Source organism: Hevea brasiliensis, chromosome 10 (genome assembly GCF_030052815.1).
Source record: "Hevea brasiliensis isolate MT/VB/25A 57/8 chromosome 10, ASM3005281v1, whole genome shotgun sequence".
Taxonomy (NCBI): Eukaryota; Viridiplantae; Streptophyta; class Magnoliopsida; order Malpighiales; family Euphorbiaceae; genus Hevea; species Hevea brasiliensis.
The window spans coordinates 92,335,633-92,407,721 of NC_079502.1; the positions used below are offsets into that span (position 1 = coordinate 92,335,633).

A 72,089-nucleotide genomic window follows, 5' to 3' on the forward strand; every position below is an offset into this window, starting at 1 on the left:
TTTTCAGAAAAATATTTCCTGCAAAATAAATAAATTTAAGAGTGATTTTATTTTATATACATATATATTTTTTTTTAAAAAAAAGAAATGATGATATTTATATAAAGAAAATAATAATAAGTGAAATATTTGCCACCCAATTCTTACCACAGAAATTGAAATCACCTTGCCTCAGGCAAAATATGTATTGGTCCCATATGTCCCAAAAGGTTAACAACCAAAATTTGGTAGCAAACCATCATGAATATGATAGAGGACCATGATGATCCCATTCCAACGATTACTCTTTGTTTGAATGTTAATTGTGCAAGAGAAATAAAGAAAATTTAATAAGAAAAATAAAGAAAATTTAATATTACAAAATTCCAAAAATCCCGTCCACCCTCCATTCCAATCCAACGCTCACGATCATTCCACAACCCTCTCCATTGGATACAAACAAAATTTCTCTCTTCTCCTCCACGACCTCCTGCTTCTCTTCCTCTTCGTCTTCTCTTTCATTAGTCATTACCCGCCTTACATGGCACTCACTATACTACAACTACCATACCCCAACAACCAGCGTATCTTTCCTCTCTCTCTTTCTCTCTTTCTCTCTCTCTCTCTCTCTCATAACTCTTCCTCCTCTAGAAAAACGCGTTCTTCGGTTTCGCTTCTTGTTTTTACGTTTCTCATTGTAGACTCTCTTTTTCTATTTCTTTTTCTCTTTCTAACGGAGTTTGAGGCAATGTGAGCTTGTAGAATCCCAGAAATGCGTTCTTGTTTCTGTTATTTTGGAATGTGTTTTCTTAGGGAATGATTTGAAGCTGTTTCTATTGATCTGTTCCCAGAGATTGAGCTTCTGTTTCAATTTTTCAGTGCTAGGGTATTTTTTGATAGGAAACTGTGCACATTTTGGTTTTGTCTTGTTTGGCTTTTCAAGCTGGTCATGCGAGCTTCAGATTTTTTTCAATTGATTGTTTAATGGTGTTTGAATAATGCCTAGCATTAGAGCTCCGGCTACCAAGAGAACCACAACCCTCACGGTTAGTCCTTTGTATACCTTTAATTGGACTTTCTTATAGTAAACTATTTTGGGTTTAAGTTTCTGTTATCTTTTACTTGCAGGTTGCTGTCAAGTGCAGACCTTTAACGGAGAAAGAACGTGGTCGCGACATTGTCCGTGTTAATGACAATAAGGTGTGATTTTTAATTATTTTTTTTTTCATTTGATTTTGATTTTTATGTGGAATGTTTGAATTTTGGTAGGAGGTGATTATTCTGGATCCTGACCTGTCAAAGGACTACCTTGATCGCATACAGAATCGAACCAAGGAGAAGAAATATTGTTTCGATCACGCCTTTGGTCCTCATTGTACAAATTTGGTATACACTGTTTGTTCATTTGATGGGAAATTTTGTCATTGGATGTTCTTGAATTTTGTAGATCATATAAAATGAAAATTTTTGTTATTTTTAGTTAAAAGCAAAAAATCAAAAAAAATGTTTGACAGTCGATCTTGATGTTGTTCTGGGGTTATTTGTTTAACTGTGCTTTGTGTGTTCAGGATGTATACAAGAGAGGTATATCTTCTATAGTCTCTGGGGTTGTTCAAGGTCTAAATGCTACCATCTTTGCCTATGGTTCAACCGGAAGGTATTGAAAGAGACATGCCTACTAATCATTACAGCTTGTGCCTTAAGATGTTTGTTGAAGTTTTGAAATCTTTGTTGCTGTGTCCTTCATCTTCTCAAATAAGGGGGAAAAAAATTGATATATCCGATTCTTCGGCAAATCATCAAAGTGGGAGTGTGGGACAAGTATTTAGTTGTGGTCAATGTCTGGCGTTGTAAATGATGAAATGCCTTCATTTCACATTCTTTTGTGATATACCGTTGCCTGTTCCTTCTATTTTTAACTTGCTTCTTCATTTAAAAAATTATATGCAATCTAATTCTTCTTCCACTTCTTCTTCCAATTTTTCAGTGGTAAAACGTATACAATGGTTGGGACCCAAGAAGATCCCGGACTTATGGTTCTCAGTTTGCATACAATTTTTGCTCTTATAAAAAAGGATAAGAGCTCTGATGAATTTGAAGTCTCTTGTTCCTACCTTGAAGTCTACAATGAGGTAGGTTGTCTTTTTCAAATTGTAAAGTCTACAGAAACTTATCCGTTATCTGATTCTTTGTTATCCACTCATTAACTTTTGATTTTTAAATTTAGGTTATATATGATTTACTTGAGAAATCATCAGGTCATTTGGAACTCCGAGAGGATCCACAGCAAGGAATAATGATTGTTGGGCTGAGGTGTATCAAGGTTCATTCTCTTCTTTCTTGTTCAATTGGAGCCATTGGTTTCATCGTATGTCAAGTGAATGTTGTTTGTCATGAAAAGTTCAAACTATTTAAAATGTACTATGTATAGCGTAGCCAGTCAATTGCAACATTACTTTTTTGCAATTATTGGGTGGTTTTTGTCTGCTTTAGATTACAACTAATATAGTTGTTATTAAATTTGCATGCTTATTTGTATGATTTTATTTTTTGAGAGTTAAAATATGTGAATGATTCAAATTATATACAAAATCAAAATCAGATAAACTCACATTGAAATTGCATTTTCAAATGTTAAAATCAATCTATTATTTTAAATAGTTACAATTTTGCCTTTTTGAGTGTTTGCTGCATCACCTTTTTCATACTGGAAAGCTGTTGCTGCTTTCAGTTTGTGATCATTTTGTCCTTCAACCTCTTCTTATTTCGTTCAAGTTTCAAGTTTTAGGTGAACAAATATTTAGTTAAATGCTATTAGATTGTCTGTAACTACTAATTTGCCACAAATTGTGATCATATGTGTATGCAAATATATTATGATGGATATGATCTAGTGTTTCATGTATTATTGTTAAAAATATATGTTGCAATTACTGTTAATATTTTGCTATATTTGTTACTTACGACTTTCAAAATTTATACTTTGAATTGAAATATAAAGTTTACAACAAATATTAAATTGTCGAATTCTTATATGATTGAAGTTATTCTCATATTAATGACTATTTATGAGGATATGTTATTTTTAGAGGTATAATCGTTTGAATTTTAAGCTTTACAATGTCTTAAAAAGCTTATATATGACCTTTTTATGTGTACCATATGTTTTCTAAAACTATTTTATATGGTTTGGAAAATTTTTATGGCTTTAATGCTCAATTTTGGGGACCCTTTGTCAACTCTAAGTTAAAACCTCACCTATTGGCTGAGCTGCTGAGGTTGGAGGAGGAAGTGCTAATGATGGAATACTTGGTTTCTTTTGCTAGAATTGTTATTTTCATGTTTAGGGGATAGGCTCATGGACCGGTCAAGCTTTAATGAATTTTCACCTTATGGGCTTTCTAATTGATTTACCGGTGTTTCAGGATATCATTTTGATTGCTCATTATTTACTGGATGAATTAGAGGATTTGTGCCTTTAATAAGAATCAATTTATAATGATAACATTTTTTTCTCTTAGAGGATTAAAATGATCAATGTCACTGGGCCACTCAGCAATTCAACAACTGGAGAATGGATGTTTGATCAAAAGTCAACACATTCTGTTATGCCTTGTTGTAATTATAGCAGCAGTTAATTTAAGCATTTTTTTTTCATAATCTGGTTAAAAGTCAATGGCTTCTAAAAATATTTTGAAATAGAACTGTATCGAAGGCTCTGCAATATGCATAGAGAATAAGTCTCTTAGCTGCATGTTTAGTGACATCAAATGATGTTTTTGGATTTTATTTTTTTGTATGTTGCAGTTTGCAGAGTACCATGTACTAGATCTTATAGTCACATATTGGTTTAACTGCTTGTGCATCACTCTAGTGTGTTATATATTTTTTTTTAAAACAAAAATAGTGGTGTTTTATTGTTTACATTAAAAAGTTTATTACTTTTGTGCTTCTTGGCCTTGGATATTTCCATATGTGCAGTAGGGTCAGATGCTTATCAGTCCATGACGTTTTCTGTTATCTCAGGTTCATTCAGCTGATAAGATTCTTGAATTATTGAACTTAGGAAATAGTAGACGGAAAACAGAGAGTACAGAGGCTAATGCAACATCGTCTCGGTTTGTAATTATCCTTTTTCAATCATGTGTTTGTTCTCAAATTAACGCTCTGATTCCATTGCATATGAACATTAAAGCCTTTTAACGAGTATATTCTATTAAGATACATCATCATCAAATGTTTGGTATTCCAACCTCTTATTTCTTTGTAACTGTATTATAAAGAGTAATCATTAAAAGGGACTAAGGTTTTCAATTTAATGATTGAAAATCAGAAAAATGCGTCATTACATTGTGAGAGGAAAAGTTGCTCAACAGCTGTATTGGAAACTTATTTTACATTAGCCTTTTCTTTGTTTTCTTTGCCATGTAATGAAATTATATCTCATTTAACCAGATCGCATGCTGTTTTAGAGATAACTGTGAAAAGAAAGCAGAGAAACAAGTATCAAAATCAAGTCATGCGAGGCAAACTTGCACTTGTGGATCTTGCTGGCAGTGAAAGAGCTTCTGAGACAAATAGTGGAGGACAAAAGCTAAGGGATGGTGCTAATATTAACCGTTCCCTTCTTGCTTTAGCAAACTGCATTAATGCCTTGGGGAAACAGCAAAAGAAGGGTCTTGCTTATGTCCCTTATCGCAATAGGTATCTTTTGTTACATTTTAATTATTATTTTTTTTTTCTGAAAGGCGCCATAAAAGTTGATATAGCCTGGGTCCTAGTGGAGCTAATGTCAGTATTTTACAGCAAACTAACACGTATACTTAAAGATGGTCTGAGTGGCAATTCTCAGACTGTCATGGTAGCTACGATATCCCCTGCAGACAATCAGTATCATCATACCATAAATACCTTGAAGTATGCTGACCGAGCAAAGGAAATAAAGACACATATTCAGGTGAGATTATGTTTATCCAGGAAAGTATTTAATTAGAATGTTGAGATCACATAGATCTGATGGAAGGCTATTTGTTTTCTTTATGTGAATCAAGTAATCAACCACACTGGCCTTTGTATGAACGTAGTTCCTTTCAAAGATAATATGCATATTTTATCCTTTTCTCATGTGCTTCATGTTGGATCATCCTGTGTTTTTTGCAAGTTCTTCATTCTTCTGGTAGTCAGCTGATGAGATTTCCAAATTTAAGATTACAGTGTTGGAGCTCTGTTGCTAAGTGGGAACATGGTTATTCTTAATTGAATATGCATAATTCAATTGCATTTTTCCTCATTATCTTCTTTTTTTTCCATTTCTTCACTTTCTATTTCCTCATGCACCACTGGGTTGGCTGGCACCATCTCTCACAGAAATTTGAAAATTTCTTTATTATTTTCCTCAGAAAAATATTGGCATGATCGATACCCATGTGTCAGATTACCAGAGGATGATTGACAGTCTTCAGGTAAGCTGTTGCATGTATTTTATTTGTGTTATTCAGTTGGCAGTTAATTTGGATCAGAATGTAACAGACTTGATTGTACAGACTGAGGTTTGCCGTTTAAGAAAAGAACTGGCTGAAAAGGAATCCCAACTAAGTGTCAAACCTGCCGAAAAAGCTGTAGATGATGAGCTTTCATGGTTGGACATTTTAAGTCGTGAAACCAGTGAAAATGTTCAGGAACGTATAAACTTACAGAAGGCATTATTTGAACTTGAGGAGACTAATCTACGTAACCGCATTGAACTCCAACATCTTGATGATGCAATAGCAAAACAGCAGGTTAGATGTTGCCAGCATTGTTCAATCACATGGCTATATCTAGGACAGTGAACACAAGGATTAGTAAGACAGTGAACACAAGGATTAGTGATTCAATTTACTTGGAATTTAGATATTTTCCAAATATGTTCATTTGGTAGTTTTTCCAATATGTTGTATGGTTATAATAGCTAGGCAGCCTGGAACATAGATTACTAATCGTACTTTAAAGTTTAAACGGAATTGGAGAATATTAAATATATGTTTCTCCTTCCTTTTGAGGGATGTGGTTCATAGGTAAGAAATATGGGAATGAAACTTGTGGATAATTCATGAGTTGTTTAAGTAGTATATATTCTATGTCTCTGGCAGTCAAGAATGAACAATTGTAGAGGGTTTCTTTAATTTGTAATTCATTCCAATAATGAAATAATTTTGTCTAACTTTTTGTTTCCCTCTTAGGCTATTGAAAGGGAAGGAGCAGTTGTAGAGACTTTGAGAGCAAGGCAACAAGTCATTCTTGATAACATTCGTGACAATGATGAGGTTGGCATCAATTACCAAAAGGTGAAGTCTTTGCTTGTGCTGGGCTCATAGGACCCAAACTTTGTTGGTCCTTGATCAACCCAAATTTTGTTGGTCCTTGATCATTGTCATCAACTTTATTTCTTTATAGGAAATTGAAGAAAATGAGAAGCATAGATGCCAACTCCAAGATATGATTGAGAAAGCCATTAGTAAGGATGGAAATAAAACCTACTTGCGGATTCTTAGTCAATACAGGCTTCTGGTGAGTAAATGCTAATGCAGGAATCAATTTGCATGGAATTGAGTGATGTGAAAATTGGATTTGTTAGTTGTATCAGTCACAATATAACATAGACTGGTGTAGGTTGCAAATATATCATTAGTAAGTAATTGCTACCTAATTATAGTCTAGGGAAATGATTATGTAAATGGTCTAGATGTTATTAATATTTGAACAAAGCACGCATAAGTGTATGCTCACTTTTGTCTAGACATTTTTCTTATTCTAATGTTGGTTTTCCGCTGAACAATGACTTTGAACTGTCATGGTTAACATTGTGCTTTGGCCATTTGAGCATTTTAACTGGAGGGGTATCATGAATCATCTTATATATGCTATGACAATGGTTTTGTAAAATTACTGTTAGTTAACAATTGCTTCAATATAGGGAATGGCTAATACTGAGCTTCAGTTTGAAATGGCAATGAGAGATCAAATCATCCACAACCAACGAGAAGCACAAAGAAACCTGTGGAACTTGCTCATGGGATTAGGACTTGAAGAGAAACATTTGTTGGACTTTGCAGTTAAACATGGAATAATAATTGAAGATTGGATGATGATGCCCCATCTTGGGATTTCAGATAAGAAGCAATCCTCAGTTTCTGCTTTTGGCAGATATGTTCCAATGGGATATAGTCAGTGCTCTAGTCAATCATTTTCTGGATCTTGCATCTTCCAACACTATCAAGATTTTGGTTCAAGATCATTTTCCAGGGGGCCTTGGGATGCCAGTGGTACTTTTTGCAGGGAAGAGCACCATAGTTCCTATTACATGCTGTCTAATGATCTATCCCCTCCTGCATATCTGAGGCTGAGGAAGAGTGCTAACCATTGGATTGGTGGTGCCCCAGATTCCTGGTTTGGCACACCTGCTAAGCGTCCTCAAAATTTGCGCAGTTCATGCCCAGAGCTGAGAAATTGGACTTCCCCTTGTTGCGAAGGCTTCCCATCAGGTTCATCTCTCAGTGCTGATTTAAGCTATCAGCATAAGGTATGGATACAATCATTATGCTAGTGTCTGTGTGTGTATTCTCCTTCTCCTTCTCTCCCCCTCCCCTTTTAAATTGCTCCCATCCCAGACATAGTTCAACAGCTAAATTATTTGTAACTAATTAATTTAGGCTGAGTGAGATTATTATCCATCTTTGGTTCTTGCTCATTTATGCATCTTTTCTAGCAGATCCAATCTTAGGAACCATATCATGACAAATTTTAGCTGTTTTTGAAGTTTTTATCATTTGATCTGTGTTAGCCTTCTCATACAGGAAACATGGAACAATGCTTCAAGGCAACATCTATATAAGAGTCCTAATGCTGGAATGAGTGGCGGCCAAACAATGATGGGTAATGGTGGAACAGCTCGAGGTTCCTCGGCACAGCTCTCAGGTCTGCACAGCTCAAACCATATTTTTCAGCACACTGAACCCTCTAGTGGCCCAAATATATCACATGTTCCTTCATTTGCTACTGCGGGAACAAATCTCTTTTGTAACCCCTAGTTCTGACACCAAAATTCACCCCTTAAATTTTGTATAGATGTCTTGCTTTTTCAGTATCCTTTGTATGCTATTCTTTTGATTTTTGCCCCCATCAGTTGTACATATCAAGAGTAGCATAGGATAGGAGTATTGTCAATGTAGAGCAGGTGGCAGTTGATTCTTTTGCTTCCCTTTTCAGAGGAAGGATAAAGGTTTAGTTTGTAATTAGTAATTAGTTGGATATACCCTTACATGCGAAGTTGCTAGCATGTTGAATGTAGTAGTCATTAGGGGTGTAAAATTTCGGTTCAGGGTTTGCTGAAATTTCAGTACGGATTTGATTTGATTTTTTATTGTTTTAATTCTGATTCGGTATGATAATTAATTTTTCGATTCTCAATTCTTGAAATAATTTTATACAATTATAATATAGTAATATAATTATATCATATAATCTTTAACTATAATGTATATGTATAATTTAGGATTAAATATATTATATAATATAATAGTACAATTATATTATATAATACAATTTTTAGTTATTTATTAATTATGTAATTTTTAAGTATAAAATATAAATATAATTATAAATTAAGCATGCATATAATATAATAATACACATAATTAAAAATTAAAAAGTAATCTAATATATTTATAATTAAAATTATTAAAATTATTAAGAAAATGTAGAGAAATGAATATAATATTAGTTTGTTAAAATTAAAAGTTTTTTTCCTACTATAAATTTATTACAATATTAAAATTAATATTTCCTATTTTTATTGGACAAATAATTATAAATTTAATTTTAAAATTAGCAGAACTCATTTTGTACAATTTATAAAATTAAAAAAAATATGAGAAATCCTGTGAATTAAAATTTTACCAAATGAAAAAGGAAAAAAAAATCTAAAAATTAGCAGAATCCAAATAAATAAAAAACTGGATGCCAACATGAATAATATTAATGATTTATCATTATATTAATTTAAGTGATTCCAATTAAATTTATAATAAAAAATAAAAATATACAAGTAAATTTATATATTTACTAAAAGACTTAAAATTATAAAATCAAACTTAATTACAAAAATATAATAAAATTTGAAAAGAAAAATTGGATATTTTCTAAAAAAAGAAAATTATATTTCTATAATATATATTTATTCCTTACTAATATTAACAGTCAAGTATTCAATTATTAAAATATTCATTTTTTTTTTGGTATGATTCTGTTTTGGAGATCAATTCAAGAAATTTTTTAAATAATTTTTCATACTCATCCACATATACAAAGTGAAATGAATTTTGATTTAAATTAATATTTTACACATAAGATAATATAATATAGATCGATTAGAGAAAGTATTTATAAAATTATAAAAACATATTTATAATAAATTTTTTATTTTTTTACTCATATATATATATATATAATGGCTAAAAATTAATATTTTTAATGATTAAATTTTAAAATCTATTTTCTTTTAAAAAATGTTAAAATGATAATTATATTCATATTTTTATTTATTTATAAATTATATAGAATCATTTGTATTACACATAAAAATAAAATATTTTATTAAAATGAATTATGTTTTTAAATAAAATTATAATTTGAAAAATCTCAATTAAAAACGATAAAAATGATTATAAAAACAGTCAGACACGTGAACGCTAGTGTTACCGACAACTTGTGTGTGTGTGTACAGAGGTGGAGTCGAAAAAAAAAAGATTAATGGGATAAAAAAAAATATTTTACTTTATTTTAAAGAAAAATATATGCATAATAATAAACTATCTACTGAAAGAAAAAAACATGATGTACATAAATTCTCAATATGTAACAACAATATAATAAAAAAGAAAATAAATGTATAAAATAATAATTAATAAAAATATTACAGAAAATAATTAAAAAAATAATAAATTCTTCCTATACATAATTTGTTTCACAAAACTGCATATATTGTCAATATAACCATTAATGTCATTATCATTTGCTAATATCACTATAAATAATTTCAGCTTGTGTTAGAAAAATGTATAATATTCTTTCTACTAATGTTTAAATTTTGTAGTATTATATCAAAGAAAATATTTTTCATAGTTTTAACTAAAACTTTACGTGAATTATCAATTTTAGTCAAGATTTTTTTTAGTTAATTTTGGTCTATTTTCACAAATTAGACTCAATCGTAGTTAGGAGAGAGAATTAGATTTGGAGACACATATGTGACAGTCAAGTTAGTATAAAATAATAATATTTAAATATAGGGCCTACATTAGGGTATATCATGGTTAACATTATGAAAAAAAAAAGGTATGCTTTTTGGATAAAATCCAAACACAACTGTTCAATTTTCTTCTAATTTTATTAGGGATGGCAACTGATTAAATTTTTATCGGTACCCGATCCGACCAAACGCTAATAGCACAAGTTTTGATATTATATAATTGGGTTCATGACGGATTCGGATTTAAAAAATAATACCTACGGCGGGTTTGGGTTTTTATATGTTAGATATCTGTTACCTGAACCGGTTTACATAAATATTTAATTAAATATAAAATATATATTTTTATAATAATATTTATAAATTTTTATATATTTTATTTTATATAAAATATAATTTAAATATTTTATGAAATTATTAAAATTTTAAAATATAAATTATTAATTAAAATAATTTTTTATAAAAAAATATTAATTAAAATATATAAAATTAAACGAATTCGGATTTTTTTTCAGATAGTAATAATTGGATTTAGGACGGATTCAAATAATTGAGAATAAATTTTAAATGAGTTTGAGACGAGGTTGGGTTTTAATAATATTAATCGGGATCGAATTCAAATAGGGTGATTTTTACGGTACCCTACCCGTTGCCATCCCTAAACATTACCCGCATTTTTCCTTTGTAAAACTAATTGTCAAGTTGATTAAAAGCAGAATAATAAAACCAACAAGTCTTGCCAATCTAGAGGTTTTCCCTATAAAAATACCAGAAAGATTAATTCATTAAAGACAAACGAATTAATATTCTAACTTGTTGTGAATTCCAAAATGCTATTACTTGCTCCTCCATTTGCAAGACCAGCAACCTCCATTACCCATGACAGAAGATTCCACATAAACCCCAAAAACTTCAGAATTTGCTCTCCTGAAACACAATAGATGAATAAAGTTGAAGCGTAACAAGAAGGTTAATACCTCAATTGCCAAACAAAAATAGAAATGGGTCATAGAGATGAAAAACTATACCTTTTTCTCTTCAAGTTCGTTGTGGCAAAAAATGGTCAGCCTCTCTTTGGCAGCCTCAATTGTAAGACCATCTTTGCTAAATCTCAAATCCTCATATACTTCCTCAATGGGTATGCTTTCCTGCACTCAAAGAAAGCTTAATAATTTCAATCCAAAACAAGCACACCAAACACAAATGGTAATCAGACTATCAATGACTTCAAATATGCTCACATATATTACCAAATCCACAGTTTGCTTTAATACATTCTCCAAAATTTCACCTTTGTCTCATATTTTTTCCCCTCTCTTTCAACACTCTCACCTGCGTAACAACCAAAGATCAAATTTCATAGCATAGCCACTATAAAAAAGAGCATGACAAAAACACAAAACTTGAGATGTTCCAATGACCAATTCAAAAAGACTTTTTAGAGCCTGAATTAGAGTTTAGAAGGCCAAAACAAAGATAACCCACCTACACCAAATTTATAAAGAGAATTAACAATGGGAGAAACTAATCATTGAGAGTTGGTGCCATTCAGTTTAAAATGGCTGCAATTTGGTTTTGCTCAAAGCGCAGACATTTTTTTGATAATGTTAACCATGGTAAACTCCCGTCGGCTCCACTTTAAAATATCAATATTTTATATTGACTTAGCTGTGACATATACATCTTAGACTCAATTCTCTCTCTTGTTTACAATTGAGTCTAATTTGCTAAAATAGGCTGAACTGGATCAAACAGGCTATTTAAATACAAAAAAATTCAATAAATATCTCACTCTACTTTTATATATCATTAATTATCTACACAATTATTTTTTGCTCTCTCTTTAATTCTTAATACTCTTTCAATTTCTCTCAAATTTTCTAAATACTTATTTTCTACACTCATTTTAATTCTCAATACTTTCACAATTTCCCTACTTTATTATTTTATATACTCACTGAAATTTTTAATGTTATCTCAATTGCTCTGTTACTATTTTATATCTTCAATAAAATTTTCAATACCTTCTATTTTGATTTTTGTTTTTTTTTTATATTTTTTTAATTATCAATTATCATATAATTTTTTTAAAAATGACAAGTAATACTTAACTCAACTAAGCTTTTATCCCAAAAATTTATTGGGGCCGGTTATATGAATTCTCTTTTTTCACTTTAAACGATTTTGAGTTAAATCCTTAGAAATGTGTAATGCTTCTAGGTCATGTTGTACTATTCTCCTCCAAGTCAGTTTAAGTCTACCTATTTTTTTTCTTTTTATCCTCTAACCCAATGTGTTATACTTATCTAACTGGAGGCTGGAGCTTTCCTATGTCTACGCTTCACATAACCAAACCACCTCAATCTCCATTTTCTCAACTTATAATTGAAAATTTTAATTCCTCTAAATCCTAAAGGAATACATAGGCAAAATTAAGTTTATGCACCTTTTTCTAATTTAAAAAAAAAATTAATTTCATCTCTAATTTTTTAATAAGTTTAAGTCTTTACTTATTAAATTTTTCTTAAAAATAAGTTATTTTTATTCTTTTTTTTTATTTTATTTTGATTGAAAGATTTCTAAGAAAAATTAAAATATTTTTACAAATATAACTTAAATTCTAAATCAATAAAATTTTTCTCTAATTTTTTCCTTTAAGTCATTTTTAAACCGCCCCTAAACTGCTTTCAAACCATCATCCAAACCGTTTTGAACCGTCATTTTTCGAACCGTCCTTTAAATCGTTTTAAACTGGGACTCGAACCGAAACCGACAGTTCAGGAACTGTTTTTCAAACCATCTCATGATGATTTGGTTTAGATTTATGATTTCATTGAACTTGAACCGATAATTTAGAAATCGTAACCGATGGTTCTTGAACCGTGGCTACCCTGGCTGCAACCAGTGAAAGCTTTTTCATATATAGATTCAGATATGCTTCTTTATCCACGTTGATGACGCTTTATAGCCTCCTTTAATCACCTAATTCATGTGCTGTCTCGTACATTTTTTTTTTGAAAAATTATTATTTAATTTTTATATTTTAAAAAAATTAAATATTTTAAAAAATATATTATTTAATTTATATATTTTATTTTTATTAAATTATTTAATTTTTTTATCAAATTTTCTTTATTATATTATTCAAATTACTATTTAATCTCTCTATTTTAATAAAATTAATTAATTAATCTCTATATTTTTTAAAATATTGCTATTTAGTTATTTTATTTTAGTGAAACTAATTAGTTGATCAATATATTTTAAAAAACATAATATTTTAAAAAATATATTATTAGATAAAAATAAAAATTTTACTATATGGAGTCTAAATCTGAATTTATATATATATATTTTAAAATTTTTAATTACTTGAACATCATTTTCATATTTTTACTATGGAAAATAATTTTTTTATTACTTTCAAATTTAAGTAAATTGATTATTTTTTGGTGTGGATAATTTATACCGTTTTTATTAATAAATGAAAATAAAAAGAGAATGAGGGGAAGAAGGGTGCTAGTAAAGAGAAGAAGTAACATAGAGAGATAGAAATAAAAGAAGATAAAGGAGAGAGGATTAGGGTAATTTAGGTATAAAAAATAATTATGGGACTAAATAGTTAATAGAGTCAAATTATAGATACTAATTAATGTGTTTTTTTAAAATATAAGAACTAACTAATTAATTTCACTAAAATAGAGAGACTAAATAATAATTTATCTAATACTGACTAACAAAAAAATTTATAGAAAAATTAAACAGTTTAATAGAGAATATATATATATATATATTAAATAATATATTTTTAAATATAAAAATTAAATAATTAATTTGGTTAAAATATAAGGATTAAACAGTAAAGTATCTTTCTCTTTTTTTTTTTTTATTCTCTTTGAATTTTGTGATGCAGAATTATCTTTTAGAAATTTTGAGACTTACATAGCAACTATAATTTTATTCTAGTTAGGAAGGCAAGTTGGTTTTGATTCCTAATTAGTATTTTTATTATTTGGAATTCAAATCCTAATACTAATAGGATTAATAATTCTACTATAAATGCTTATATTCAGTGTGAGAATTTATTTCCATTGATTTGTTTCTCTTTCCCCTTTGTGTTGTATCTGTTTTACATCACATTGTATGCTTCATCTAGTAATCCTTCTTTGCAAAGTCATTGAAAAGTCTGTTGAAGCCTAATCATGCTTTGATGTTTATACATAAAAAAGACTTTATAAAGAAGGATTACAATATGAAGCATTCATGTGTAAGGGTTTCTCTTGCAGGAGTATGTAACGAAGCAGTGCAACTTACTGGTGAGATAGTTATAAAGGGATTCCAAAAATCAAGGATCGATTTGCTATGTTGTGAGTTATTGGTAAGTAAATCTGTTTCATACGAATTCAATTACAATTCCTCTAGTCAGTTGCTTCTAATTTTTACAAGAAACCGTTTAGGTTATTTGTCGCAATAAGCAATGGAAGGAAAGTTTAAGCTGTTTTTAGTCTCTATTTTTAGAAAATTTAATTGTTTTTATGAGCTTTCATGATATCATATTAATTATCTGTTTAAAGAAACTCGCTCAATTAGATGGTTGAAGCCTGTAGAAGTGCTCTTTGTATTGCAGAACCTGTAGAAGTGCTCACACATTTGCTAGATCAAATCCTGTAGGATTAGGGTGTGTTGGTTTTATTCCAAGCATTTTCATAAATACACTCATAATGTTCCTGTTCCCTGTTTTGCAGCTTTCTGCATTATTAGCACTTGTTGATGCAAAGTGTGCTAAATAATTCATAAAAACAAAAACATCCTAAAAAATGAAAACTATGTGTTGCATGTTTGATGTAAAAGTATTTGAATAAGCTTGAAAAAGCTAGAAAATATTCAAAATCCGCCTACCTTTGCATGAATGCGCACCTAATATTACTAAAAGTTGCTGCGCCTCTAGCAATTTGCACTCCAAATGGCCTAATATGTGAAAAATGTTGTATTGAATGCAGTTAGTGTGTCAGGGGGTTGGGGTTCTATGTGCTGACATTTTATTTGCATGAGTAGGTTAGAAATGTTGAAGCTTTAAATTCTCATTATGCGCATGGAGAACATAACTGATATTTTCAGAGATGAAGCTATTGGATGCTAGACAGACAAATAAGCATGCCTATATTCACAGGGGAATCTTACTCATTTTTCCATGCCTTCCAAGTTTCTTGATGAGCTATGGACATTTTAGAGAATTTCTTTTCCATTTGATGAAATTCTTAGGGAAATATATAATGCAAGTGTTAAACTGATAAAAAAGGGAAAAGCAAAGGTTCTGAACTCATCCATCCAGTTACACTAAATTAAAGAACAAGATAAAAGAATGATAATGTAAATGTGTTGTATTTGCTCACATTTGTGCTTGTCTTGCCAAGGTATACGAGCATACTGTTCTTGTTCTTATAAAGATATCAGTGAGGTAAGTTTCTGGAACCAAAAATTGAAAATGCAAGAACTCATGCTGACTTTTGACCTTTGCATATATCATTTTATGAATCAAGATAGTAAAATATGAAAGCAGGACATGTTGATTATACTTCAAAACAAATTATTTTTTATCTCTCTGAAATCTTGAAGACTCCCTACCTGGAAAATTTTAGAATACAACCGTTGTTTGGTTGTACTGAATTAATTCTCCCCTTGCCCCTCCTCCCCGCAAATTTTCAAGATTTTTATCTACTGCCTTCTTTGGATGAACATCCCCATAACCTAATATCGCTTACTTCTCTGACTTGCTTGTATATGATATTGTTCGCTTTCTATCAAAGAATTTTTGACATATTTCATCTTTTCAGCTAAGACCTAGTGCTTCATAAATTGAGTAACATTTTAACGTTCATGTTAACATCTTTTTCAACAGGGAATGTCTGCTCCTTTTGTCTCTAAGAAACATATATCAAAGAAATTTGTTTGCATGTAACATTTGCTGCACGGTTATCACCAGGGTTCTTTTTCACCTTTAGTTTGAGTCCTACATTTTATATTTCTCAAAATCAATATGCTACCTCTAAAATTAGTGATTCACATAACTCTTATCAGAATTCCTCGAGTCCAAGGTCTACAGAAGTTAGTTTAGGGATAGTCATTAAGGACAATGGATTTGACATTACAACAGAGTTTAGCAGTTTGACAAAGGACAATGTTAGTTGATTTTTGAGAGGCTCGAGGAGAACTGGAGAAGTCAAGTCTGAATGGGGACAACATGGATGAAATTGGTCCATTCTGCATTCAAGGAGCCACAAATGATCTTGACCTTTTTTCCTATGAAAGGCATATCCCCAAGAAGGATTACTTTGTCAATCAAGGTAAGTGTCTGGATATGAATATGGCAATATGCACAAATCATCAGGCACTTTGATGCATGTAATGAACTTTTCTTGACCTGTTATTTCATATGCTATGCATACATTGAGTAAATACAGCCATAGTCCAAGTCATGATCATTAGAATGCGTTGATGAAAAATACTTAAATACTTGAAATATACCATGAATTATGGAATAATATACAGTGGATTTCCCATTTTCCTTGAAGGATATTGTGATGCAAATTGGATATCACATTCGTATGAGATGAAAATCCATACTTCTGTTTTCACCCTTAGTGGGAGTGTAGTGGCTTGAAAGTCTGCAAAATAATCCATATTTTCCAAGTTAATTATGGAATTAGAGTTTATAACTTCAGAGATGGTAAGCAATGAATTGAAATGGCTAAGAAATTACCCTAGTTGAAGGATACATTTTCTCTGCAATTCATTAGCGCAAAGGTTTGGTTGCTGGCTTTGTCAAGCTAAACGAAATTTCGGTTGGAAACTTTTTGATAGTTGTCTTCTGTTTACTTTAGGATTTGACAAAGTGTTTCTACAAGCTCAAACACGTTGGCTGAAACCTTTAGTAGTGTTCTTCATATTACAAATCATGAAAGTTTTCACTTATCAGAGCCACCTCTAACGCCACCTAGTAAGCATTTGATATATAATTTGGACAATTTATTGATGGTTTTCTTCACTGTTCAAGTCTACTAGCCTATTTTTGTTGTTCTGAGTTCTTCAATAGGTGGATCTTTGTTTCTTTTTAACAAAAGAGTCCTTTGGTTCTTCAGTTCTTTTGTGAAGATGGTCATAGTTGGTGTAAGACAAAGGACAGCAGAACTACCGGGGAAGCATATTAACGACTTAGGTTTGTTATTATGCCTATGCAGATGCCTTTAACTTTCTGTAGTGAGAACCCTGCTTCTATTCCATTATATGCTACTCCCCTTAATTGCATTTTGTAAATTGTTTCAATGTTGATAAATCATTTCCCAACAGGCCATGATGACCTTACATTTCTAATTTTTTTTATATTCCTAAAAGCAAAATATTGGCACACTCGCTGGATATGTCCTATTCCTTAATTTTAAAACTTTCTGCATTATTTTTAGCATGGTGATGCAAGTTCAAAAACTAGCAAATAGTTTGACAAGAAAAAGAGAAGGGATAACTAAAACATAAAAAAGAATGTCATATGTCCATGGTTAGATTTAAAGAAAGGAATGAGACTATTTGATGGTTAAGTAGAAACAAGAAAATTTGCCAAATTGGAGTTTTGCTGATTGTTATATGAAAGTGAACCTACAAGAAATGTCCAAATGGATTATGCATACACGCGTCAAATTTTTTCCTACAAAATTGAAAGATAATTAGCTGCTTCACTTGTATTTTTATTTTACATGTTTAGTCATTAACCTCCCCCATACTATTCTTTCTCAGAAAATTTCTCATACATTAATCAAATTTCTCAAGTAGAAAAGTGTAAAGGTTCCTCTATGCTGGTCTCTTGTTTTGTGAAATTCTCATGCTTCTTGAATTGGTTGGCTGTATTTGAATTCTGTAATGAACCCTTGCTGCTGTGTTTTCTATCATTAGATTTTTCATTTGCTTGGGATTGGGTAGTTGTGTTTCTAGGCTTATACTATGTTTCTACTCCAGGTTTTTCACTTAGCATGGGCTGTCCTTGGAAGGGTGTACTGGGGAGGTTGGTGTTAGAACTTAATTCAAACAGGATTGATTTAGTCTTTATAATATTCTTCAAGATTTTAGGAATAATAGTTTTTAAGTTTGTTGCATTTCAATTTTTAAAATAATGATCTAATCTTGACTAAGTATTGAGATTTATATGGGATTTTATTTTATTTAGTTAGACTTTTGCTATATAAATAGCACATTTAATAGTCTTTGAATCAATAGAGTTGTATAGATTGTTTCTTCTTATTCAATAAAAATGTTCTTTATTTTTCTGCATTTATTTTTGTTCTAACAGTTGGATGACCAGGGTTTAGTTGGACTTCACATGCTAAGTTCTTCCAAGATACATTAATAAAATTTATTTGCTTATCGGAAAAAAAAAATGTTAACGGCTCCTCCTGAATCTTCTAGCCAGTTATCACCCGTGTGCTATTCTGTTTTGTGGCCTCCTCGCTCTTCCCCTTCACGTGCAGGATCTAGTTCTTCCATTCAAGTTCAAGGATTTGCCTTTGATTTTACATCTGATGTTAATACAAATCGGGAATTCTGTGCCTTGGTAGGTTGAATAGGCTGGTATGAATCTTTATGACTTAATTGCCAATCGTAGACTCAGAAAATATTTAATTATTGTCTTATTGGTGTACATATTTTGTGATAAAGTTTAGGCTTTTTGAAAGCTGGTGTTGGGTTACTTAGAAGGAAAAGAAATTTTATTCTTATGTGAAAAATGAATTAATTGTTTAGATGTTTATGTTAATCTAAAGAAAAATGGAAAATGCAATTAAACCGTTTATAATGTTGTCGTCACACACCTTTCTCTCCTTCGTTGACCACCTCCAACACATTCTTTGATTACTATCCCACCTTGACATGTTTTAAAAGTTTGGTTCACTTAGGGCTCAAGGGGCTAACATTCAACAAGAGAACTGTGGTCAAGTTAATTGAGTTGTCTATGGAGTTATGATATTTCGAGTTTAAGACTTCGTTCATTTCATTAAAAATACTTATATATCGTGAAATTTTTTTTTTTTAAAATTATTTTCTATGAAAATATTTTCGATTGTTTGATTATAATATTAAATTAATGGCATATATTTATTATATATATATACATAAATGTGTTCATATTTTAATAAGATTATTAAAATATAAAAAATGAAAAATAATTTTTTCTTTTAAAAAATAAAAATTGTGTTCACATTTTAATAAAATTATTAAAATACAGAAAATAAAAAATGATTTTCCCTTTTAAAGAATAGAAGTTATTTTCCTTAAAAAATTATTTAATTTTTCTTTTGATTAGAAAAATTTTTTCTGAGTGTCTCAAATACTAAAAAATATAAAAAATATTTTTTAAAAAAATATTTTTTTAAAAAATATTTTTCGTGAAAATAAATGGAGCTTAAATTTTAATTGAAATTAATCGTGTTGAAAAATAATGAGCATCTTTTATGACTTATTAAATTGATAAACATATTAAAACTGATGAAATTGAAATGAAAAAGTGACTAATATATATTCAATTATAATTTTTAATGTTAGAATCAAATAGTACAAAAAACGAAAAATACTTTTATTTATATATAATTATATGCAAATATTATTAATAAATTACGGTGCTTTCATATTATTTTTTTATTTTCGAAATATAAATTATTATAAATTTATAATGAAAGTATTTACTATTTTATATAATTAATTCAAACAAGTATAATATAAGTGTTTTTTTGACAAAATTTCAGTTTAAGTTAAACATTATGAAAAATTGAAAAACCAATTAAACCAAAAAAAAAAAATTCAAATGGTTAATCAATCAACCCATCTGAACACTTGATTTATAAAATTACTAAATGTTTTGGTTGCGGTAAGCATCCTTGTCATTATCACAAGTGCTGCGCGTCAGCTTCAAGGTCGGAACCGACAATTTCAATTCGTGGCTGAGAAAGCTCTAATTAAATCAAACCATATAGATCCGGTTCAAAAAAGATTCCAATTAGTAATTTTGGTTTTGCACGGTGAGCTCTGGGTTTGATGCAATCCAAAGGGTTTTTTATTTTAATTTTTTTAGATAATTATTATCGAATCTCTTTAGTTTATTAACATTAACTATATAAACTCTTTTTTTAAACTCAATTAAAATACCCTTTTAGTTTATAAAATCAAATTATTTAATCTTTTTTTAAAAAAAAATTAATTAACTTATTTTATCTTTTAATATTTATATTATTTAATTTATATAATTTTAATTATTTATATTATTTAATCGTTATAATTTCTATTATTTATATTATTTAATCTCATTAATTAAGGCTAAAACAAATTGATTAACATTTTATTTAATAAAAATTTAAGAAATAACAAGGACTTAATGAGAGCTTCACTTTTTTATTTTTCAAAGTGGACCGAACCTTCAAGTTGAATCATCGATTTTGATTCGGTCCAATTTGAGGGTCGAGGAGGAAATCAAGCCCAGATCTCGGAATCTCAGTTCTGGCTTAAAACCGGTTCTGATCTTAGATTTAACCTAACCTAGACCCAAGTCCCCTTAGGGATGCTTCCACTTTCAACGGTATTGCGCACCGTTCGATATCCTTCCTTTTTATTTGCCCGTTGTTTCCCATTGACGCACGTAAAGCTGCAACGTCTGAAAGCTATTTAGTATATAAATTCAAATCTGCTTTTGTTATCCAGATTTTTTTATTGAGAATATTCTTTCATCCTCGTTGATGATACTGTATAGCATCCTTAATTCACGTGCTCTCTTATACTTTTTATTATTATTATTATTATTATTTTTAACTTTGTGATCAGAATAAAAATGGTAATAGATCGATTTTTTGAAAATATTTAATTTGATTAAATTTTAATAGTGAAAATTTAAATATTTTATAATTGAGTTTGTGATAAATTTAAATTTAAAAAATAATATTTAAATTTAAATTTTATAATTTAAATATTTATTATTTAAATTTATTTATATAAATATTTAATTATATATAATTATATATTTTTATAATAATATTTATAAATTTTTATATATTTTATTTTATATAAAATAAAATTTAAATATTTTAAAAAATTATTAAAATTTTAAAATATAAATTATTAATAAAAATAATTTTTTTTATGTAAGATATTATTTAAAATATATAAAATTAAATGAATTTAAATTTTTTTCTGATAATAATATTTAGGATTGAAATGAATTTAAATTTTAATAATATTAATTAAATAAATTTAAATAAAATAATTTTTACGATAATCCTATTCGGTTGCCATCCCTAATGCGAAATTATCTCTTAGAAATTCCCAGACTTTTATGGGAACTATAATTTTATTCAAATCAGGAAGTCCAGTTGGTTTTTAATTCCTAATTAGTATTTTATTATTTGGAATTCAAATCTAATTCTAATCGGATTAATAATTCTATTATAAATACTTAATACTCAGAAGAGAATTTATATCTATTGATTTGTTTCTCTTTGCCTTTGTGTTGTATTGGTTTTATGATTTACATCGCCTTGCATGTTTCATTTAGTAATCCTTCTTTGCAAAGTCCTTTTTGATGTTAAAGTGATTGATGTTTATGCATAAAAGACTTTGCATAGAAGGATTATCATATGAAGCATTCAATTGTTCAAGGGTTTCTCAAGCACCGATTATCAGCAACACAACTTATTGGTGAGATAGTTGAGAATGGAACTCAACAGATGGTTTCATACCAATTCAACAGATGCAGATAAGATGTTTGTTATGTTGTGAATTATTGGTAAGTAAATCTGTTTCATACGAATTACATTACAATTTCTCTAGTCTGTTGCTTCTAATTTTTACAAGAAAGGGTTTAGGTTTATGTTTAGGTTTAAGATTTGTCACAGTCAGGTAAGCAATGGAAGATTTAAGTTGTTTTTGGTCTCTATTTTAACATAATTTAATTGTTTTATGCTCTTTCAGGATATGATATTAATTATCAGTTTCAAGAAACTCGCTCAATTACCATGGTTGAATCCTGTAGAAATTCTTTTTGTATTGCAAAACCTGTAGAATGATGTAGAAGTGCCCACATATTAGCTAGATCAAAGCCTGTAGGATTAATGGGTGTGTTGATTTTTATTCCAAGCATTTTATTCATAAACACACTAATGATGTTCCTGTTTCCTGTTTTGCAGCTTTCTGCATGTTTGGTGTGGAAATCTTTGAATAAGCTTGAAACTATTAGAAAATATTCAATATCCACCTACCTTTACATAATTACATGAATGTGCGCCTAGTATTACTAAAAGTTGCTGCACCTCTCTCAATCTGTACTCCCAATTGCCTGATCTAACTAAAATGTGAAAAAAGTTCTATTGAATGCAGTTAGTGTGTCATGGGGTTGGAGTTCTATGTGTTGACATTGTTTTCGTAGGTTGGAAATGTTGAAGCTTTTAATTAATGGTTATTATGCACATGGAGAACAAAACTGAAAATTTCAGAGATGCAGCGATTGGATGCTGGACCCATAAGTATACCTATATTCACAGGGGACTCTTACTCATTTTTCCATACCTTTCAAGTTTCTTGATGTGCTATGGACATTTTAGAGAATTTCTTTTTCATTTGATGAAATTCTATGGGAATTATATAATGTAAGTGTTAAACTGAAAAAATAAAGGGAAAAGAAAAGGTTCTGAACTTATCCATCCAGTTACACTAAATTAAAGAACAAGATAAATGGATGATAATGTAAACGTGTTTTATTTGCTCACATTTTTACTCAGTCTTGCCAGGTTATACGAGCATGCTGTATAAGAGAGTTCTTGTTCAGCATAGAGAAATTAGTTGGGTAAGTTTCCGGAACCAAAAAATGAAGATGCAAGAACTTATGCTGACTTTTGACCTTTGCATTTATCCTCTTATCAATCAAGATAATAAAATATGGAACTTGACATGTAGATTATACTTCAAAACAAATTATTTCTTTTTGCTCTCTGAAATCTTGAAGACTTCCTACCTGGAAATTTTAGAATACAACCGTTGTTTGGTTGTACTGAATAAATTCTTCCCATACCCCTCCCCACAAATTTTCAAGATTCTTATCTACTGCCTCCTTTGGATGAACATCCCCATACACTAACATTGTTCACTTCTCTGACTTGCCTGTATATGATATTGTTCACTTTATATCAAAGAGTTTTGTGGTATTTCATTGTTTTCACCAAGACCTAATGCTTTATGGATCGAGTAACATATTAATGTGCACGGTAACATCTTTTTCAATAGGGAATGTCCACTTCTTGAGTCTCTAAGAAACATACATGAGAGAAATTTGTTTGCATGTAACATGCGCTACTTCTCAAAATCAAGATGCTGTCATTAAAATTAGTGAATATTCATTCACATAACTCTTATCAGAATTCCTCTAGTCCAAGTTCTACAGAAGTTAGTTTAGAGAGTCATTAAGGACAATGAATTTGACATTACAACAGAGTTTAGCAGGTCTAGAAAGGACAAGGTTAGTTGATTTTTGAGGGGCTAGAGAAGTGTCTGAAGACTGAATGGTGACAACATGGAAGATGTTGGTCCATTCTGCGGTAAAGGAGCCACAAATGATCTAGAACTTTTGGCCTATGAAAGGCTTATCCCAAGAAGGATCACTTTGTCAAAAAAGGTAAAAGTGTCTGGATATGAGAATGCACAAATCATCGGGTACTTTGATGCATGTGATGAAGTTTTCTTGACCTGGTATTGAATATGGTATATGTTGAGTGAGTAGATACACTCATAGTCCAAGTCATGATCATTAGAATGCATTGATGAAAGTACTTAAATACTTGAATGGTGCCATGAATTATGGTATATTATACACTGGATTTCCATTTTCCTTGAAGGATACAATGATACAAACTGGATGTGACATTCATATGAGACGAAATCCATACTTCTGTTTTCACCCTTAGTAAGGGTATAGTGGCTAAATCTGCAAAATAAACCATATTTTCCTAGTTAAATATGGAGTTAGAGTTTATATCTCGAGAGATGGTAGGCAGTGAAGCATTATGGCTAAGAAATTACCCAAATTAAAGGGTACATTTTCTCTGCAATTTATTAGCATAAAGGTTTAGTTGCTTGCTTTGTCAGGCTAAACAACATTTCAGATGGAAGTTGTTTGGCAGGTGTCTTCTGTTTGCCTCAGGATTTGACATTTTTGAAGTGTTTCTACAAGCTCAAACATGTTGGCTGAAGTCTTCATAAGTGTTCTTCATATTAGAAAATCATGCAAATTTTCAGTTCTCAGAGCCACCTCTAATGCTACCCAGTAAACATTCCATATATAATTTTGACAAAGGTTTTCTTCATTGTTCAAGTCTACTAGACTATTGTGTTGCTTGCTGACACAGAGTTCTTAAACAGGTGGATCTTGTTTCTTTTTAGAAAAATAGTCCTTCGAATCTTTGTGAAGATGGTCATAGTTGGGGTAAGAAAAAGGAAGTACTACCGGGAAAGCATACAACTTAAGGTTTGTTGTTGTGTCTATGCATATGCCTTCCTGTATTGAGAACCCTGCCCCTATTCCATTATATACTACTTCTCTTATTTCTGCATTTTGTAACTTGTTTCAATGTTGACAAATCATTTCTCAATGCACCATGATGACCTTACATTTCTAATTTTGGTTATATTCCAAAAAGTAAAATATTGGCAACTTGTTGGATATGCACTTTCATATGTAGGAAGTATAATGGTATTTGGAATCCTCTTGCAAGTTGTGCTGTGCTTAATTCTCTGTGCACTTATAGATTTCTTACCCTTCTTAGATGAAGGAGATCAGTGCATGCGGTGGGTTGTTATCTTGCAAGCATCATATGATTCCATTATCACAATTTGTGATTTCCCTATTCCATAATCTCCAACTTTCTACATTATTTTTGTTGGGAGTTAGAATGGTTTCTGTTGCTTTCTAATTCTCGGGCATTGAAGCTTTAATTCAGCCATTCTCACTAGTCTCTCTACCCTATCATGTATATAAAGCTAGAAAATGGAGTTTGTGAGGGTTATTTTGTTAAGGCCAATTAAGCATATATCCACGTCTACCTGCTCTATTATTGTTAGAAATGTTAACAAATTCTTAATTTTGCTTCTTCATGATTGGAGGTGGCTTGTCTGTCTCCCAACACAAATATTTGGCCCGCTTAACTCAAAGGTGATGCTTTTTAGTATCTATGTTATTTTGTTACATTTCTGTTTTATCTAATGGAATGATGCGGTACCTAACAAGTTGCAATTCTTGATTCTGGAGAGCCCCACTGGTACCCAGTGGAGAGGCTCTTTTCCACACTGGTACCCCATGTAACAATCAGAATTCCAGTTTTCATCGGTCTGCAATCCACGCTAGGGGGCAGTAAAGAGCTTCATTCTGCACTGAAGGGTACCTTCAACTTCAACTTCAATGAACACTTCCAATCCTATTACAACTAGGAATCATTTTTTCTTATATATTTTTTTCCTATTTAGTTATAGCTTATTTCCTATTGAGTTTAGGACTTTAAAAGCTTTGTCCCTGTTTGGTGTAGGTGTTTTAAATTATTTCCTACTTAGTTTAGGATTTATAAGCTCCATAAACACATTTTCTATTCTCATTATGTGGAAGTTTTTCAGATTTATTCAATAAAAGTTTTCTTTTCAAAGCTAGTATTTTGAGGTTTTGGATTAAATATCATTTGTCTTTGGGATTTGTTCATGTGACAAACCTTTTCTGTACTACACGCAGGTCTCTAGCAGTCCTATTTCACTTAGAACTTCCAATTATGTTAAGTGGCAGCTGTGGAAATTAGTTTAGAATTAATTTAGGAGCTTTGCAACTCTTGGTAGGATTTATTTTTGTTATTCTGAATCAGTCAATTAGTTATTTTAGTTTCCTGTTTTACTTAGGATGCAGTTTTTTCCCATTTAATCTAGGATTCCTAAGTATCTAGGTTTATCTAAGCTTCCTAAATAATAATTTTATATTCCTATTGGATTTAGGAATAGCCCATAAATTCCATTTATTTTAGTTTCAGTTTTCAGTTAATAAAAATCTTGTAGGGTATTTCTCTCAATTTTCATTGTGTGTGAGTGTGTTACTCAAAGTCTATCAATTTGTGACATGTATATTTGTTTATTTCCTGGGCTACGCTAGAGCACTTGAATATAAATTTTATATGAATCAAATTTTTGGTATTGAATTTAGTTGGTGGAGTCTTCACATTGTTTATCATTCGTTCTGTCACAAGGAATTAGGTAACCTTTCTTCCTTGACAGCCGTCCTTGCTTTATGGTGTGCATTTTGTTTAATTGATTTCTGGGTGTTATGAAGTCTAGAGCTTTATATTCTATCATCTTTTTTAATTTATTAAATTGTAAACTTTGTATTTTTATTTGCCATGTTGATATGTAACTTAGCTACTGTGAGATAATCTTGGTGGTCCATTTGTGGGCTCTTTTTTTAGCACCTAAAGGATTTTCCATGAGTATTATGTCAGACATAATACCTAATACCCATTTATTTTGGTTTTATGTTACTTTCTATTGGTTGCTTAAGTTGTGTTTGCATATTAGAGTTGGTTTTTGCATTCTTTCGATACTTGGTATAAAGGGAGAATAACCAAAACATAGACAGTATAGCTCATTGCTTGTTGAAATCAATCATTTATTTTTATGTTTGATTTTCCAGTTTCTCTTTCCTTTAAATAGTTTTCAATTTTTTTTCTTGGTGGCCTTATTTGGTCTGTTGTTTTTTTTATCTGTAGAGGCTTTGGAATTTCTCAACAGGGAAATTTCTGAAGACATACACTGGACATACTAATTCGAAATTCTGCATTTCATCTGCCTTTTCTATAACAAATGGGAAGTATATTGTCAGTGGTACTGAGGATAATTGTGTATATTTGTGGGAACTTCAGACCAGGAAGGTGGTTCAGAAATTGGAAGGTCATACTGACACTGTTATATCAGTAGCATGTCATCCCACCCAGAACATGATTGCGTCTGGTGCTCTTGGCAATGACGAGCTTGGGGATCTGGACTCTGGGAAGAGAATGATTAATTTTCTGGTTGTAGATCCACAACATGATTTAATCTGTGCGTAAGTGAAGATTTTGACCCTCAAGGATGAAAAGCTTCTGCATTTTTTTGCCAGACTCGTGCCTTTTCTACATGAGATCACTTTATGGTCCTTGTTCTAATGCCTTGTAGCAGCTTTAATTTGTCCAACTGCCTGGTTACAGACGAACTCTAGAACTTGTGATTTGTATGAGCTAATGTTAAAAGTAGCATTTCTATCATGTTTTTGAGACTAGAGGGCTAGAGTCACTCTCTGTGTCTCCCTCTGTCCTGTGCTTAGCTGCTATTTGTTGCATTTTTGGATAGCTTTGTTCTGTTTGAACTGCAAAGTGAAGCTAAGCAAATCAGCATGGAATGTCTGGTTGGTAGTGCTTAATGTGTTGTATAAGTTAAATTCATTTTGTTCATCTTCTCAATGGGGCATAAAACTATAACCAGCCTTCGATTTTAAAAACCCTATTCATAGGGAAAGTAGTGCTTTCTTAGAAAGTGGTTGCTGCCCCACCACTTAAAATCCCTCGTCCGGGAGAATCCATCGACACGTAAGTTCTTGATCTTGATGAGAACTTGAGGAGTTCGATTAGAAGCTCTTAACGAATTTCCAGTTTTCTATAGAACCATGGTTCAACGGTCTCTGGATTTGGCATGGCAAACTCGTAACATGCAATGTGAAAATTGTTTTTATACAACATCTAAGCATGGCGATGCCAATGATGCCTTGAACTCATTTGTCAAATGAAAGTTTCATTCTTTGCGCTGCTCTGAATGGTTTTCATAGCTACTAGATACTCTAATCTGTTTTCAGCTCTTTGATTAGTTGCTATTAAAAATGTGGAAGAATAAACAATGCTGTATTTGTTATTTGATGAGATTGCAGAGAGTTATATTATTCTGGTTAATACCATGATCTCTGGGTATTCTCAGAACAAGTGCAATGAGGAGGCATTAAGACTACTTATTGGGATTGCAATGTGATTACAACTAGTCATACTCTAACCAGCAACTTGAAAGCCTGACCTGTGGAAACGTAACTGCTCTTCAACAAGGAAAACAAGTGCGGTATTTGATCACTAAAATGTGTTTGGAAAGTGTTGGATTGATGGGACTAAATTGGTAAAGAATAGAAAAAGAAAGGAGAGTCAAATCAAAATCGCTGGGCCATTTTAGCGGAGAGTTTATTTGAAGAAGCTTAATAATGTGAGCTTTATATTGATGATGTTCATTCACTTTTCGGTCTCAAATTGGTTACATCATAACATTTCACTAAAAATAAAGCTCAAAGAATGCTCAATGCTTTATCATAATAGAAGTATTAACCCAATAAGTAACAATGAAATACAAAATGTTTGTCCTTGGGTATAGCTAGTACCTTAAATATTTAATTAAGTAAATATTTTATTTATTATATTCAAAATTAAAAATAATACTGAAGAAGTTTTAATTATTTATTTAAAATAAAAATAATTTATTAAATATATAGATTAATGTATGGTAAGCGGCTAACACACAAAACTGAAAAAATTATGAGAAGTAGTGAGAAAATATAAGAGGAGATGCATAAATTATTGACTATATACATTTAATCATTATTAATAAACAAAATAAATATATTTCTCGAGTAAAATAAATCCAATTAATTAAGCGTATATAAATGAGTGACAATCTAAAAAAAAAGAAAAAAAAATTGTGTTATTATTATTATATAGAAAAGTCAATAAACACTTATATTAGGAAAAAAAAGTCTAGCGATTTAATTTTTCAATTTTTAGTTTAATTAAAATTTTAGATTATTAGAATTTTACATAAAAAGATTTGTAATGGAAAATTTACTTTTTATTTTAATGATTATTATCTTAACATTGTAACAATTTGTTTACCTTTAAAATTTTAACACATGAAAGAATAGCCTATATGCAAATAAGCTTTCTTACCTTCTAATTCTTCACTTCAAAACTTAATTACCTTAAATGTGAAATAATCATTAAAGCAACAATGCAATATAAAACAAAGGAGGGTGAAAACAATTAGAATCTATTAAATCAAAATCAGGAAATAAATAACCAAATGTAATAGCAAACAAGAGAAGAATAATAAAATCATCATTACGATATAACCCCTATTTTGCCATGGAATATGCAACAAAATTAACTTCTCATGGGATTTTGTCTTGTTAGCCATATTGAAAAATGCCAATGTTCTCTTCATTGAGAATATCTTCGTCTTTGGTTTTTTCCAATTTCCACACACATCTTCTCCTCTGTACGCATTACATTGGAAATGCATGCTTAGCATCTATCCATATACACTACAAGAAAAAAGGGAATTTGAAACCGAAAAATCGGTTTTAAATCAATGAAAATCGGTTTCTAATTTCAATTAGAAATCGATTTGAAACCGAAATATTCGGTTTACAATCTGCTGGTTTCTAAATAAATTAAAAACGGATTATGAAATCCGTTTCAAATTCTGAAACCATTTTAAAACAGATATTTCCGTTTTAAAATTAGAAACCGAATTAATTTGGTTTCTAAATCTGTTTCAAGTTAGAAACTGACACTTTTTGGTTTCTATTGACTTGAACTTTCAATAGACACTTTTTGGTTTCTAATTTCTATTGCCTGCTCCTAATACTAGCAATGAACTTTCTAATTTCCTTTTTCTTTCCACAATTAGTCACATATTTGGGTGATATCGAATGGAGGAAAACCCAGGATGGAAAACCCGATGATTGAGGGATATCTCAGATGAGGAACGTCATTGGGTGATTTCGGTGACAAATCTAGTGGAGGAAAGGTGGTCACAAGTCTAGTTAGGGTAAAGGGGCTTTATGGAGAAGGAGTAAGAGGAGATGAAGAGGATTTTGTAGGGCCTAATGGAGGCAGAAAAGGAGAGGATAGCAATAAGAATTGACAAGAGAAGAAGGCACTTTGGTTCTGGTGAAGCCATTGAAATAAAGGAGAACGCCAAAACGAGAGTGAGCTTGCTTAGAATCAGAAAACCTAGAGGGAAATCTAAATTCCACAAATAAAAGATAGATTAAGTTTGAAACCGAAAGTAATCGGTTTCTAAATATAATTGGACAACCCCTTAATTTTTGAAATTGAAAGTAATTAATTTTTAAATATAAATAAAGGAATTAGAAACCGATAAAAATCGGTTTCTAATTTAACTTTAAAATATACAGTATGTAAATTTTGAAACCGAAAGCTATCTGTTTCTAAGTGTAAATTAAGAAATTAGAAACTGACATGAATCGGTTTCTATTTTAACTTTAAAATTTAATAAATAAAATAGAATTATATTAATTTTGAAATCGATATAAATCGGTTTCTAAATATATTTTAATTTTTGAAACCGAAAGTAATCAGTTTCTAAATTTAACTTCTAGAACTAGTTTTGGGCCTTCAAAATAGAAACGGAAAATGATTCGGTTTCAGATTTCGGTTTGTAATCGATTTCTAAACCGATATTAAATTTGCTGCCAAATCAAGCCGCGCAATTTAAAAACCGATATGCATCCGTTTCAAAATTCAGTTTCAAATCGGTTTCTAATCAGTTTCTGATATATTTAATCTATTCTTCTCAATTTCCGTTTCAAAATCCGTTTCAAATTACAAACCGACATAAATCCGTTTCTAAATTCGGTTTTTGTTTCGATATTTTTTTGTAGTGATATATCATCATCAAGTTTATTGACTTCAAAAAAAAGACTTCAGATATCATTTGAATGAATGGATGAGAATGTTACTAAGCATACCTTACCTGAGGTTTCAAAGTGAGAAAATCATTGTCAATTCTGTTCATGAGAATAAGAACATTTCCAAATGATTCTTCCTGAAATAGTTGTGACCAAAAAAAAATCTTTCATAAGCATCAAAGACAGTGCCTTGAGAAGTCCTCATCAAATATATATACATTACTACATAATGGATATAAGGTAATAGTAAAAAACTACTACCTTACATGCTTAAACCGTAGCCAAAAGTTATTGGCGATGGTTTGAAAATTATTGCTTCTATCTTCGTTGCCATAGCATAGGGCAGCGGTTTAATCTTATTTTCCAAATGGACAAAAACCTACTTTGAATAACTATATATCATTATTATTTTAATAGTTTTAGTAGCAATTTTGTTAAATATTTTACATAATTTATCAATCAATTTGTAACGATTTTAAATTGTTACAAAACTATTGTCTTATATATATAAAGGCAATAATTATAAATTACTACAAAACAACCATTGCCTTAAATCTAAAATACAATAGTGTGTGTATATATATATATAAATTAAAATTAAATTTAATTAATTTTAATTATAAGAATGCTAAAATAATAACATAACTTTTCTAAATTTCTTTTTTCAACATCTAAAATGATATTTTTTTTCCTAAAAAAATGGTTTGGGCCATCTAACTTCAATACCAAATATGCATTTAGTGTCTTATGTTATAACCAACTACTTTCTTCAAAACTAAATTTCTTGAACAACATCTAAAGTGATTTTTTTTCCTAAAAAAATAGTTTTGGCCTTCTAACTTCAATGCCAAACATGCATTTAGTGTCTTATGTTATAACCAAGTACTTTCTCATGTTATACACTTGGTTTAAGTTTTTCAGAACCAAATGATACTGTGGTGCATTTTCTCACTAACCAAATTAAGTCAGATAGGACAATGTGGGAGGCTTCAAGTGGTCTTGGGTGTTACTGAGCTGCATTTTATCTCTTTTGCTTGCTAAGGTTGTGTGTTTTGGTATCTCTACGTCTGCTTAGCTTTGCTATTAAGCTTGATTCAGGTGGTTTTTGGCTGTTCTTGCTGAGGTTTTGTCTTATTCCAGTCTGGCCTGGCTTTGTGGTTGGTTTATTACATTTTTTATGCTAGTTTCGTCTCTCCTAGGTTTTCTTTTTTTGTCAATTCGTCTTGTTTCCTCTTGGAGAATCTTGATTCAAAACATGTAGCTTTTTGGATCCAAATTGCCCTTGAGTTTGCTTATTTAGTTTTGTATTCACTTATGATGGGAGTGTTCGTTCTAATTTCAAGCACATCAGTTTGGGTTTATAGGAGATGTTCCACTCTGGGCTGGTAAAGTTTTTGTTGCCTCAAGTGTTGGATTCATGGTTCTCCTTCCCTTGTCATCTTTCGCCTCTATCCTCGCATATCCGTTTCAGGAGCAATCTCACTGGCGTAGCAGGGTTTCAATAAACAATCTGAATTCATTTTTTTGCCTGCTATTGTTAGTATCTAAATACCTAGCTTTTGGTTAACATGGTTTTGGGCTTTTGCTTCATCTTAGTCAGGCTCATTATCTTTCGGCTTGTTCACGTTATGTTTAATTTATCAATATAGTCCATATATGTGATACTTTTTTTTTTCTCTTTTCTTTTGAGACGAATTTAGAATGATTTTATTAGCTAGGATCAAATTCAAACATATAGTTCTCTTATTAAAAATATAAATAATAGCAATTCATAATCTTTATATATCTAACAATGGTATATATAATTAAATTTAAATATTGTAATATAATAATTGTATATAAACATATTTATATACTATTTTTTTTGACAAACAAGAACTTTAAATTTATATAAAAATTAAAATTAATTTAAATAATAAAAATAAGATAATTATAAATAATATATATATATATATATATATATATATATATAATTATAATTATATAAAATATAGATTATATTTAATTGTATTTTTTTATTTTTCTCTTATTAATTTTTTATTTTAGTTAATTACCTCTTATAAAATTTTATATTTAATGAAGTTATAATATAAGTAGATCAAGAATTTTAAATTTATTTAAATATTAAATTAAAGAAAATAATTTAAAAAATGGAGAGCATTTTTGACAAATCCAATGTTTTCCCCTCCCCTCCTCCTGCCTCCCCACAGTATGTGTAATATAGATAAGTTAAGACAATTATTCTCATAATCTACTTAAATGAACCCATGGACCGGAAAAAAGAGTTTGAATCCATAGGGCGGAGGTCAAAGAGAAACCAAACTCGGGTAAATAAGCCACCACACGCAATACAAGTTATCAGCCTGAATCCAGTTTACCTACATAGGAAAAGAATTGAAAAAGAGAAGAGTTTTCGAAAAAGAAGCCAGACCAAAATGAAATCATTTTTGTGAAGGAGGTGATGAATCTATTTGAAAATGATATGGACTGATTCTTGAGCTAGATCAATATGGTTGCTTGGTTGGTGGGCAAAGGAGTTAGCTGAAGAAATGCCTTATGATCCTAGATAATTGTGTGGAGTTCCTTCTTGAATTCTTCATCATTTGCTATTCAAAATATATAATTTAAAAAATATAGCCCTTGGTACGTGTTCCTATAATTAGTTTCGCCAGAAGATGATAAAAGTAAGTAATTAAGAGCTTCTTCTACATTTCTTTCCTGCAAAGAAAACCTCTGCAGATATTATTCTCAATCAACCTTTATATAATTGTGAGAATCATTTCGGCTTCGTTTAGAAAAAAATTATTTGTAAGAAAAAAGAATTCAATTTAATTCCCACATAGTTATATTATTTTTAAAATAATTTTTCTTTCTTTTAAATAAAATTTTTTTAAATTATATAAAAGAATTTAATTTTTTCTCTATTAAATTTATAAATATAAAACTGATAAAAAAATAAATTAATTAAATTGAATTCTTATAAAATCATAATTTTCAAACAGAATTTCAAATTTGATAGTAAAAAAATATGTGGGTTCGGATGATAAATTGGAATATAGGTTTGAGGGAAGACAATGTGTCTTATTCTACTTGTGGGTTAGTTTACACTTTCTTTACTAATTAAGAAACATCATATAGCTAATTTAAAAAAAAAAAAAAAATCATGTAGCTCAAGCCTCCTCCTCCTAATTTGCCACAAAATCGAATAATATTTAGATATCCCCATTTGCTTTAGATCTCTTGGAGTTACTTGTTTGTATCAAAATTTAATTGGCAATTAGGATTAATAATTGGATTAATTCTATCGGTTACAAATAAGATTAGTCTTTCTTTATTGGCCTTCAAAAGATCTATATCTTTGTATGCTTGTTTTAATTTTAGCTTATCATTTTAATTTTGTTACTTTAGCCAAAAATTAGAATTGGAAACATTTTTTGGTTAATTTAATATGAATTTTTTTTATTATGCTTTTTTAATGTGTTGTTTTTTTCTTAAATCTTCTTAATCACCATATATCTATCATTTAGTCTTTAATTTTCACTTTTTTTTAGTAGAAAATTAAATAAGTAATTGAATCAGAATCTGTCGAATGAATAATATATTTTCAATTACTCAATCAAATTAGGATAGGCTCTAATTTTCTCCTTAAAGTGGAATCAAGACAGGATAGGCTCTAATTTTCACCTTAAAGTGGAATCAAGACACTAATTAGTTAAAGGGAAGAAAATTAAAGGGAAAAAAATTAAATGAAAAGAAAAAGAAATAATTTTGGTGGTTGGATGATACCCAACAACACTCCAAGAATTGCCACCTGAACGGATTCAGAGACCAAAATGGCTGCAAAAGACAAAAGAGTTCCGAGCCCTTCAATGAGTAACAAGTGCTGCTGTTCTTCCAGCAGTCCTAAATACAGCCAAAACCCATTCAACACTGCTCCATTATTCGTGCTGATTTAAGACGGTGATTGATTCATTTATTAGGTGTATTTGATAAGTGATTTGATTTGATTTTTTATTTTAATTATATTATTTTTTATTTAATTTAAAAATTAATATTATTAATATTTTTATTTTTTTATTTATAATTTTAAAATTTTTATTAGTATATTTTAATTTTATTAAAATATTTTTTATTTATAGTATAAAATATAAAATATTTATTTATATATAAAATTTAAAATTAATTATAAATTTTTTTCTTTATCAATAATAATAATTATTTTATTATTTTATTTATATTTTTAAAGTTATTTAATTATTTTTTTAAAGCATTTAATTATTTTCTTTTTTTAAGAATAAAATAAATAATATAATATAATAAATTAATAATTATATATTTATTTTAATAATAAAATAAATGATATAATATATTAATTTAATAATTATATATTTAATTTAATAATAAAATAAATAATATAATAAATTTATAAATTTATATTTATTTCAATAATAAAATAAATTATATAACATATACTCTTATTAGTTATTTCACATATTAATAACAATAACTAAATATAATTTTATCAAACATTTAACATAAATGAACTGTCATCAATTATTCACTATTAATTATTAGCTAACAGTTATCAATTATACTCAATATTAATTATACTCAATAGTTAAATCAAGCAGGCCAAAAATTTTTGATAACCTTTCAAATCCCACTTTACCAAATATATTGGAGCCCAGCAAATATTTTAATTAATTATATTTTTTAAATTATCCATAGAATATGAATCTTAATTTTTTTTTTCTTGGGAGATATGAATCTTAAATTAATACTTAGTCAATTGCAACTAATTAATTTTAGCCGCTGCACATGATAAATCTGCTTATTTATCACAATTAATAATACTTGCATTACCCGACTCAAACCGTACATTTTTATACGCGCATTCAATGCGGATTACCACATGCCTCCATCTTCTTCCCACATGGCTCCATTTTATGGTATTTCATTTTATTTGGGTCTAACATATATATATATATATATATATATATATATATCACATCATGCTTGGGAGTAAACTAACTAGAGCTGGCATGAGTTAGCTCGGGTGAATTTAAGTTTTAATTATTTCGAATTTGGAATTATTTAGATTTTTTTGGATAGATTTGAATTAAATTATTATGGGTCGTGGATTGATTGACATTATTCATCGAATTACTATATGGTAATGATTTCAATTAAATGCATGATCAATTTGTATTATATATGAGTCATTTTAGATTTATTTATTAGATTAATTTTTTATATTAAAATTAATTTAAATAAATAATTTTTAAATTATCGATTTGACCTTTAATTAAACTGTCAATTTTACAAATTACTCATACTTGAATCATTTTGAGTTTTATGCAAATAAAATGAATTATAAACTACTTTAAATTAAATAAATTTGAATAAGTTAGCTAATTATATTAAAATTTATCACCTCTATCGTTCCACATTGATTTGAAAATGATGTATTTAAGCTATATATATGACTTGAGAAAACTTATTTTTTATGAGTTAACTTTTAGAGTTGAATAAAATTCGATTCATTTTTTCTACATGATATCAAAATCTATCATAATTTTATGTTAGATATTTGCTTGTAAATTTTGCACTTCAGATGTTCATATCTGGACGTAAGGGGTGTATTATTCACGTTAATTTAAGATGAGATATCTGAGCTATATATAAATATAACTTGATAAACTTCCTCATCTTAAATTAATTTTTAAGATAAAATTAGACTCAATTTATTTTCTCTACAACCTCTAAAATTAAACTATAGTTTCATATCTCTTTTGCTTTTTGTAAGTTAAAGGTTGACCATAAAAATTGGAAGGATTAATTGCTTTTCTTTTTAATGGATTTAATTAAAAGCATAAATATTGCACATAAATAATTAATTAGGAAGAGTAACTTATAAATTCTTCTTTGCTTTCATAACCCAATTTTTAGTTTTGGGATTATAATAATGATTATGACAGTTTCAATGATTAGTTTTAGGCCTTCTAGAGACCATAGCTTGTCATTTCTTGCCATTAGTTTGACCATGAAGATTTAAGGTATTGATTTTATTAGGATTAAAAATAGTTATGAAGATTATGGAAATCTTGGTTAGTTGTGGCCGTATTAATTTTTATAATTAAACATTATCAATAAGTTTTCACAAATGCATTATTTTCATGTGAATGGTTTATTTTATAAAATATGTATTCACATAAATCAATATTAATTTCAATAAAATAGGATAGTTGTCCTACCAATTCGGAGTAGTCTAAGCAGGATTATAATTAATTTTAAGAGTTATTTAGTTCAGCTATTAGATGCAGTGTGTAGCTAATAGGTATTCAAATAGCTGAATCAAAATATTCAGTAAATCTTTGAAAATATAATTAATAACTGATAGACAACTGAAATGTATCACAATAACTGCAGTTTCTATTAGCTCTAAAGTCAGAGTTGTTTGTGAACTATTGTGTGACTTTTTTTATTATTTAACAAAAATGAACTTTATTAATTTTATCTCTAATTTTAATTTATTTTGTAAAAAAATTTTTTAATCCCTTCTTTATGCACTTTTCATATGTTGGTACGATATATTTATTTTAATAGTTTAATAAATTATATAATATAATAAATTAATAATTCTATCTTTTATATATATATATATATATATATATATATATATATATATATATATATATATGTTATTTTATATATTAATAGCAACAGTTAAATAAAGTTTATTAACTACTTAACATATGTCAACTATTATCAACTATCAATCACCAATCATCAGCTAACATAAATAGCCAGCTATATCCAATAATTAAAACAAATAGACTCTTAATATTCCATGTAAAACAAACAAAAAAAAATTAGGGCAGAACTATATTATGATTTGGGAGGCCGAAATTTTTTAAAATTACATTTTTACTCATAAATTTTAATATATTTTTTTTAAAAAAATCATTGTTTGCTCTCCCTAAAATTTTTAAAATTAAAATTTCACCTATAAATTCTAGTATTATTATTCGATCCTCCAATATTTTTATATTTATTTTCACTTCTGCACTTCTTTGTCAAAAGTGACATGATTTTACAAAAATTTTAGTCATTTTGTGAAGTTTTTTTTTTATTAAATATCTAAAGCATTTTTCCTCAAGTTATATTTATTTCTTTGTAAATAAAAACGAAATATGAAAATAAATGCATTTATTTCACTTATCAATTATTTCAAACAATATAATTTAAAGAATTCTATCATTTTAAAAAGTATTTCAAACAAATGAATTTTTGTACAAATTCATTTAAATTGAATTCTATCCAAATTCTAAATTGGGTGATAAACTTCTTCATATTTTGATCTGTCTTACCTTGATTAGCAAAGGAAGCTAAGGAAAGCGAGTATGTAAACTCAGTGAAGCAAAGAAGTGTGTTTCTGCATCTTTAAGCGTTGCTTGAGATGAGAAATTATTAATTATAACATATATGTTTTTCCATGTGAATGTCATCTTCTTTGGAATTGATAGTTATTCCTTTTCTTTGGCTCAACGTTTATATATGGTAAGACTAAAGAGACAAACATAGCCTTCTACGGCACGTATCAAGTTGAGTTTAACTATCCCTATTCATACGTACTTTCTTCATAGTCTTAAATCAATAAACTATCAAGGAAATTAATGTGGTAAGCCGTTCCTATCGATAGGGTGTAAACAAATCAAGACGAGTTGAATTTTGAAGAACTCAGATTTGGTTCATCAAAATTTTTTCAGTTTGAACTCAATTTGTATTGAATTTGAGTCAAATATCTATAAGTTCAAACTTGACTCATTTAAAAAACGAACTCTAAACGAGCCGAGTCAAACTGAATTGTTTATCGAACTGAGTCTTGAGCAATTTGTGAGTAACTTGACTCATTTATTGAGTGAGTTTTAGATTTAGGATTATGGAGTTCAAACTACATAATTTTAATTAGTTCACATATAAAAAAAATAATTTTCATAAAAAGTTAAATTTAAATTACAAATAGCTATTAATTATATCATAATTTTAAAAAATATATTATTTTTAGAATATTCATAAAATAAAATAATAAATTTATAATATAATAAAATAAAATAATAAATATAAATATTTTTATAAATGAGTCTATTCACGAGTCGACTCGTGAGCTTATAAACGAGTCGATTTACAAGTTTTAACGAGTCGAATACTACGAAGCTCAAACTCGACTCATTTTTTAAATGAGTTAAACTGAGCTAATCTTTTATTAAATCGAGCATCGAGTAGCTCATAAGCAGCTTGATTCGCTTATAGCCCTGTACACCGATTTCAGTTATTTTGAATTGTGAGTTATTTTAAATTTTTTTTTAGTGAATTTAGATTAAATTATTTTGAGTTACACGTTAATTTAATATTAAATCACTACATATAAATAATTAACTTTAAGTCAATTTAATATTACACATACCGTGTTGCAATGTACATAACTTGCCCATAAACATACTGAGAAAAATATCGCCAAATTCACACTAGGATAGAGCTTGCTTGTGATGGCCAACCAGCTCAAGTTGCCCTGACCTACTATGATAAGACTGCTTATTATATTAATTAATCTTTAATTTATTTTAAAAAAATGTCTTAATCTTTTACTTTAATTTATTATACACTAAAAAAAAATTAATTTTGCAACCAATTTCATTAAAATTTCATTCATAAAACTATTTTTTGTAATCAAAGAAAATAAAATTTTAATAACATCCTTCTTCAGAGAAAAACAAAATGCATAGCATCTCATATTGTCTATCATTTGTCTTCCTTCAATAAAAACAAGCAATATGCTAGAATTTGCTCGTTATCTTCTGTAGCAATCATGGATGATGGATCATCTCAATCTTTATTTATTGTTATGGAAAAAGGATGGAGATTTAATCATTATCTTCTCATCACAGTCATACAATATCTCAATTTAAAAAGGTTGAGCAGTGTTTCGAGTAAACTTGCTACCACCAAGAGCCCAAAGAACAATATAAGGATCAAGGCGCCGCCACTTATTATACTGCTCACCTTCTGCAATCATTCTATCAATTACGTCCACATGCTTGTTGGTGTTGAACTTCTCACGAAGTTTTGAGGCATCTTGATAGAAGAGGTGACAGTGTACGGCCCAATTGAGAGTGCCTTTGATAGCTTGGCTATAAAGGATCTGAACCCTCTCCTTTTGCGTTGCTTTCCTCACTAGGTACGCCGTAGTTGACACGCCCATCTTCCAGCATCCACAATTGATGCCCAGAGATCAGAACAATATGCTACACTACTTATAAGCAGACCATCAGCAATTCCTCTCCCGCAAGTCCAATTGAATCATGGGTGCAGAAGAAGCAACAGCAAAAATAACAGAATGAAGTGCGTTTTTAACGTTGGTTAATCACATGTCAAAGTGTTATGAAAATTAGATTTAATTGGACTAAAATTGAAATATAAGAGATTTGATTGATTTAAATTTAGGAGTTAAAGGTTCAATTAACTCTAACTTTTGTTAAAGGGATCAATTAACAGGTAGAGCATATTTCAGGGACTAAAATGAATTTTTGGTCAGAAAGGAAATTACAGTGATAGAAGTGAATTTAAAAAAAAAAAAAAAATTGTAGCGAGGACATTATGATGCCGATTGCCAGTGACCCGTCTGAAACCATAAACGAGGAATGGTAGGCAGATCATACCTGATCTAAGTCATGGGAACTAAAGTGACTTATGATGATTGGCCCTTTCTATATTGTATATAGGATGTCTTATAAGGAAACTAATTGAAAATAAATATATGAAAGGTAACACCCAAAAAATAATTAATTAACGGCATTGAAAATTACGAAATATATAAAGGCATTGAAGCTTCACATCATGAGCCCACAAATTTTTAATTGGGACTAGAAGACAAAAATGCAATGATTTTGGGTTTATGGGCATTATAGGGTTCGCGGACTTGGACAGGAAATATAATCTTTGTTTTCTAATTCCTGTGGAATCTAAATCTCGTGCGATATCAAATTGGGTCTTTGTTTAAGATAAATAATCCATGATTCCACCTCACGTCAACAAATAATGAGAGAGAGAGAGCCAGCCTAAGCCTCCATTTGAATAGTTGCATATGATGAAGACAAAATTTTCACACGTGGGTAGGAGAGGAATTCATGGATCCACACGACTATAAGAGTACCATGCCCAGCATCTTCTTTTAGGGCACTTGCAAAGTCAATAACCAGTCACTTGAAGTTGCAATAACAGGTAAGCTTCTTCTCTTCTAACAGCAAGAGCCATGGAAGTTTTAGATGCATCTTCTCTTATATTTTTGAAACAAATTTTCTTTATAAATTAGACTAGGATCTGATTTTTTATAGAAATTAATGTTCCCCTCCCTCTCTCCCCGTCCTATTTTCAGATATTATAGAATTTTTTTTCCCCATGTTATTGGAACCTAGCTTCCTCAGGGCTTGATTATAAAAATTTCTTTATGGTATTAGGGCTTCATTTATCTAACCCTTTGCTTTAATCATGCACAGTTTCTGCTTCTGTCGTTCTTGAACCCCTGAGAATATAAGCTGCACTTATGGATATAGCATCGTCTAGATGGTTTACCGAGCAGGTATACATATGTGGAATATGATTATTTTTCCAATTTTGAAATAAAATTCTATATATTCTTAATAACTTTCTTGCAAAGAATCATGGATTTTTTAAAAAGAGGTCATTTCTGAGACTAATTGTTGATTACATATGTACAGGAGTTGGATGATTACAACTTGATCCATGAATACAATATCAACTATCTTGATGAGTTGACCACACAAAACTTGGCAACTGCACTGGGAGAAAACCTCCATTCATCTTTCTCTTCTGAGAGCTACTCCTCCTACCCTCCTTTCAATACTAAAAACACCACCACAGCCACAGCTAACGCTACAACTTTAAGCGGTTCCTCTATTGAAACATCTCAAACCAGCTCTGAGAGACCCAATAAACTGCACAAGACCAACAGCTGGAACTCGAGTATGATCACCACCGAGCACAAATCTCCAAGACCTTCTAATACCCCTCAAATTCTTTCTTTTGAGTCCTCATCAGTTTCAGCTCCTGCGAATTCCCAGCAGTTTTTCATGAATTTGGATTCCACTACTGTGAAGCCCAAGGATGAGGCTGCATCTCCAAGAAATATGCACTTCCAGCCTTTGATTTCAAAGGTCGCCCCTATTGGGAACCAAAATTATGAAATAAAGGCTCGCCAAGGAACTACTAATAAGAGGCCTTACTCGATGACCAGAACTCCTTCACATGCTCAAGATCATATTCTGGCCGAGAGAAAGCGGAGAGAGAAGCTTAGCCAGAGGTTCATAGCTCTTTCAGCCATTGTTCCGGGTCTAAAGAAGGTATTACTCTATTCTTCTTCATAGATGGCGCAATCCTCCTCCATTGAACCATTTTCTAATGTTTTTCATATACTCTATAGATGGACAAAGCTTCGGTACTTGGAGATGCTATCAAATATATGAAACAACTTCAAGAACGAGTGAAAGTACTCGAGGAACAGACCAAGAAGAGAACCGTGGAATCAGTCGTTCTCGTGAAGAAGTCTCAGCTTTCTGCTGATGACGACTCTTCTTCTTGTGATGAGAACTCCGATGGAGGCTCCGATTCAGCACTTCCAGAGATTGAAGCGAGAGTTTCAGATAAGGATGTATTGATTCGAATCCATTGCGATAAACAGCAAGGAATTGTTCCAAAAATACTAAATGAAGTAGAGAATCTCAACTTATCTATCATTAACAGCAGTGTCTTGCCTTTTGGAAATTCCACCCTTGATATTACCATCATCGCTCAGGTAATTTAAGTTAAATCTCATATATCGAAAGTTTTCAAACTAATCATTATTTAGTTGAGTACCCATCCAATCAATGTCCATAAATTTGCAGATGGAAGCTGAAATCTCCATGGTAGTGAAGGATCTTGTGAAAAACCTGAGAGTGGCTTTTTTGAAGTTCATGTAGACCACGTTCAGTTTCTGCATTGCTCATCTGTACATCCATAATCAAGACTATTTTTCTAAAGTGAGAACTTTAGTTATTGTTTTCTCTTCTTTTGACCCTTCTAAGAGTGACATAAGCCTGGAAACCTCTCCTCGTCCTCTTCTCCTTTTATTCTTCTTCTCTTGCTGTGAGGGTTCATATCCTGTAGATTTGTCTCTCTTTCTCTCTCTCTCTCTCTCTCTCTCGTTTTTGCGTGGTTGACTTATTGACCATGTTCATTACCCAAAAGCTGTGAAAAGAATCACCATGGCCATAAAATATCAGGTTTTTTGAAGGCTAATGTCCATGTATCCCCTCTCTTTTCCACCTCGCGCTTAATTTCTCAGAGAACCCAAGTATCTTGAAAACTGAAGGGCACTTTGTTTAAGAAACTGAGGTTCATTTTCTTGTATTTTTAGGGTCTCTTTGTTTCGTGATCTGCAAAGCTACCTGTTTTTTAGCTGGATTTTTTTTTTCCAACTTTTCCGTTGTATAATTAACCTGCAGTGAGATTGAATTATATTATGTAATAAAAATATGAAATTATATCATGTAATAAAAATATGACTTTTTGAGATTATCCTTTGTCATTGATTAATTCTTTATTATTCTGTTCTGCATGCTTAATCTATATATTTTTTGATTTATATGGCTGGCCAACTAGCTTCATATAGATCCATCAAGAACATGATCGATGCACGTGTGCTAACGTTATTTACATATATAGATTTCTGGTACTTATTAGGCTAAATTTAATTAATATTATTGCTTCAGGTGATCGCTTAGGTTTATGAACTACATGTGCTCAATTGGTGCATACAACTGGAGGATTTATCATTAAATCCATTCATTGCTTCCGGATTTATTTCTTATTCCTCATCTCCAGTTTTATTTATATGTGTCTCATTTATTTATATGTGTTTCATTGGTGTCTAAAAGAAGTTTCTATATTAATATCCTAAATTTAAGCAAGTTTCTCGATTAATAAATAGATTATTATCACAGCTTGGAAATATACTTTGCTCCACCAAAAAGGAGAATTTTCAATTTTGTGAATAAACTTATCAAATCACTATGCCTTCTTGTTTTAGACAATCATCATCACCTTCCTATCATAATATATCTTCTAGTGCTTGGATTGGATAAGCAATCCCTCCTCTTTCTCTAGAAAATCAATACCACGGATTAAGGGTGTTCAGTTCCAGTTTAGTTTATGATTTGCCTAGGAACCGAAATTGGAACCGAACCGAAATTTCGAAATTTCGGTATGGTTCTGGTTCGGTTATTTATTATTTCAGTTTCAATTCGGTACAGTTCTCGATTCTTCGGTTTCGGTTCAGTTCAGTACGATTTAAGTTCGGTTCTCGATTTTTAAAATAATTTTATGTAATTATTTTCTTAAAAAGTCATACTTGAATTAGCATTTAAGTTTTGAATTGAATTATTAATATATAATATATCATATAATATATCTTTTAGCTATACCTAAATTATATAATCTTTAATTATAGGGTGCATATATAACTTATGATTAAATATATTATATAATATAACAGTATATCATATAATATATATTTTAACTATTTATTAATCATATGATATTTAACTATAAGATACAAATATAACTAAGAATTAATATTAATATATATATTAATATAAGATTATAGTATATTTATAATTAAGAATGATAAGGTAATTTAATATATTTATAACTAAAATTATTAAAAAAATATGGAAAAATGAAATGTAATATTAAGTTATATTTAGTTCATAATTATATATACATATATAAGTATATTTAATTATATTGAAAGTATATAACACATCTAGAAAAACATAAAAAAATATATACATAAATTCAGTTCTCGGTTTGGTACCGATTTCAGTTTGATTTCGGTACGGTTCCGGTTCGGTTCTTAGTGAAAAACTAGAATCGAACTAAAGTATCAAAATAAATTCGGTATGGTATGGTTCCTGTCAATTCGATATGGTTCTTATGACCCCCCTCACCTGTCTACAGTGTAGCCAAGCGATGAGTGTCACATTCGATGTCGGAACACCCTATCTTGTTTTATCATATCTATTGTAAACTTTTGATGTCATTTAAAATATGTATTCTATGTGTAATTTTTTTTTATATCTTATTTATGTGGAGACCTGGACAGAGCCTCCCCTGTTTTATTAGCATCTGGCGGGTTTCCACCAATCACCTGTTAATATGTTCATATTTATCTCACATATTTCCATATCATATTCTCTTTTATCATATCATTCATAACAATTTATGAGATCTCAAAATGAAGTATCATCTATTGCATTCATATGGAAATTCATAGATAATAAATTACAAGTTTTCATTTCAATCTCAAGTTTAATTACAAGTTCAAAATGAAATACATCATGACTAGACATAATGAACCAAAATACTAGTCTATACATGGGCCCTACCAAAATACAAAAGACTAGTGAGGTGACTCTGGTCGGTGGCAGATCTGGTCGAAACTCTGTCCAAACACTATTGTGGCGGTTGCTGCTCTTCAGTACCTACGCGATGGAAAACCAATGCGCTAAGCATAACACATAATTTATAATAACAATAATTAAACAATTGAATTTATATCTGTAAATCATAATTTCTAGGTCTTTTACATTTTTATTGCTCTTTGAAAATAATTAACATTATCGAAATCTTTTATGATTACTTATTGTATTTTAAGTCTCAATTAATTTTTATCAGTATCCAAGAAACCTATAACAAATTATAAAAGCTGGATGCACGGATGTATACTGGTTAGACGGCCATATGTCTGTCCAGTATATGTCTGTTAGGCATGAGGCCAACTATCGGGCACGAGACCCATTGTCAGGCTTGTAAAGCCAGAAATAAAGTTAGGCACAATAACCAATGGGTAGGCATATAGCCCGTAGAACAATCATATCAGACATATATTGTCAGTTCATGATTTGCTCTGTAAGCAGTACTGCTATTTGTGGTCCCTAATTGGTATACCAATCGATCTAACTATATACATATAAGCCTAGGCATACTTTGGGCAAATTAGTACTATTAAGCACTTATGGTTTTATTATTTCATGCTATGTACTATTAAGGGTTCATAACATATTTTTATTTCATATATGATGGAAACATAGTTTTCAAGTGTATTTTCCTATGACTTGTGTGTTTAGCACACCATTTAGATAAATTTACATTTTATGTATCAACTAATTTCATGTCACCTTATAGTGGGAAAGTAGGTCCTACATACCTATTTCATGTAATTTAGCATGTAGAGACTTATTAGAGATAAGTTCTTACTAAAAACAATTTAATTCAAGAACCTTTCTTTAGGTTCAGTTTCACTATTTTGACTTTACGTATCACGTTGAGCAATTACACATTATTACTTATTTTTTTGAAATGTATATATCACTTTATAGTGGGAAAATAGGTCCCACATACCCTTTCATGTGGTTTATTGTTTAATGGCTTGTTAAGGTTAAATTCCTACCATAAGATAATTTATCTCATGGACATTTCTTTAGTTTTAGTTTTTGTGTTTTACTTTTACCTATCCATATTATCAGTTTGTAGCCACTGTTTGGCCTGTGACGCCCCTTACCCGTCTACCGTATAGCCGAGCAAGAAATGCCACATTCGGTGCCGGAGCACCCTATCTTATTTTATCATATCTATTATAAACTTTTGATGTCATTTAAAACATGTATTCTTTGTGTAAATTTTTTTTTTTTTTTATATCTTATTTCTGTGGAGACCCGGACAGAGCCTCCCTTATTTTATTAGCATCTGGCGGATTCCACTAATCACCTGTTAACATGTCCGTATTCATTTCACACATTTCCATATCATATTCACATATATCATATCATTTACAATTATTTATGAGATCTCAAAATGAAGTAGTATCTATTGCATTCATATAGAAATTCATAGATAATAAATTACAAGTTTTCATTTCAATCTCAAAGTTTAATTACAAGTCCAAAATGAAATACATCATAAACTAGTAATTACATCATGACTAAACATAATGAACCAAAATACTAGTCTATACATGGGCCCTACCAAAATACAACAGACCGGTGAGGTGACTCTGGACAATGGCAGATCTGATTAAAGCTCTGTCGATTGCACTCAGTCTTTGAGATCTTTCTTCTTCTTTACGCGATGGAAAACCAACGCGCTAAGCATAACGCTTAGTGGTACATAATTTATAATAACAATAATTTAATAATTTGAAACAATATATGCAACTCATAATTTTTGGGTCTTTTACATTTTTATTGCTCTTTGAAAAAAATTAACATTATTGGGATCTTTTATGATTACTTATTGTATTTTAAGTCTTAATTAATTTTTTTTTCAGTGCCCAAGAAAACCTATAACAAATTATAAAAGCTGGATGTACGGGTGTATACTGGTTAGACAGCCATATATCTATCCAAAGATATGTCATCGGTGCACGAGGCCGGTATCGCACGAGACCATTGTCAGTCTTGTAAAGCCAGAAATAAAGTAGGCATATAGCCTGTAGAACAATCATACCAGACATATATTGTCAGTTCATGATTTTCTCGGTAGGCAGTACTGCTATCTGTAGTCCCTAATTGGTATACCAATTTATCCAACTAAATAAATAAGTCTAGGTATATTATGAGCAATTAAATATTTTTAATTAATTTAGCACTATTCACTATTACTATTTTCTAGTACTGTTCATTGGTACCATAAATTTCATATTAATAGGACATAAGTCCTACTTTACATATTCATATCATTTTTAATATTAAATTTTCCTTATGAGTATTTTAATTATCCTATATAGCATTTTTCCCATGAACCTTTCATTAGGTTCATGTTGATGTGTTATCTTTATCTAGGAATTTGACTAGGTTGGGATGTCTATTTAGTCACAATTCCTTCATAACAATTGCTCCTCTATGTTTAAACTTGAATTTCAGTTTTTGAATCACTGAGTTTGGGGTTATAGAACTCAAGTTATGGACAAAATACCAAAGGAATAGTATTTTGGGACATTTTCTGGGTTGACAGTTTCAGTGACCCAACTTGTGCTAACCATTTGAATTGGTTAAAGGCAAAACTGGGTTAAGTGGTCTTCATAAAAAGTGTAGCCCTATGTCTAAGCTTTCCATGGGTAAACTTTTAGGTCATTTGGACCATTATAGAGAGAGTTATGACCAAATGAACACGTACTGTTCATTTGGTCATTTTCTGGGTTGGCAGTTTTAGTGACCCAATTTATGCTAACAATTTGAATTTGTTAAAGGCAAAACTGGGTTAAGTGGTCTTCATGAAAAGTGTAGCCCTATGTCTAAACTTTCCATGGGTAGAATTTTAGGTCATTTGGACCATTATAGAGAGAGTTATGACCAAATGAACACGTACTGTTCATTTGGTCATTTTCTGGGTTGAGTGCAGGGAAATCCGAATTTGGGCAGTATTTAGCTCAAGTTTTGGACATAATTTGGGTATAGTTTCTTCATGGAAAATGGGCTATTTTGGGTCTAGTTTCACCTCCAATTGGCCTCATACCAATTGGGGTCACACAATTTTATTTATGGCCTAAAATGTACACTGCCCTCAACAAACACAACCTGCAGAAAATTAACACTTCCAAAACTCAATCTCCTCCAACTTCCTTACTTCAATTTGCATGCAATACACTTCTATAGGCAACAATCTCATCCCAATAGGTCAATTTCAACATTTTACACAAAGTCCTCAACATTTATACAAACCCTAATTTTCAAAGTTTCAAATTTACACAAACACTACACCATCAAACACCCAAACATTTTAACTAATTACACATTCTCATGGAACCATTTTTCATCACTTAAAAGCAATAAACTTCAAGTTCCATGGCTGCCAAAAATTCAAGGGTTCTTTCCTCTAGATTTTCTTTTTGTTTTAATGGTATTTATGCTTAGCTAAACATGCTTTTCATGTTTAATAAAGAGAAGAAGAGGGATTAGTGCACTAACCTCTTGTGACCCACTTCAAACTTTAATCTTTCTTCTTTTTATGGGTATCTAAAGCTTCCTTATGGTGTGGGCTAAATTTTTTGTGAAGGGGTCTATGGGTTTTGGTGAGTGAAAGCTTGGGAAATCAAGCTTTAAGCTTGATAACAATGGTGGGGAGGGAGAGAGCAATGGAGATGGCAAGGAGAGAGAGAGAAGAGGAAGAAGAAGATGGTTGGTGGGATTTTGTCTCTTGTGGGTATTTATATATATACATTTATGTGTACTTTATTATTATTTTTTTATTTCATAAATCTATTTCCTTTCTTTTCTTTTCTTTCCTTTTCTTTTCTTTTCTTTTCTTCTTTTTTCTCTTCTCATTTTTCATATTCAAATTCATAAAATTAATTTATGTTAATTATTCTATTTCCAAATTTTAATTTGACATTTAAGTCAAAATTCACCTCTAGGAGTGAAATGACCAAAATGCCTTTCATGGTGCTCATCGGATTATTTTTATTTTTTTATACTAATTAATAAATTCTCTAAATTTTATTTTATTTCTCAAAATTTTTCCTATATATATATTTTTTAATATTTATTTCATTAATTTATGCCTCATCACTATAGTTTAAGTGTAGTTCCAGACATTTTAACTGTTCGAACAGACATTAGTTGTCGGAACAGTAAAATGTATGGACTACCTACGGTGTGGGCGTTACAATTCTTCCCCTCTAATAGAAATTTCGTCCTAGAAATTTACCCAATGTGAAGAGCTGAGAGAACTGCTGCCTCATCGTCTCCTCGCTCTCCCATGTCGCTTCTTCCGTGTTGTGGTGTCTCCATAAGACTTTCACTAGTGGGATCCTCTTGTTTCTGAGTTCTTTCACTTCCCGTGCCAAGATTCTGACTGGTTCTTCTTCATATGTCAAATCAGGTTGCACAATTATCTCCTCTGTTGATATGACATGTGAAGGATCTGATCTGTATCTCCTGAGCATCGACACATGAAATACACTGTGAATCTTGTCCAACTCAGGTGGTAAAGCTAGCCTGTAGGCTACTGGACCCACACGCTCAATGACATCATATGGACCAATAAACCTAGGGCTCAACTTACCCTTTTTACCAAATCTTAGCACTTTCTTCCAAGGTGATACCTTAAGAAACACCTTGTCGCCAACCTCATACTCTATATCCTTTCTCCTCAGGTCGGCATATGACTTCTGTCTGTCCAAGGCGACCTTCAAATTATCTCTGATGAGTTTCACTTTTTCCTCTGTCTGTCTCACTAAATTTGGGCCCACTATTTTCTCCTCACCCATTTCTGTCCAGCATAAGGGAGTTCTACATCTCCTCCCATACAACACTTCATATGGAGCCATTTTTATACTGGCTTGGTAGCTGTTGTTGTAAGCAAACTCTACCAAAGGAAGATATTTCTCCCAACTTCCTTCAAAATCAATGATGCAGCTGCTCAACATATCCTCCAATACCTATTATGTGATTCATGTCATTTTTAGCAGTCTTTTAACATTTATAATAATTTACTAGGTTCTAAGGGTTACCTGAATAACCCGTTCTGATTGTACATCCGTCTGTGGATGAAAAGGCGTACTGAAGTGTAGTTGAGTGCCTAAAGACTCCTGTAGCCTCTTCCAAAACCTCGAAGTAAATCTCGGGTCTCGGTCAGATATGATCGATGTTGGCACTCTATGTAGCCGGACTATCTCATCTATGTAAATTTTTGCTAATCTCTCTAATGAGTAGCTGGTTCTAACTGGTAGGAAATGAGTTGACTTGGTCAATCTATCCACAATCACCCATATAGTATCATGCTTCCTCTGTGTCAATGGTAGCCCAGTCACAAAATCCATGGTAATGCGGTCCCATTTCCATTCTGGTATGGATATAGGTTGCAACAACCCTGATGGAACCTGATGCTCAGCCTTAACCTGCTGGCATGTCAAACATCTAGTCACAAAATCACCAATCTCTTTCTTCATTCCAGGCCACCAATAATGTGTTTTCAGGTCTTGGTACATCTTGGTACTTCCTGGGTGCATAGCATGGAAGCTACTGTGCGCCTCTTTTAAGATATTCTTCTTTAGTTCCTCATCTCTTGGTACACATATTCTGCCTTTATAGTACAGGCACCCATCTCCTCTCAACTCATAATCAGTCTCCTTCCCCTCTTGAGTTCTGCCCATAACAGTTAGCAACTTTTAATCCCTTAATTGTGCTTCTTGTATTTGCTGTAACAAACTTGGCTTTACACACAACTCAGCCAAAAGTACCCCATCCTGTGCTAAAGACAACCGAGCGTTCAATCCTCTCAAAGCCATTATGGACTTCCTGCTTAGGGCGTCAGCCACTATATTTGCTTTCCCAGGATGGTAGTCGATCACACAGTCATAGTCTTTAAGGAATTCAATCCATCTCCTCTGTCTCAGATTGAGTTCCTTCTGAGTTGGCAAGTACTTTAGACTCTTGTGATCAGTGTAGATGTAACACTTCTCACCATATAGGTAATGCCTCCATATCTTCAATGCAAATATTATTGCCGCCAATTCCAGATCATGAGTTGGGTAGTTCTTTTCATGTGGCCTTAGCTGTCTAGAAGCATAGGCAACTACTTTCCCTTCCTGCATTAGAACACACCCAAGCCCATTGTGAGAGGCATCACTGTAGATCACATAGTCTTTCTCTGACTCTGGCTGTGTCAACACTGGAGCTTCTGTAAGCATAGCCTTAATCTTCTCAAAGCTGGTTTGTCATTTTTCATTCCAGTCAAACTTTGCATTCTTATGCGATAACTTAGTCGATGAAATGCTATAAGGGAAAATCCTTCACAAATCTCCTGTAGTATCCAAATAACCCCAAAAAGCTTCGACTTCTATTACATTTTTGAGAGGCTTCCATTCAACTATTGCTTCAATCTTCCTTGGATCTACCCTGATTCCATCTGCTGACACAATGTGTCCAAGAAAGGATATCTCATCCAACCAGAAGTCACACTTGGATAACTTGGCATACAACTGCTTTTCTCGCAGTGTCTGTAGTACTACTCTCAGGTGTTCATCATGCTCTTCCCGGTTCTTAGAATACACCAAGATATCATCTATAAAGACCACAACAAACCGATCCAAGTAGGGATGAAAGATGCGGTTCATTAGGTCCATGAAAGCTGCTGGTGCATTTGTTAGCCCAAATGGCATCACTAGGAACTTATAGTGTCCATACCGGGTCCTGAAAGCAGTTTTAGGAACATCTGTCTCCTTCACTCTCAACTGGTGATAGCCTGATCTGAGATCTATCTTAGAGAATACTCCAGCTCCCCTCAACTGATCCAACAGGTCATCTACCCTAGGTAAAGGGTATTTGTTTTTCACAGTCACCTTATTCAGCTGCCGGTAGTCTATACATAGTCGAAGGGTACCATCCTTCTTCTTCACAAATAGCACTGGTGCTCCCCAGGGTGACACACTAGGGCATATGAAGCCTTTGTCTAGTAGCTCCTGTAACTGAACTTTCAACTCTCTCAGTTCAGTAGGTGTCATCCTATATGGAGCAATGGACATTGGTGCAGTACCCGGCATAACCTCTATAGCAAACTCCACTTCTCTATTGGGTGGCAAACCCGGCAACTCTTCCGGAAACACATCCGGAAAATCACATACAGTGGGGATCTCCTGCATGCTTGGGCTAGTCTTCCTGGTATCAACCACATGTGCTAAGAAAGCCTCACAGCCCTTTCTTATCAATCTCCTGGCTGTTGTGGCTGATATGATGGTGGAAAGACAACCCGTTCCTTCACCCACAACTGTAATCACATCCCCATCTACTGTCTGTAGTGACATCCTCTTTAGCCTACAATCTACCATCGCCTGATGACGTGATAACCAGTCCATACCTAATATCACATCGAACTCATGGAATGGTAGCTCAATCAAGTCAGCTAAAAACTCATACCCTTGTATTTTCAGAGGACAACCCTTGTAGACCTTTTTCACCATGACACTATGGCCTAAAGGGTTTGTGACTTGTATGTCCTCCTCTAGCTCCTCTACTTGTACCCCTCTATCAATTGGTGGTGTGATACACACATATGAATGTGTGGAACCCGGATCAATCAATGCACATACTAGCAGGTCATAAAAAGAAAATGTACCTCTAATGACATCACCGGCTCGCTCATCTCGAGCTCTCATGGCATAAGCACGAGGTGCTACCTAATCTCTGCCTGCGGGTGCCTCTGCAGTAGGCCTCTTTGATGTGCCACCAGACGGGCCTCACAAGTCTCCTACCCTCTGTCTTTGTGGCGCACCTCTCCATCTGAGGTGGAGCAGTGGGAGCACTAGTGTTCCTCTGTGGACAATCCTTCAGGAAGTGATCCGTAGACCCACATCTGAAACATCCACCCGTCAACAATCTGCACTCTTCTCTGTGGGGTCTACCACAATGTACACAAGCAGGTGGCGGGGCTGATCCCCGTGTAGCTGCACCTGGTGAACTATCCACTGATGCACCAGATTGTCCTCCTCCTTTCCTTGGAGCAAACCGAGACTTCTGTTTCTTGCCCCAACCTTGAGTCTGACCCTGAGACTCCTTGGGTCTCTTACTACCCGTGTCTGCTGAACCGGACTGACCAGACCCAGAACCCCTCTTGCGTTGCCTATCATTTCTGGACTGCTCTTCATTTTTGACTCTGTCCACATCAAGGGCTGATGCTATCAACAGAGAGAAATCTGTGAAGTGGTGAGATGTCACTATTAACTTGATGTTGTCATTCAGTCCGTCCTCAAATCTTCTGCATTTATCAACCTCTGTCGGCATCAACTCCAATGCATATTCGCTAAGTCTCACGAATTCTCGCTCATATTCGGAGACTATCAGCTGCCTCTGTCTTAGTGCTAAGAATTCTCTCCTTCTGGCCTCCAAGTACATATGACTGATGTATTTCTTTCTGAATTCAGCCAGAAAGAACTCCCAGGTGATCTATGCAGGCTGTACTACTCTAGATACTGTCACCCACCATCTATATGCATCCTCCTGTGCGATGTGAGCACACTCTAGCTCTTTGCTCTGGGATGCAGTAATCTTGCAGATACCCTCTCTGTCCTCTCCAGCCAATACTCTGCTGCGGCTGGATCATCATCCCTCTTACCTCTGAAATCAATTGCCCTATACTTTCGTAGTCTCTCTAGTGGAGATCTGTGTGTAGGTTGTGGCTGTGGGGGTGGAGGTGGCTGTACAGGTGGTGGTGGTGGTGGTGGGTGTGGCTGTGGCTGTGGAGGTGGAGTTGGCTGTGGCTGTGGCTGTGGCTGTGGAGGTGGCTGTGGCTGGGGAATGGCTCCGGCGAACTGACGAAACAGTTGTGTCATTTGTTCATAGAAGGCCTGCTGTGCCCTACTCACAGTACCTCGAGATGACTCTGCTCTACTATCACTTCTCCCCCGACTAGGAGCAGGTGCGTGACTCTCTACTTCCTCCTCTATCGGTATCGGAGGTCCGTGCTCTGAAGGATCAGATGCCATTGATCCTATAAAACAGACAAAGAAACAGATTTGCATTAGTGTCACCTCAACTTTATTCAAAGGCCCATGCATGTGATGCAACTATTTCTTTTTATCTATCTAGGTCTAAGACCACCTAAACCTCTGCTCTGATACCACTAAATGTGACGCCCCTTACCCGTCTACCGTATAGCCGAGCAAGAAGTGCCACATTCGGTGCCGGAGTACCCTATCTTGTTTTATCATATCTATTGTAAACTTTTGATGTCATTTAAAACATGTATTCTTTGTGTAATTTTTTTTTTTTTATATCTTATTTCTGTGGAGACCCGGACAGAGCCTCCCTTATTTTATTAGCATCTGGCGGATTCCACTAATCACCTGTTAACATGTCCGTATTCATTTCACACATTTCCATATCATATTCTCATGTATCATATCATTTACAATTATTTATGAGATCTCAAAATGAAGTATTATCTATTGCATTCATATAGAAATTCATAGATAATAAATTACAAGTTTTCATTTCAATCTCAAAGTTTAATTACAAGTCCAAAATGAAATACATCATAAACTAGTAATTACATCATGACTAAACATAATGAACCAAAATACTAGTCTATACATGGGCCCTACCAAAATACAACAGACCGGTGAGGTGACTCTGGACAATGGCAGATCTGATCAAAGCTCTGTCGATTGCACTCTTTAGTCTTCTTCTGCAATTGAGATCGATCTCGGTACCTCTGCGATGGAAAACCAACGCGCTAAGCATAACGCTTAGTGGTGCATAATTTATAATAATAATAATTTAATAATTTAAAACAATATATGCAACTCATAATTTTTGGGTCTTTTACATTTTTATTGCTCTTTGAAAATAATTAACATTATTGGGATCTTTTATGATTACTTATTGTATTTTAAGTCTTAATTAATTTTTTTTTCAGTGCCCAAGAAAACCTATAACAAATTATAAAAGCTGGATGTACGGGTGTATACTGGTTAGACAGCCATATATCTATCCAGTATATGTCTGTCAGGCACGAGGCCAGCTGTCGGGCACGAGACCCGCTGTCAGGCTTGTAAAGCCAGAAATAAAGTAGGCATATAGCCTGTAGAACAATCATACCAGACATATATTGTCAGTTCATGATTTTCTCGATAGGCAGTACTGCTATCTGTAGTCCCTAATTGGTATACCAATTTATCCAACTAAATAAATAAGTCTAGGTATACTATGAGTAATTAAATATTTTTAATTAATTTAGCACTATTCACTATTACTATTTTCTAGTACTGTTCATTGGTACCATAAATTTCATATTAATAGGACATAAGTCCTAATTTACATATTCATATCATTTTTAATATTAAATTTTCCTTATGAGTATTTTAATTATCCTATATAGCATTTTTCCCATGAACCTTTCATTAGGTTCATGTTGATGTGTTATCTTTATCTAGGAATTTGACTAGGTTGGGATATCTATTTAGTCACAATTCCTTCATAACAATTGCTCCTCTATGTTTAAACTTGAATTTCAGTTTTTGAATAACTGAGTTTGGGGTTATAGAACTCAAGTTATGGACAAAATACCAAAGGAATAGTATTTTGGGACATTTTCTGGGTTGACAGTTTCAGTGACCCAACTTGTGCTAACCATTTGAATTGGTTAAAGGCAAAACTGGGTTAAGTGGTCTTCATAAAAAGTGTAGCCCTATGTCTAAGCTTTCCATGGGTAAAATTTTAGGTCATTTGGACCATTATAGAGAGAGTTATGACCAAATGAACACGTACTGTTCATTTGGTCATTTTCTGGGTTGACAGTTTCAGTGACCCAACTTGTGCTAACAATTTGAATTTGTTAAAGGCAAAACTGGGTTAAGTTGCCTTCATGAAAAGTGTAGCCCTATGTCTAAACTTTCCATGGGTAAAATTTTAGGTCATTTGGACCATTATAGAGAGAGTTATGACCAAATAAACACGCACTGTTCATTTGGTCATTTTCTGGGTTGGCAGTTTCAGTGACCCAACTTATGCTAACAATTTGAATTTGTTAAAGGCAAAACTGGGTTAAGTGGTCTTCATGAAAAGTGTATCCCTATGTCTAAACTTTCTATGGGTAGAATTTTAGGTCATTTGGACCATTATAGAGAGAGTTATGACCAAATGAACACGTACTGTTCATTTGGTCATTTTCTGGGTTGGGTGCAGGAAAATCCGAATTTGGGCAGTATTTAGCTCAAGTTTTGGACAGAATTTGGGCATAGTTTCTTCATGGAAAATTGGCTATTTTGGGTCTAGTTTCACCTCCAATTGGTCTCATACCAATTGGGGTCACACAATTTTATTTATGGCCTAAAATGTACACTGCCCTCAACAAACACAACCTGCAGAAAATTAACACTTCCAAAACTCAATCTCCTCCAACTTCCTTACTTCAATTTGCATGCAATACACTTCTATAGGCAACAATCTCATCCCAATAGGTCAATTTCAACATTTTACACAAAGTCCTCAACATTTATACAAACCCTAATTTTCAAAGTTTCAAATTTACACAAACACTACACCATCAAACACCCAAACATTTCAACTAATTACACATTCTCATGGAACCATTTTTCATCACTTAAAAGCAATAAACTTCAAGTTCCATGGCTGCCAAAAATTCAAGGGTTTTTTCCTCTAGATTTTCTTTTTGTTTTAATGGTATTTATGCTTAGCTAAACATGCTTTTCATGTTTAATAAAGAGAAGAAGAGGGATTAGTGCACTAACCTCTTGTGACCCACTTCAAACTTTAATCTTTCTTCTTTTTATGGGTATCTAAAGCTTCCTTATGATGTGGGCTCAATTTTTTGTGAAGGGGTCTATGGGTTTTGGTGAGTGAAAGCTTGGGAAATCAAGCTTTAAGCTTGATAACAATGGTGGGGAGGGAGAGAGCAAGGGAGACGGCAAGGAGAGAGAGAGAAGAGGAAGAAGAAGATGGTTGGTGGGGTTTTTTCTCTTGTGGGTATTTATATATATACATTTATGTGTACTTTATTATTATTTTTTTATTTCATAAATCTATTTCCTTTCTTTTCTTTTCTTTTCTTTTCTTCTTCTTTCTCTTCTCATTTTTCATATTCAAATTCATAAAATTAATTTATGTTAATTATTCTATTTCTAAATTTTAATTTGACATTTAAGTCAAAATTCACCTCCAGGAGTGAAATGACCAAAATGCCTTTCATGGTGCTCATCGGATTATTTTTATTTTTTTATACTAATTAATAAATTCTCTAAATTTTATTTTATTTCTCAAAATTTTTCCTATATATATATTTTTTTAATATTTATTTCATTAATTTATGCCTCATCACTATAGTTTAAGTGTAGTTCCAGACATTTTAACTGTTCGAACAGATATTAGTTGTCGGAATAGTAAAATGTATGGACTACCTACGGTGTGGGCGTTACATGGCCACACTTTCTTCATGGAAATTGTTCCTCTATGTCTTATCTTTATTTTCCCTTTTGAATCATATCAATTTGGTTTTTAAAACTCAAGTTATGGTCGGATAATCATAACTGACTCATTCCCAGATTCTGGTTCTTTAACTAGGTAGCTTTTGGACTTAAATTTTACCTAATTAATAGAATAAGTTGCAGTCACTTTTAGGCATGGTGATCTTCATAAAAATTGTTGCCCTATTTCTTATGATCATTGATAAATTTGTATCACAATTTTTCAAATTTTGTGGAATTATTTATGGCCAATTAACTGACCTGGGTTCATGTACCCTGTGCCAACAGGGGCTCAGTTCAGGACAGTGATTGCAAGTCACTTTTTGAGATTCTTAAATTCATAATTTGAGGACGATTTCTAAAACAAAGTTGTAGCCCTGTTTCTCAGGTTTCTGGAAAGGTATGACTCATATCAATTGGATTTTTATAGTGGGAGTTATGACTAAAAGAGTGTTCTGGGGTCAATTGAAGTTTGGTCAGATTGTAGGTTTTGATACAGTGACTTATTCTAACTGTTTGACCTAGTTCTCTTATTTTCTAGGTTTTGGTCAAAACACCAATTTTGTAGGTCTGTGTCTTATGGACATTTTGCCACTAGTTTCATTACATTTGAGTTCTTGTAGACCAAGTTATGATCATTTTTCTAAAACTGGTCGGATAAGTTTATGTCCAGCAATTTCTGGACAACCTAATTTTGGACAGTTTTATGACCCAACTTGGGCTAGCAATTTGGTTTGGTTTTTGGTATTTCTGGGTTTAGTGGTCTTCATGAAAATTGTAGCCTTATACCTAAGCTTTCTAATAGTATCAAATTCAGGTCATTTTGACCAGTGTAGAGGGAGTTATGACCAAATGAACATGTACTGTTCATTTGGTCATTTTCTGGGTTTGGTGCAGGGTAATCTGGATTTGGATAGTATTTAGGTCAAGTTTTGGATAGAATTTGGGCATGGTTTCTTCATAGAAATGAGCTATTTTGGGTCTAGTTTCACCTCCAATTGGCCTCATACCAATTGGAGTCACATATTTTCAGTTATGGTTCAAACTCATGCTGGACTTATTGAGTCCCAACCTGCAGAAAATTGACACTTCCAAAACTCAATCTCCTCCAACTTCCTTACTTCAATTTGCATGCAATACACTTCTATAAGCAACAATCTCATCCCAATTAGGTCAATTTCAAGCATTTACATAAAATCTCCAAGTCATGTACACAAACCCTAATTTTCAAGTTTCAAACTCAATCAATTCAATCCCTTTTCACTTCTCATACATATAATCATATCAATTATCATCTCTAAACTCATTTACATTATTTGAACACAACAAAGCCTAACACATTTCATGGCTACCAAAATTTGGGGACATCATGGGTTCATGAATTTCTTGTTAATTTCTTGAAATTTCCACTTATCTCAAGTCATTTTCAAGTATTAAAAGAAGAAGGAAGGGAAAAAAGCACTAACCTCTTGTGACCCAACTTGAAAATTTTTCCAAAACTTCAACTTTTCTTCTTCCTATGGGTATCTAGAGCTTCCTTATGATGTGGGCTAAATTTTTAATGAAGGGGACCATGGGGTTTTGGTGGATGGATAGAGAGGAATTCAAGCTTGAAGCTTGAAAGAAAATGGTGGAAGAGGGAACCAATGTGCCGGCCAAAAAGAGAAAGAGAAGAGGAAGAAGAAGACTTGGTTGGTGGGGTTTGTCTTGTTGTGTCTATTTATATATATTTTTTTATTGTACTTTATTATTTTATTTTATGTCATAAGCTTTTTGTTTTCTTTTCTTTTCTTCTTCTTTCTCTTCTCATTTTCCTAATTAAATCCATAATTTTAACTTATGTTAATTATTTTATTTCCTAATTTTAATTTGACATTTAGACCAAAATTCACCTCTAGCGGTGAAATGACCAAAATGCCCTTCATGGTGCTCATCGGATTATTTTTATTATTTTATACCAACTAATAAATTCTCTAAATTTTATTTTATTTCTCAAAATTATTTTTATATTTTTTTAATATTTATTTCATTAATTTATGTCTCCTCACTATAGTTTAAGTGTAGTTTCAGACATCCTGACTGTCCGAACAGACATTAATCGTCGGAACAATAAAATGTATAAACTACCTATGGTGAGAGCGTTATAGTTCTTCTGTTCGGTTCGGTTCCCAAGAATCATACACGACCCTACCATGGATTCTTAAGGATATTTTTAATTTTCTGCCACTTGGTAAACCAAGTTCTAAGAGCATTAATTGGAAGGGTATTAGACTCCAATAATTCAGAAGTAGTATTTTCAAAGGCACTTCCTTGAATCACTCTATATATGCAATTAATGTGGTGGATTGCAAATGGAGCCAATATACCCTGGAGTAGAGATTGTGGAATGCTTTATTTGATACTGACTCTTTTGATTGAATTGAGATCATCACATTTTGAAATTTGTCATCTGCATTGGCAAAGCAAGCAGTAGGAAGAAGCGTGGACCTTTTGCCCCCCCTCTATTATGATCCTCAATGGTTTATACTTTATCTATCCTTCATTTTCTTTCATGTAATTGCTCTTATTGATTTTTGTTCATTGCTTGTTTTAATTGTATTTTTTAGTTATAACATAGCATATAGGAGTCTATTGATTATAATTAAAAAGGATATAATAGTATTTTTCAGGTTTTAATTATATTTATTAAAATTGTATTAATTAAAATTTATTATGAAATTACATTAATAACATTTGTTTTGAGGAAATGTAATATTTTGAAGCATTTAATCAAATGCTTGTTTCCAATGCAATATATTTTCAATGAAACAACTTTCTTAAATTTATTGGTTATTATTTTTTATTTAATTAATTTATTCATATTATATCCATGAAAACCAAGAAAAAATAAATAAATAAAATCATGATTTTCGTCCTAATTTCATGCAGCGCTATGTAAATATTTAAGAGTGCATCTAATATAAACTCAAACTCATATAAGAACTAGTTTAATTACCATTACATTAAATATTTATATCGTAATATGTGTATAATTAATTAAAATGTATATATAAAGTGCACTAATTTATATATAAAAATTTAATCTAACAGTGGACACACTCATTCTCATATGAGCACACACCTAATTTTTTTTTTGTCTTTTGAAAGATGCGCTAAGTATATCCTTACTATATGGTACAATTTAGCAAATGTTATCAAATTCAGTTGATGCTGAAAGCACCAAAACTAATAGATTTTGACAATAATAAAACATATTTCCTCTCAAGAATAAGGCAATAACATGTTTGTGATTATAATAAAAAATATAAATTGTCATAATTAAAATATTGATTTACTAATACTGTACACTTTTTTTTCTTAAATGTAATATTGAATTAAATATGAAATAGTGTATGAATTAAATAAGTCATTCGTTTAAATTATAGGTGCTTTGTAAATTATGGTTTCATATGATTAGTATACAACACTATAATATATGCTAGATTTTTCATCAATTGCTATTATAATTTAATTAGTATTTAAATCAATTATAAAACATATTATAATTTAATGTGTTATGCATATCTTAATATCATATAATTAGTATATAGCTCTATAATATATAAGATATAGTGTCAGTATCAATAAAGCATTAAATCATATGTTTAAATTATGTGTTATGCACTATCATATAATTGTTTCCCGTCTATTGGAGGCCCTTGCTTTGGTTTTCTTGAAGATGACTTCTTGAGTTTGAGTATTGTTGATCTGTTTTTTGTCGTGTGAGAACTCGATGGTCCTCTTCCAGGCAACAATGGGACACTCGCGGTGCTGGTTTAGCTGCCTATTCTTCTTTCTGATGGCTCTAGGATTTCTTTGAGTTTGCGGGCCTTGGGCGGAGTGTAATGTAGAACCAGCTTCTTTACACTTCCTTTTTGTAAGCCTATGATTTTCGGACTTGTTCTGTTGGGTCGGTTCAAAAGGCTTGGTCTGGTACTAATACACTCTTTTAATGAAACTTCTCTATCTTTGATTGAAAAAAAAAAAAAAGCCTAGTTAGAATTTTAAAAAATAAAAATAAAAATAAAAAATAAAACTTTCATTAACTCTCAACTCAACTTAATTCAACTAAACCTTTGTTCCAAGAATTTGGAGAAAACTTTCATTAAATGAAGATAAAATATAAATATAAAATGTAAAATATTATACTACTATAATTTTACATAAGAAAATTTAAGATAAACCACTTATACAAAATATAATAATAATTATCTTAATTTAAAAAACTGATCTTATTGATAGAGTATTTAATTTAGCCATTTGGTGAGAAGCACGCTTTAGTCGGTGATAATCTACCACTATTCGACTAACGGTCTTTCTACGAGCTCAATTTGGAAACCATTAAATTTTAATATTCTTATGAAGTAAAGATCTTTATTTCTTATTATTACACTTTTACTCAAATAACAAAATAAAATACCATGATAAAAAGGAAAATAGATTTTCACAATGGAGGAAACAGTAAATTCTCACAAATAAGGAAATACCAAATGCTCAAGAAGATGAGATATCAAATTCTCTCAAAAGAGGCAACAAATCTAAAATCTGTCACAAAAATAGACTAAGAACAAATATAAATATACTTCAAAAAGATACAAATTTAGAGATTATCAGGAAAAAAAAAAAAACCACATTAAAAAAATGTTCAACAGTGACCACACAAAAAGCTCAAAATAGGAGAAAAAACGACAGAGAGAAAGTTGAGTAAAAAAAAAAAAAAAAAACTAGCCAGAATTTGTACTGCTGTCTCGCAATATCTCCGCATCAAACATCATCCTATTAAGTTTCTCCATTTTCAGCAAAACTTTTATAAAGTCAATATTCCTTCAAATTTCCCAACAGGGAAGCAATAGATTTACGTAAAGGGACTTCGAAAGTCTTATAATATATTAATAATGCCCCAACTAGCTAGCATGGAGTGAATTATTAAATTAAACACCACTTGCATTTCTCCCTGCTAGATGGATACAATAATTTTCCCTTAATAGTTTAAATTATAACAACCAATTGTATATATATTAACTTCTTACGCAACCACAATGTATTGACTTGCAATTCTTTTATACGGAAAGCTGCTTCTGTTTTGTTTTATTGATGGAAGTGTATGAATGGCATTTAGAAACTCAAAATTTTTTAGGTCTTGATTGGTTTAATTGTTGAATACAGCTGATAATTGTTAATTGATAGTTATTACTGTTCACTATTAGCTAATAGCTGACAGTTGATGATAGCTAATTTATGTTAAGTGTTTGGTAAAAATATGTTTAACTGTTGCTGTTGACATGTAAATTGACTAATAAGGGTATATATCATATAATTTATTTTATTATTAAAATAAATATAATATTATAAATTTGTTATATTATATTATTTATTTTATTATTAAATTAAATATACAAATATTAATTTAACATATTATATCATTTATTTTATTATTAAAATAAATATATAATTATTGATTTATTATATTATATCATTTATTTTATTATTAAAATAAAAAAATTAAATTCTTTAAAAAATAATTAAACAACTTTAAAAATATAGTTATAAAATAACAAAGTAATTATTATTATTTATAATGTAAAAAACTTATAATTAATTTTAAGTTTTTAAATATAAAAAACGTATTTTTTATATTAAATAAATATTTTTATATTTTATATTATTAATAAAAAAATATTTTAACAAAGTTATAATACGCTAAGATGTTAAAATTATAAATGAAAAAGGCAAAAATATTAATAATATTAATTTTTGAGTTAAATGAAAAAAGATAATATGGCCTAAATAAAAAATAAAATAAAATAAGATGTTAACTAATGAGAAACAACTCTACAAATAGAGCTAATATAAACTGCAGCTGATAGATATCATATCAGTTTCCCATTGACTATCAGTTTACTTTTCTAAATTTACCAAACGCTCTAATTCATCTGTTTGAGTGTTTATCAGTTATCAGTTGCATCCAACAAGTGAACAAAATATCTCATTAATTATGTAGCTCTGGAGGTAAAAAGGGGGTTGGATTCGAGATATTTACTTATTTTTTATTGCAAGTTCTTTCGGATTATATGTCTAATCAGTAGGTAAAAAGGATTTCATATTATTTTACTTTTACAAATCATTTTGAATCAAATTTTTAATTTTTTTTAAAAAATTAATTTTATTTATTTATTTTTCTAATCAAAATTTGAATTGATTGAATCCAAATAAATAACATTCAAATTGAATGATATACATGAACAAACTAACTCCCAATTGAATCTTTAATTTATCAGCTAATTAATTAAAAAAAAACTTTTTCACTAATTGAAAATTATATCTAAACATTTTAATTTTAAACCATATATCCCAATCTTTAATATTAAAATAATTATATTCAAATCTCATAATTTTAAAAGTAATTTATTAATCACAATAAAATAAATTGACTATAAATTATTTTTTTAGTTTCTTTTTATTATCAATCACTGTATTAAGCGGACAAAATTCAAAATTCTCCAAATTAATTTTGATTCCCAATTTTAAAGATTGAAATAGAGTTCAAAATTAAAATATTTGAATACAATTGTCAACTACTAAAAATGTTTTGGTTTTTGGTCTAATAAGCCTAATTTCGCAGGTCATTAGAATTTTAATCATTTTAAATTTTTTGTAAATAAGAACATATCAATAATAACTTTGAATAGAATAAATTTATATCCAATCAGATTTTTTCAACTAATATTGAGTTTACACATGCACCATCCTATATTTTATTATTACTATATATATTTGAAAATAAAATTTGAGTAACCATCTTATGTTGAATTAGACTTTTTTTTTAAAGAAACTAGCTCGATATATATATATATATATCAACCCAAGGTATTTCATGGCTTATTGGATTTTTGAAGGCATAAACGTCCCCTTTCCTTTCTGATATATTTTCTATGATCCATCCAATATTTGGTGTTCCTCTAACAGATCCTGTTGAATTTGAAATTGAAATAAGATTTAAGTTAAATTAATTTAGTTTAAAATTAAAATTAGATCAATTATAATTTATTTTATATTAAATTGAAATATCATTAGTATCGTTCAAATCAATTTCAAGCTAAAATTAAGTTTTTTTTTGAAATTTTAAAAAAATCTTAATTATTGGATTTAATCAAAATTAAATTCTAATAAGAATCAAAATTAAAATTTCCGGAATATTGCAATTTAATTTCAGTTCTTTTAAATCTTAAATTGAAATTGCTAATTTCTGTCGGATGATCACCCTTGTCTCTGAGTCTGCATACCATATTCAGACATTTTGTTATGTTTGGGATGACGGAAAAATAAATAAAGAAAAATAATGAAGTAAATAAATAAATTGTTTTCCTTTTATTTGGAAAATTGTAAGAAAGTGAAACATAAAAAATTTGAATAACTAATAATTATTAGAAATCAATTATCAATTAATAATTATTAGCTATTAAAAACTCAACTGTCAAAACTACATTACACTATGACAATTTATTGGAACAAAAATTAAATTTAAAAATAGAAATTAAGCAAGACAAATTAAATTAAAATTAAAAACGGAAACTCATTCATTTTCAAAGTATGTGCTAAAATTTAGTGACAAATTTAGCATCGATTTAAAAATTAATTACAAATTAATTTTTGAAATGTAATTATATTCTGTTTCTAATTTAAAGCTTCAAAAACTAGTTTCATTTTATATAAGTCATGTAAGAAATTGAATTTTGTCCACACATATATATAATTGAATCAGACTCTTTGAATGCCATCTATTGGATTCAAGGATCCTCGGAATTCCCTTGACAGTAGAGCCACTACTTAAATGAGATCTTAAACCTTATAGCGCTCATCCCCAAAATTTCTTTTATTCATACCAGGCGTGAGGCAAACATGCTAGCTGACCATTTGGCGAAATATGCAACCTCAAGGCAACAGGAGTTCATTGCGTTCCTCTGACATTTCTATGTGCTTTTTCATGCTTCTTTGGTGTTTCCTGGCGGTAAATATGCACTAATTTTTTACAGTATTGGTTGCAGTATTCTTGCTTTGAGAATGCACATATTTATCCTTCTTTGGTTTAATTACTTCCAAATTTTGCTACTACTTTTTGGACTATCTGGGGGTGATGTTTAGATATTCTACCAGTTTAGTTGTGCGTGCAGCTTCGTTCTTGCAATATGGATGCAGCATATTGTAATTGGACTATTGTAATTTGGACTTCTTTTCTACTTCATGTTCTGCATTCCATTATATTTTGTTTTCTTACTAGATTTTTTTTATTTAACATGTCATCGCTTAGGTTGAGTATTATGGGGTGGGTTTAATCAGCGACCCTCATACTAAATTTTTCCTCAACTTATGATCAATAAAATTTTTGCTTTTATATATATAAAGGTGTTGAAATGTAAGGAAACTGGAAAGTCCCACTTTGAAGCTGCCCATTGTTGACTAAAGAGCATTTAGGTAGAACTTGGTTGAGACAATTATATCCTCCCAAGTCCCAACAAAGCGGGAGACACTATTTTAAGGAAAATGCTAAGCACAGTTGACGAACTGTACATTTTGAATCGTTGATTGATATCAATCGTTTGTACTGTATGTGGTGGAATTTGTATCATCAACGTTCCACATTGCAAGTCACGATTCTGAGAAACAAATCTCTTTGTTTAAATATGAGCTAATATCTTTTAATATCCCTAATAAATAAGACATATCAATATTAATAATTTAAATTATTTATAAATGTTAAAATTTTTTCATTAATAATTTTATATGTACTATTTTTTTTTTAAATTTTACAAATTTTTATATGAATAATAGTGGATAGATAATTAAAACAAGAGACATAGAACAATTGTATTATGTATAAACCTCTTTTTTTTTTTTTTTTTTAATTTTTTGACGATACATAAAAGTTTAGGTGAACCTATACTTTTTATTTTAATTTAGAAAGTTGATGAAAATTTGGACCACGTAATATTATTAATAGTTATTGACAAGGTTATTTATCAAAATATACGTTAGATTTCAACTGAATTTTTTTTATATTTTAATCACAGCAATTTGCTAAATCAATATATATGTATATAACTGAATTTAGCTCAAATCAAATTACATTTTATTTTATCATATCATTTTTTTAATAAAAAAATTTAAGATATAATTGTTATACATGTCTTGCCTTTGCAAAAAAAAAATAAAAAAATAAAAAAAAATAAAAAAAATATCTTTATCACTTTCTTCTTGTATGCTATGGTAGCTATTAATATATATATATACACACACAAAGGAGGGGAAAACCACAACTCTAAGTCAGAAAGTCCCTGCATATCTCGGTGGAGATTTGGTAATTTTGACCATTAAGTTTGGGACTAGTGAATTACAGTTTTTGTAATTCATTATTATTTTTTTTTTCATTTAACATGCCACATTTAAATTGAATATTAAAAAATTAAGATCCATCAACCTGAAATTAGGTTAATATGTATATGTTAAGTTTACTATGCTTTTATATATATATATATATATATGAAAAAGTTTTAAGTCAGTGAAAACTCTCCAACTTCAAAGTTAAAGACATATTATCAACCTCATTAAAAAATTATAATAAAATTTACAAATCATCTATTAATAAGACTTGATTTCTTAATGTAATAGGAATGAGGTTTTTTTTTTCTTAAAATAAAATTTTTATTAAAAATTCAAAAAAAAAAAAAAAAAAACTTAACATATCAAATTCACACTAAATCCAAGGTCAATAAGCCTTCCATATACACTTAACATAGAACCCAAAATGTTAAGTAAAAAACTTTGTCACAATATCAGAAGAGAAAATAGAACTAAAAAAGTTCAGAGACCCAAACCAAAACATGAAACTAGCATATAATATAGCCACTCTAACTAAAAAAATGAGCTACTAAGTTAGCTTATCTCTGATTCTAAACTAAAATCCAATGAACCCTTGTGAAAAAATTGTGTCCACAATAAAAAATAATATACCCAAAATCTGAAATATCGTCTTTACCCAAATTCATTGCATCCACTGCTACCTTTGTATCCATTTCAATGTCATTGGTTGTTAAATAATGATTACTACTCAACCGAAGAAGAGCCTGTCGAAGACCCAAATCCTCTGCCATTCTTGTGGTGTAAACCAAATTAAAATAACCTGATCAACCCATCACAAACAAGCCATTCGAGTCCCTGAGTATAGCACCGTATGAAGTTTGCCCAAATTGAGAAAATATAGCAGAATCCATATTACATTTTCAATGCCCAACCAGTGGCTTACACCAGGTGCAACGTGGCATTTGTTGCGCTCCATGGGAAGCCTCAACATGCTGCACGTTAGCCAGCCCCCACACACAAAGAAACTTCAGTGCTGACATGACAATATCCTGAGCATCACACTATATTTGCCTTGCCACAACAGGCCATTACGCCTAAACCACATTTCCCAAAGAACAATATAGAAGCCAACCGATTAAATAACGAACTCAAAAATGCATTAAAAGAAGAAAAATTTGGAGAAATAGAAAACATACCCAACCGATTTCAACACTCTTGCACAAAAGGACAAGAGAGAAATACTTGCACTTCATTTTCTTCATTACCACAAACAGCATAATCTGTTGAAATATCAATAACTCTATGCCTCAGATTGGACATTGTTGGAAGAATGCCCCTCAACCCTCTCTACAAAAAATTTTTAACTTTCGGCAGGAGCTTCAAGCACCATATTTTCTTCCACTCTCCAGGAACTATATCAAAAGTCGATTCCTCATTAAAAATAAGATGATAGCCAGATTTAACACTATGTATAACTCCCTGACTTGGTACAGTGCCATAAATCTTCTCTTCTAGACATACTCAACGGAATGCTAGTAATGGCAGCAATATCATTTGGTAGGAGCAACTCATTCAATAAAGGCGCATTCCAACTATACGATCAATCGCGACACCTGAAAATGAGTATCCAGTAAAAATTAACAGCAATGAAGTTTTAATTCCCTAATCTTGATCTTTTTAATAAAAACTACCTTAACATTTAAATTTTAAGTTTTAATAAATTAGATATCCAAACCCATATTAATGATTAGCAATTAATTAAATGCATTCAATATAGTAAAATACAATCAATATGCGTTTTTAGCACCTAAAAATTAAAATACACGAAGAGCATCTAAAAAAAAAAAGAGAAACAAACAAATGCAACTAGATATTATTATTATTATTATTATTATTATTATTATTATTAAATACATAAATTTAATAATATGTTAAAAGTACTATAAAGCTAAATTGATTTAGTAACGCCCCCATTAAATTAATCGCCCTTCTTAATGTACAGTATGTAAATTTTACTATAATTCCTTAATAAAATTAGTGCTAACCAAGAGTCTACCAAAATTTTTCTTAAAAAAGAACAGTACTAAAGATTTTCCCGAGAGAAACATACACTAATTTTGGACCCGTTTGTCACCTTTGTCGGTCCATTTCATTGAGAACTTATCCGGCTCACGCCTTTTTTTTTTTTTTATTATTAGAGAAAAAAAATGAACCAAAAACCAGCCAGAAAAGTAGAAAACTACTGTATATATAATGTACTCCAATGAACACGCACATAAATATATTTAATTATTTATTGACATTAGGCGATATTATTTGACCAATTTTTTTATTTGTTTTAATTTTGGTTAGGTAGTATGTAGAATAGTCTTCACACACTCTCAAGTTTATTTCTCCTGGAAGGCATTATTATCACCGAATTAAATACTCAAATAAAAGGGAAAAAGAAATCCTTTCTATATTCTAACTTCAAAATTCGAAACCTACAGACTAAAGAAATCCGTTCGCCGACTAGATTGTGGATAGAGTGAGCAAACTCCATTTACAATAATAATAATAATAATAATAATAATAATAATAATAATAATAATAATAATAATAATAATAATAATAATTTAATTATTTTTGCTTAAATTTTTAAATTTAATTTGATTATAAATATTTAATTTTTTTTATTCAATTAATTTTATCAAAAAATTCAAACTAATCGAATTGATTGAAATTATTGGATTCGTATCAAATTATTGAATTCAACTAGACTGTGTCTGTTACTGAAAATTTTGAATTATAAATTGATGATTGACGAGCAATCGAGTAATAACCAACTTTTTGTTTCTTGCATTTGTTCTTGCAAATTTAGTAGGTTGTTTTAAGAATTCATTTAAACCTTTTTCGCTTTCCAAAATCAACAAAATTAATCGAAATTTCTATTTTGTTAGGTCGAATGTTTTGTCCTCGTGAATGAATAAGATATTCATTGACGGTGCTTTACCCCTTAATGGGCTTACTCAAATCTTGTTATTCAATTAGATTTAAAGCCAAACCAATCATGGGCACATCATTAATTATGACTATATGCTTAATTATTTATTGGAGCAGTAATAATAATTAATTATGATTTTAAAGTCTTTTATTTTTACTTTTAAATATTAACTTATAGTATTTATATTAATTAATATTTAGAGTTTTTTTTTAATTAATTGAGCTCTAATATTTTAGATCAAACTCATAATTTTAATTAAAACAATTTCAATAGCACTTAAATAAAACTTTTTAATTTAAGAAAACTTTTCAAAAGTCATAGTTACTTAAGTTAGTAAATAGTAATTCAAATTTATAATTAGAGAATTTTAGCTATTAACTACTCTACCTGAAAAAGTTTTTTGGAAAATGTTCTTGTCATTTTTCATTATTTGGAGCACAAAAGAGGAAAAAGGTTAAACATTTTTCCCATCACTACACAAAGCTTCAATCTCTAGGGAAAAATGGCTTATTTTCAGCAAGCACACTTGCTTCCCTTTTTTTTTTTTTTTTTTAATTTTTTATAAGCAACAATTTTATGTAATTAAAGCAGGAAAAATTTAGCATTAGATCAATCTAAACCCTGTTCAGCAGACCATCTTCTTTATTTTTCTTTTATTTTTGACTGTTTCAATTTTGGCATGCTTTACTTTTTTTTTTTTTTTAGCATATTAGACAATGATTTTTCTTTTTTATTAAAAAAATCCAATATAGCAATGGATCTTCCTGTTGCTAATCTAGAAAATTTCGTTGCTAATTCATTTTGGCAACAGATAAACAGTAGAAAATTTTCGTTTCTGATGCTAAATTAGTAAAAATTACAATCGGTTTGTAATTAGCAATGAATTTTGTAGCTGTTGCTAATTTGAAAAAATAAATTGCCAAAAAAAAATTAATTACTAGTAAAAAATTTACTATACAAATATTACGTAAAAATATTTAGTAATAACGATTTAAATAAAATTATCATAAATATATATCATACATATATTATCATTAACGATTTTATAATCTATGTATTAAAAATAAAATAGTAAAAAATAAAGTAATATTAAAAAATCACAGTAAATTCAAAAAAAAAATCACAGTAAAAACATTTTTCAAAAAAATATATTACATTAGTCTAAAAATTATTAAAAATGACTAATAAAAATAAATAATAACATACAGATTAATCAAAAAATTACTATTTTATTACTAATAAAAATATTGTCTTTTTATTATTATTAAAATAAATTATTATTAAAAGTTACTATTTATTAATAAATTAATAAATAATAAAATGAAAGAAAATAGATAAGAAAAAAATAAAGAAAATGAGAAAACTAAATAAATTAATGAAGAAAATTAAAAAAAAAAAGAAAAAAAAGTGAAATATGAAAAAAAAAATGAAAAAAAAGATGAGGTAAAAGATGAAGAGAATCAGGGAAAAGAAAATAAAATAAAGAGTAAAATGAGAGAAAATAGTAACGTGGAAGAAAATTCAAACT

At 30.6% G+C, this 72,089-nt stretch overlaps 4 protein-coding genes and 1 long non-coding RNA gene across 8 annotated transcripts; 4 read left to right on the plus strand and 1 right to left on the minus strand.

The window, feature by feature from the left end:
• Positions 1-454: 454 nt before the first annotated feature.
• On the plus strand, positions 455-8,427 carry LOC110646192 (kinesin-like protein KIN-8B). Of its 2 annotated transcripts, XM_021799571.2 has the most exons (15): positions 459-1,025; positions 1,108-1,179; positions 1,249-1,365; positions 1,548-1,636; positions 1,967-2,111; positions 2,207-2,302; positions 4,006-4,097; positions 4,435-4,683; positions 4,786-4,936; positions 5,379-5,441; positions 5,523-5,759; positions 6,201-6,305; positions 6,415-6,528; positions 6,935-7,540; positions 7,815-8,427. In XM_021799571.2, exons 1-15 carry the CDS (start codon positions 978-980, stop codon positions 8,046-8,048), a joined length of 2,418 nt encoding a protein of 805 aa, XP_021655263.1. In that variant the 5' UTR covers positions 459-977; the 3' UTR covers positions 8,049-8,427. The 2 variants fall into 2 exon arrangements, with proteins under 2 accessions (XP_058010379.1, XP_021655263.1); XM_058154396.1 differs by lacking the exon at positions 5,523-5,759 and having other exon boundaries at positions 455-1,025.
• Positions 8,428-14,352: 5,925 nt separating this feature from the next.
• On the plus strand, positions 14,353-18,997 carry LOC110646184 (uncharacterized). 3 transcript variants are annotated; one of them, XR_009151796.1, is made up of 4 exons: positions 14,353-14,645; positions 16,346-17,264; positions 17,420-17,483; positions 18,056-18,997. It is a non-coding gene; the product is annotated as an uncharacterized LOC110646184 (long non-coding RNA). The 3 variants fall into 3 exon arrangements; XR_009151797.1 differs by lacking the exon at positions 18,056-18,997 and having other exon boundaries at positions 16,346-16,611; positions 17,149-17,264; positions 17,420-17,726; XR_002493113.2 differs by lacking the exon at positions 18,056-18,997 and having other exon boundaries at positions 17,420-17,726.
• A 4,093-nt stretch (positions 18,998-23,090) lies between these two features.
• LOC131183794 (COMPASS-like H3K4 histone methylase component WDR5A) lies at positions 23,091-27,767 on the plus strand. Its single transcript, XM_058154397.1, has 3 exons — positions 23,091-23,135; positions 24,704-24,809; positions 27,079-27,767. The coding sequence occupies exons 2-3, from the start codon at positions 24,753-24,755 to the stop codon at positions 27,415-27,417; spliced, it is 396 nt and encodes a 131-aa protein (XP_058010380.1). The 5' UTR covers positions 23,091-23,135; positions 24,704-24,752; the 3' UTR covers positions 27,418-27,767.
• A 12,189-nt stretch (positions 27,768-39,956) lies between these two features.
• On the minus strand, positions 39,957-40,350 carry LOC110646185 (NADH dehydrogenase [ubiquinone] 1 beta subcomplex subunit 9-like). Its single transcript, XM_021799545.2, has one exon. It carries the CDS (start codon positions 40,348-40,350, stop codon positions 40,054-40,056), a length of 297 nt encoding a protein of 98 aa, XP_021655237.2. The 3' UTR covers positions 39,957-40,053.
• Positions 40,351-41,691: 1,341 nt separating this feature from the next.
• LOC110646193 (transcription factor bHLH18-like) lies at positions 41,692-43,126 on the plus strand. Its single transcript, XM_058128727.1, has 4 exons — positions 41,692-41,727; positions 41,867-42,508; positions 42,589-42,960; positions 43,052-43,126. Exons 1-4 carry the CDS (start codon positions 41,692-41,694, stop codon positions 43,124-43,126), a joined length of 1,125 nt encoding a protein of 374 aa, XP_057984710.1.
• Positions 43,127-72,089: the final 28,963 nt, after the last annotated feature.

Excerpts from the sequence above, each read along its gene's own strand:
- LOC110646192 (XM_021799571.2), top strand. The coding sequence starts at position 978 with ATGCCTAGCATTAGAGCTCCGGCTACCAAGAGAACCACAACCCTCACG. Across the intron at positions 1,026-1,107 it reads AGAGAACCACAACCCTCACG|GTTGCTGTCAAGTGCAGACC; the intron begins GTTAGTCCTTTG and ends TTTTACTTGCAG. Across the intron at positions 2,112-2,206 it reads ACCTTGAAGTCTACAATGAG|GTTATATATGATTTACTTGA; the intron begins GTAGGTTGTCTT and ends TTTTAAATTTAG.
- LOC131183794 (XM_058154397.1), top strand. The coding sequence starts at position 24,753 with ATGGTCATAGTTGGGGTAAGAAAAAGGAAGTACTACCGGGAAAGCATA. Across the intron at positions 24,810-27,078 it reads GGGAAAGCATACAACTTAAG|AGGCTTTGGAATTTCTCAAC; the intron begins GTTTGTTGTTGT and ends TTTTATCTGTAG.
- LOC110646185 (XM_021799545.2), bottom strand. The coding sequence starts at position 40,350 with ATGGGCGTGTCAACTACGGCGTACCTAGTGAGGAAAGCAACGCAAAAG.
- LOC110646193 (XM_058128727.1), top strand. The coding sequence starts at position 41,692 with ATGGATATAGCATCGTCTAGATGGTTTACCGAGCAG. Across the intron at positions 42,509-42,588 it reads TTGTTCCGGGTCTAAAGAAG|ATGGACAAAGCTTCGGTACT; the intron begins GTATTACTCTAT and ends TATACTCTATAG. Across the intron at positions 42,961-43,051 it reads ATATTACCATCATCGCTCAG|ATGGAAGCTGAAATCTCCAT; the intron begins GTAATTTAAGTT and ends ATAAATTTGCAG.